The sequence below is a fragment of the Thamnophis elegans genome, chromosome 12, assembly GCF_009769535.1.
Source record: "Thamnophis elegans isolate rThaEle1 chromosome 12, rThaEle1.pri, whole genome shotgun sequence".
Lineage (NCBI taxonomy): Eukaryota > Metazoa > Chordata > Lepidosauria > Squamata > Colubridae > Thamnophis > Thamnophis elegans.
In genome coordinates, this window is record NC_045552.1 from 22,777,765 (window position 1) to 22,848,980 (window position 71,216).

The 71,216-nt window shown below is 41.7% G+C and overlaps 3 protein-coding genes and 1 long non-coding RNA gene across 7 annotated transcripts in view; 3 read left to right on the top strand and 1 right to left on the bottom strand.

Annotated features, from left to right (window-relative positions):
• The first annotated feature begins 9,422 nt into the window (after positions 1-9,422).
• SFPQ (splicing factor proline and glutamine rich) lies at positions 9,423-26,396 on the top strand. 4 transcript variants are annotated; one of them, XM_032227789.1, is made up of 12 exons: positions 9,423-10,250; positions 13,067-13,255; positions 13,358-13,659; positions 13,782-13,877; positions 14,818-15,023; positions 15,368-15,452; positions 15,742-15,859; positions 16,112-16,160; positions 16,247-16,368; positions 18,965-24,775; positions 25,289-25,355; positions 26,311-26,396. In XM_032227789.1, exons 1-10 carry the CDS (start codon positions 9,549-9,551, stop codon positions 19,100-19,102), a joined length of 2,007 nt encoding a protein of 668 aa, XP_032083680.1. In that variant the 5' UTR covers positions 9,423-9,548; the 3' UTR covers positions 19,103-24,775; positions 25,289-25,355; positions 26,311-26,396. The 4 variants fall into 4 exon arrangements, with proteins under 4 accessions (XP_032083680.1, XP_032083683.1, XP_032083682.1 ...); XM_032227792.1 differs by having other exon boundaries at positions 24,730-24,775; XM_032227790.1 differs by having other exon boundaries at positions 9,424-10,250; positions 14,827-15,023.
• Positions 26,397-31,995: 5,599 nt separating this feature from the next.
• TMEM35B (transmembrane protein 35B) lies at positions 31,996-47,004 on the top strand. The gene is made up of 3 exons (XM_032227803.1): positions 31,996-32,160; positions 43,749-43,929; positions 45,980-47,004. The coding sequence occupies exons 1-3, from the start codon at positions 32,053-32,055 to the stop codon at positions 46,108-46,110; spliced, it is 420 nt and encodes a 139-aa protein (XP_032083694.1). The 5' UTR covers positions 31,996-32,052; the 3' UTR covers positions 46,111-47,004.
• On the bottom strand, positions 33,547-39,966 carry LOC116515661. Its single transcript, XR_004256271.1, has 2 exons — positions 39,648-39,966; positions 33,547-35,231 (listed from the first exon to the last, which is right to left on the bottom strand). It is a non-coding gene; the product is annotated as an uncharacterized LOC116515661 (long non-coding RNA).
• A 23,861-nt stretch (positions 47,005-70,865) lies between the features above and the next one.
• Positions 70,866-71,216, top strand: part of LOC116515636 (platelet-activating factor receptor-like) — a 999-nt gene continuing 648 nt past the window's right edge. Inside the window, 3 exon segments of the mRNA XM_032227764.1 lie at positions 70,866-71,087; positions 71,090-71,200; positions 71,202-71,216. The exon segment at positions 71,202-71,216 is cut by the window's right edge and continues 63 nt beyond it. Of these exon segments, the coding sequence (XP_032083655.1) occupies positions 70,866-71,087; positions 71,090-71,200; positions 71,202-71,216 (348 nt within the window).

Sequence of the window (71,216 nt, forward strand, 5' to 3'; positions counted from 1 at the left end):
GAGGTGGAAGAACTTGAACCTGAGACATGGTGAGGCAGAAGAGTGAGGTGTACCGTCTGTGCTTGACCATCAGTCTTCCACAGGAAGGAAGCAGAGATTCCAATGCATATCAATGTTCAAGACTTTTTCCCTTGGCAGTTGCCATGGACACCTGTGGCTGGTTCATATTTATTATGAGAGTTGCTTCTCAGACTGGTGGAAATGTCAGTTATCAAGACAATGAGCAGACTGCTTCCCCACATCCAGGGGTGAAATTCAGCAGGTTTTGACAGGTTCTGGAGAACCGGTAGTGGAAATTTTGAGTAGTTCAGAGAACCGGCAAATACCACCCCTGGCTGGCCACAGAGTGAGGAGAGATTGGAGATTTTGCAGTATCCTTCCCCTGCCACACCCACCAAGCCACGCCCACAGAACCAGTAGTAAAAAAAAATGAATTTCACCACTCCCCACCCCCATTTTTTTTTACTAAAGAGGCAACCTTCCAGCCCTCTGCATAAGAAGAAAATGGACAAGAATTTGCCACCCTAAATTGCCTATCCTGTTTGAAATCAGGCTACTTTCTAGAATTCTTGCCCGATAAATATTATTAATCAGGGTCCTGACAGTCTTCTTTCTGGGATTAACTGCTTCCAGTCCAGGCTGCAAGGAAGGAGGTCTCCTGGCATGGATGACAGTAAACTCCAATATGATTTGCTTGTGTTGATTTGTTTGTGTCTCAATATATTAGTGGAGCCAAACTATTGTTGATTACAAACCGTAGGGCAGAGTTTTTAAGCCAAGAGGGTAAGCAACACCGACGAGAAAGTCCATGCAAGAGGGATTGTAAAATTAGCCCTGTGGTTGTGGTTGATTTAGCAGTAGATAATATGCTCATACTTAGTCATCCCACTCACGAGCTTAGCTGCTTCATACTGCACCATCTGTTTTTTTCCAAGTCAAGGACAACTGTAGGAGGGTTGCCTCGTCTAGAGGAGAATATCACAGATGCATCAACTGAAGCTAGTAAGGCAGTCTCTACTGATAGAGAAGAGTCCAGTGGCATCGCCAAGAATAGAATATAATTATTTATTGGCCAAGTGTGATTGGACACACAAGGAATGTGTCTTTGGTGCATATGATCTCAGTGTACATAAGGAGAATAAATATACATTAATCAAGAATAAAAAGATACAACACTTAGTGATAGTCAAGGATACTAATAAGCTATCAAATCGTACTAGAAAACAAATGAAACAATATAAATTGAAAGATACAAGCAACGTGGTTATAGTCATAAATGGAGAGAAATAAATACTAGGAAGGAAGTGAAGAATAATAGTAATACATTCTTGATAAATTATTGACAGTGCTGTGGGAATTAGTTGTTAAGCAGAGTGATGGCATTCAGGGAAAAACTGTCCTTGTGATGTTGTTCTGGTGTGCAGTGCCCTATAGCATTTTTTGAGGGTAGAAGTAGAAACAATTTACACATCCAGGATGCTAGGGGTCTGTAAATATTTTCACAGCCCTCTCTTTGACTCCTGCAGTGTACAGGTCCTCAATGTAAGGCAGATTGGTAGCCATTGTTTTTCCTGCTGTTCTAATTATCTGTTGAAGTCTGTGTTTGTCTTGTTTGGTTGCAGAGCCAAACCGGACAGTTATGGAGGTGCAGATGACAGACTCAATAATTCCTCTGTGGAACTGAATCAGCAGCTCTTTAGGCAGTTTGAGCTTCCTGAGTTGGCGCAGAAAGAACATTCTTTGTTGTGTTTTTTTGATGATGTTTTTGATATTAGGTGTCCATTTTAAGTCTTGAGATATGATAGTTATCAAACAGTTCCATAGGCTGTGTTCCCATGGCACCCTATACATCTTTCATCTATCCACACTGTAATTTAGCATATGGACCCAGACAGCATAGATATTGGGCAGGAGTCTGATGACATGACATGCATTGTGGCCTAATTATGCTCATGACATGAATCTTGTCATGATGTGTCTGATGTCCACTTTCCCTTTTCTTTCTTCAGGATTTCATGTGCTATCCAAGTGTAAGTATTTGGGTTAATTCCATCAGATTAAGCATGGGTAAGAGACAACCATTATCTAAAATAACCTTTCTATATCATTTGTCTTTTTGGTTGGGATGAAGGAATGACCAGCGTTCCAACATTTGACTCCTAATTATATTTTGGCTCAGACGTTGGCTTAATTCTCTGGCTTGAGATCCCTGAAGAGACAGCCAGAAATCCTTCCCCTTCCCTGCTGCTCTTCCACAAGTCATCTCAAGTCCATCCTTCATGTTTCACCTCTCAAGGGCTTGGTTGCCATCTCAACATTTACAGAGGACTGTGGAAAGCTGTCTAAAGGTAAAGGTTCCCCTCGCACATATGTGCCAGTCGTTCCTGACTCTAGGGGAGGGTGCTCATCTCCATTTCAAAGCTGAAGCGCTAGCTCTGTCTGAAGACGTCTCCGTGGTCATGTGGTCGGCATGACTAAACGCTGAAGGTGCACGGTTACCTTCCCACCAAAGAAATGGTTCCTATTTTTCTACTTGCATATTTAAATGCTTATGAACTGCTAGGTTGGCAGAAGCTGGGACAGGTAACGGGAGCTCACTCCATTACGTGGCGTTAGGGATTCGAACTGCTGAACTGCCGATCTTTCTGATCGACAAGCTCAGTGTCTTAACCACTGAGCCACTGCCTCCCTACAGAAAGCTTCCTAGGACTCCTTTAGTGCAAGACGGCAGCTTGGTGGGGCTAGGCAGACCTAGACCGCAGAAGTGATATCATCTTCTGCAATGTGATGATAGACATCATGCAGAAGAGACATCATGGGCCCATTTTAAAAGCAAACAAATAAAACGAGCATCTCAGGCACCCAGTGTATCTCTTTGTTTTTTTTCTCTCTCTCCTGGTTTCTGATTTCTGTTTGTCTAGACAAAGGCTTAAAAAGCCTTTTGCAGGTCAGCTGGACCTGTGGGAACCAGCTAAGGGGACTGGTGAAAGGATGCTTGATGCAGATACAAGAAACTGTTCCAAATTGGGGCCTCTGCAAAGCCTACAGTATTTCATCATCACTTCCTGCGGTTGTGCTTTGAGACACCTAGTGGTTGAAAAGCTTATGGCTGCTGGGAAAGGCAACTTTGAAAGGGACGTCCATTTTGTGGAAGCACAGCCTTCAGGCTTATCTTCCAATCATCCGAGGGCACATAGCACTCTTCCCAGAAATTAGTGCTGCAAACAGGCATTTCTTTCCAGCTTAGCCAGGCCAAAGATCCCCACAGATGTTTATGATCACCCCATCTACCTTTCAGGGGTCCTCCTTGTTCAGCCTGGAGTTGTCTTCAAAATCATAAGCAGTCATGGTCCCACAGTGGAAGTTATTTCAGGTTTTTTTCCTTATAGATTTCCAGTTTTACAAAATTGTAAAATAAAGTTTCTGCGTGTGAAATTTAGTTTTATTTAGTGAATAAATGAACCAGACTCTTTTCGGCATTGTTTCAGTCCTGGGAATCTGTGAATTCAATTAATTTGCACCTTCTCTCAAGAAAGCTCAGAAACGATCTATTTTTATTTAGTGTCTTTCTTCCTTCTTCTTAAGTTCATGGAGTTGACCACCTTGGATGGTCTTCGAGCAGTGGTGGGATTCAATTTTTTTTACTACTGGTTCTGTAGGCGTGGCTTGGTGGGCGTGGCAGGGAAGGATACTGTAAAATATCCACTCCCTCCCCACTCCAGTGGAAGTTTACTGCAAAATCCCCATTTCCTTCCAATTAGCTGGGACTCGGGAGGCAGCGACTAGATGGGGGCGGGGCCAATCAGAGATGGTATTTACTGGTTCTCCGAACTACTCAAAATTCCCACTACTGGTTCTCCAGAACTGGTCAGAACCTGTGGAATGCCACAACTTGGAGAGTATACAGTCGCTTACGAAAGCAAAGATACAAATAAATATAGAACTGCTTTCGGAAGTTCCTTCTTTATCATGGGCAATCACCATAATTAACTAATTTTAGGGTAAACAACATTCACTGTAGTATAAACACAAATGCAAATCTGCAAGTAATTTAAGTTTATCTGATCTGTGATGCAAACATCTGGATAAACTCTAGGAGGCAGCAAAGAATTACACACTGTTTGCTTCCATCTAATGCAATCTGGAGTTTTGCAGCGTGAGCGTCACATACCTAGATAATTGAACGGATGCTATTGGACTTAGAATGTGTGTTCATTCTGTGCCAAGATTTGTTTCAGCCAAATATTCCACAAAAGCTAAGAAAAATAAACCCTAAATAGACTGCATTCAAAATGCGACCCAGCCACGCCTTCCTTCTTGCTGCAGATCTGGACCATCTCATGTTAGCTGGTTGGAATATTTGTTGGGAGTTATGAAAAATACGGTCCAATCCATAAGACTTCTATAATGTTGGACCTATTTTGCATGGGTTTATTTTATTGCTTAGTTCTCCCCTATGGGTGTTTAATTACTCAATCAAGAATGTGGTGATTTTTGTAATGACGAGGAGTATAGAATCTTCTGTTGTACTGAGAGAATCATTGATGTGTGTATTTTTGCATTGTCAGCAATGTCTGGCAGTGGTTTTACTGCATTGCAGGCCAGAGTCTATGCCATTCTCATGAGGGGATATCAATCTTAGCCTTTTGTGTACAAAGCTTGTATTCTACCACAGTCCTCCAGTTCAGATTTTGATGGAACGATTTGCTCTGGAGCTAAAAAGTGGAATCGTAAGATTCTTCCTCATGTTTGTGTCAGTGTGCATTGCTCCTGACCTTGAAATGCCAGAAAAGTAGGTCAACAGACATCGCACAAGCTTGTGATTGGTGCTGACGTTACAGTTTGAATGCAGGACAATTTAAGGGGCAGGGTTTTGTAGATTCTTCTTGGCTACGTTTCCTCTTTCAACCAGTTTTGTGGGCCAGGAGAAAAAGCAACCAACAACTGCTTCCTTAGAGTGAGGTCAGGTGGGCTTGGGTACCTGGCAGGGTACCATTCAAACTGTTGGAGTGACTTGCACAATACTTCTCTTTAATAGTGACCTACCACTTAAGCTATTTCTGAATGTTGATATAGTAATTTCCCCCCCACAAAAAAATGCTAGATTCACACTAAGACAAGGTTGTCCAAACTTGGGAACTTTAAGACTTGTGGACTTCAACTCCCAGAATTCCTCTGGCTGGGGAATTCTGGGAGTTGAAGTCCACAAGTCTTAAAGTTCCCAAGTTTGGACACCCCTGCACTAAGATAGAGTCTTAGCACAATGGATTGTCTGCAAAGAGAATCAGGCAGTGTACCTCCTGATTTTCTTTATACCCCTCTGCTATGTACACGCCTTAACTCTGGCAAAAACAGAGGAACAGGGAAAACTTGAGTCATTTTGGACCTAGTTCCAGGGGTGAAATGCTACTGGCTCCGGCCGGTTCACCCAAACCAGTAGTAAAAAAAAGGCTTTAAAAAGTAAAACAAAACGTTCTGACGATCCACAGCTAATTGTCCCACAGCTGATCGTTGGAACTTTTTAAAAAAACTTTTAAAAGCATTTTTTTTACTACCAGTTCAGGCAAAATGCTAAAAAAAAGTTTTAAAAAAGGTTTCGACGATCAGCTGTGACAACCAGCTGTGCCTCGAGATCGTCAGAACTTTTGTGTGTATGTGAAGTCCAGCTGCTTTAGCATTGTGGGTGAGTCAGTTACATAGCTTTTATGTTATTTTTTTGGGAAAGAGTGACAGTTGGTTTTCTGAGCTCTCCGTGACTCTGTGAGGCTCCTGCTTGTTGCCCGCCCAGTCACATGACCACCAAGCCACACCCACAGAACCAGTAGGGAAAATTTTTGAATTTCACTGCTGCCTAGTTCCCATATAATTCAATAAGGGAAGGACAGCTGGCAGTAACTGGCATGGTCAACAGCTCCTAGGAGGAGCTCATGGAGTACACAACACTAAATAGTATTGAGGAAATAGCAACCTTTTCCTCTTGTAGAAAGCGGTCATTGTCACCAGAACTGCAAAGTCCTTCCTACTCCCTGAGATTGTTTGTTTTCGTATAGACTTTTGATTACCTGCCTAGGTAACATCATCACTGCTATAAGGGATTTGCTCTGTTTATATACATGTGGCTTGCCTTGATCAGGGTGTTGTTTACTTGATTGTTGATGTAGTGTTAATTGGTGTTAATTTCTACTCACATGGGGGTTGATTGCTGGTGGAGGAGAAATTATGGATTTTTTTGTTTCCCTTTTAGCTTTTGGATTATCTCTTTTGAATGGTATATAGTAGTTGTTTATCTCTATGTGCCTGTTGATGGCTGATTTGTCTAATGACAGCCAGCACCCACAACACATATAGTAGTGGACAAAATTGTGGAAACCTCTTGGGAAAAGTGCATTTTTGAGGTGTGATAGCTAATAATACCACTTTTTTTTTTTTTGAGTTTCAAGATAATCGTATTCCACTGCTGGAATGGCCTGGGAATAGCCCAGACTTTAACCCAATTGTAAATCTATGGAGCTGACTAAAGAAATTTGTTAGTCAGAAGTGACCCAGCAATAAAACCCAGTTAATAGAAGCAATCATTCGATCTTGGTTTCACATTATAACAGCTGCAGAACTCGGTCCACTCCATGGGAAGACATTGTAAGACTGTAATTCATGCTAAAGGTTACCCAACTAAGTATTAATTGACATGGTGATAATTTTTTTATATCTCATTTTTTATGGTGATATTTTTTCTATATCTCATTTCACTTTTCTTCTTTATAACTGCTATTCTAATTGCACATCCTTCATAAAAGTTATTGCATTATATTCTTTATTAAATTATCTTCCCATTGATATATAATTTTATGGTACCCTCCCAAAAAGTGGTGTTATTAGCTAGTTTTAGAAAATACACTTTTCCAGAAATGTTTGCACAATTTTCGCCACTACTATAACTGGCAGAATCCAGTTCTTTTTAATGACTGAGACCAGAACTAAACTAGAAACTCAGATTCAAGTTTCCCTTGGCCCAGAATGGTTGGGACAGTTACCAGCTTTCAAAGCAACCTGATTCACGGGGCTGCTTCTGTGGGGACCCTATGAGGGGAGATCCCGTCAGTCCCATTTTAAAGAAAGGTATTGCTGGTAGTGGGCTAAATGCTGTAAAGGAAAATAAATAACAAATCCAGTCAATTTAAACTAGGAATACAAGATTATATATAATTAAAGAAATTATGTGTTTGAAGACTATTCCAAATAGGTGATGAGAATTGCTGCAGTGTGCTTTTCACTTTGTATCCGAAAGTATGTGTGGATCTTTGAAATAAATATTTCAAAGTGCATTAAATTAAGACAAACAGAAAACTGATGGTACAAAAACGCAGAATATGAAGAAAAGAAAAACTGGAGTGAAAACCTCTGCACGATCCTAAAAATACAAACATTATGATTATTCATTCTCAAATCCCTCATGAGGAATTTGAAAGGAATGCCCTGTTAATGTAGATGTATTCAGGATTCTTACCTTCAAGTCACATTATGGCCAGATTCAGAGCACAAGAAAAAATCGTATTTTCTAAAACTAAAGGCACAAATTGTGTAAGATATGAGATGGCTCCCCCCCCTCTTTTAGTGTGTTTGAAGAACACTGCTATTGTGCTTTGTAAAACAGGGGTCTCATGTTCAAATGTTTATTGCAGGAGGTCCAAGTGTTCTATGATACACATAAAAGCAGTAAGAGCTTCAGTTGCCTCACTATATGACTGTCACCTTGATTTTTTTTTTTTTGTATCCAGCTGGGGAATTCTGAGAATTGGAGTTCACAGTTCACATGTCTTAAATATGTCAAGTTTGAGAAATACTGCCATTGACTAAGGCACAGAAGCCTTTTTGTAAACTATATTAAAGTAGTGGTGAAATTGAAATTTTTTTAATATCGGTTCTGTAGGCATGGCTCAGTGGGCGTGGTAGGAAAAGGATACTGCAAAATCTCTATTTCCTCCCCAATCCAGGGGAAGGATACTACAAAATCCCCATTTCCTCCCCACTCTGGGGCCAGCCAGAGGTGGTATTTGCTGGTTCTCCGTAATACTCAAAATTTCCGCTACCGGTTCTCCAGAACCTGCTGAATTTCACCCCTGTATTAAAGATTCTAGTGGATGGAAAATAAAGAGTATGGCAGAATGCTATCAAACACATTAAATACATAATCAGATCTATTTTCAGCATTTTGTATTTGGCCTTTTTCATTGTACTCAGAACATCAATATTTACTTGGTTGCTGTTGAATATAGCAATAAGCATAACCTCCTCAAATTTCATCATTTGAAACTTGGCAAGATGCATCATTTTGGAAGAGACAAGAGTGGCTACACACATTTCTAATCCTGCCAAGAAATAAACATAAAATTGGCAGTTCTCCTTAAAGGAAAAAAAAACGTTTTGTCTTCAATTTGGCATGTGACAACTTCTAAAAAAAAAGGCTGTGTTTACTGCAAATCTGGGTTAATTTGAAATTATAGTTTAAGAGAGCAGCAGCTACAACAGAAACCAGCAATTTGGCGTCTCCAGATGGGGACATAAGGAAGTTTGAATCGGATCTAATGACAGGAACCCAGGATCCATCCATCATGAAGTTTATTGCCCTAAAGTTCCAGTCTCAAACCCAGACATCAAAAAAGTAAAATATTGCATTGCGACGCCACAATGCAAGCTCCACCCTTCCCTACGTTACTCACGTCGTCACAACACTGCACACAAGTATATATAAAAGGCAGCCCTTGTGTTAGTGATATTCAAACCGCTTGTAGTTTGCAAGGAGGTAGCAGCACCGGTGAGCTCTCGAGCTAATTCTATTTCCCCACTCCTGCTTTTAGTTTCTTTTGCTCAATACTTTATTCTTTTCCCTGTTGTTTAAATAATGTGGTCGAGCAGGAACAGGGAGGAAAACAGAAGAGATAAATCTAAATTTATTTATGAATGACTCTCATAGTAAGGGAATGCATCCCTATAGTAAAATATAGTGGAGGCTCGAGAGAAAAGATGGTCGAGAGAGGAAAACGGCCATTCAGGCAGCCCAGACCACGTGCCCTCTCTCTGTCCGCTGCAAGACAATGCGCACCGTTTAGAGCCCCACCCATTCACCCGGCCCCGCCTATTGGGAACCAAACGATCCAATCAATGGAAGCGTAAGTGGAAAGGACTTCGAGTAGCTCTTTTTCTGTATTACGGCTCGCGAATGGACGAATAACGGAGTCCCGGGGGTTGAAGCCAGCCGCCTTTTATCCCCCGCACCTTTTCCCCATCCTGCTTTGTTCGCGATCGGTTCGGAAAGCTGTCAATCTGGCTGGGGAAGTTTTCTATTGGCTCACTCAAGGAAAAAAAAAAGCAAGCCGGAAAGGCGGGGACTGCGCCTGTTCGCCGAGGCTATAAAAGGGTGAGACAAAGGCGGCCGCGAGGCTGTTTTTTTCAATCTCTGGGTCTGGCGCCATCTTGTCTTTGGTCGGATTCTGAGGAGAAACAGCGTCGTGTCGCCGTCAGGCCCCACCTCAACCGCCACCATATTTGCCATGTCGAGAGATCGTTTTCGGAGCCGCGGCGGCGGCTTCCACCGGCGCGGCGGCGGCGGAGGCCGCGGCGGCCTCCCGGGCAACCATGACTTCCGTTCGCCGCCGCCAGCCATGGGGAGCGGCATGGGGCAATCGCGCGGCGGCCACCACCATATCGGCGGCAGCGGCCCTGCGAAGCCGGAGCCTCCTAAGCCGCCGAGCTCGACCTCCACCCCACCTTCCTCCGCGGCCTCTGTTTCCTCCAGCCCGGCAGCCTCGTCGCCTTCCTTGGGGCCGAACCAGAACCAGATCGGCGCGCCGCCCGCCACCTCATCCTCCGCCTCTTCCATCGCCACACCGAGTTCGGTCTCCGCGCCCGCCGCTCCCTCAGGGCTCCAGAGCGGCGGCCGAGGCGGGGAAACGCAACCGCCGCAGCAGCAGCAGAGTAACGCGCCGCCGAACCAAAGCTCTGGGCAGGGCGGCTCCAAGAAAGGACCCGGCCCGTCTCCCGGAGGAGGGGGAGGACCCATCGGTGGCCTGAAAGGAGGCCCCGGAGGGCCCCAGCCAGGAGGCGGCCCCAAGAGTGGCGGCGGGCCTGGGCAGCAACACCGCGGCGGCGAAAGGCGCGGAGGGCAGAGCCAGCACCAGCACCCGTCTCAGCACCAGCACCCGCCTCCGTCGCAGCAGCAGGGCGCCGGGGACGAGAAGATTTCCGACACTGAGGTAAGCGGAACCGCTGGCGGCCCCTCCCGGCTCTTCCTTAGCACAAGATGGCGCCGGATTGTCCACTCTGCCCGCGCGCCTCCCCCCCCCCAGACGTCGCTCTCGGCCGCCATTTTTCGGCGCCGGAATGCGCGTGCGCGAGGGCTGGAGGCGCCACCCCGGCTGCGCTCTGCAATGGGGCGTGGCGGCGGCGACCGAGGTGCTCTGGTTTTCAAGGGGGGGGAAATGGTTTCCTTCGTAAAGAGCTGCCAGCCTTGATCTTCCCGGAACAGAGTTGGCTTGCTATGTGCAAGTCCCGATTTTTGCTATGGGATAGAAATTAAGAGGGTAACCCCCCCCCCTTTCCCCCCAAGAGCGATAAATCGCTAATAGATGGTCCGCACTAGTGGAGTTGCCGCTGAGTGGCGGGTCATTAATCACATGTCCACCAGGGTCCCGTATCCACCTTTCCCTGTAACACGCTTGTACACGTTGAAACATTTGAGCGAGCAGGTGATGGTAAAGGTGCATAAATCCGTAATGCCTCTTTGGCTCAATCCGTAGCCCTGCGCCTGATTAAAGTGCATTGAAGTGATTAATGGCCGTATCCTTGATCGCGCAGATCACACACACATCGTGTGTTCGTACGTGTCCGCCTTCACTGCAGGGAACAGGACCTTCTCCATGATCTTGGGGCCAGTTACAGACCTAGGAAGTTGGCAATGGCAAAGTGGAACAACTTGACTTCTAAAGTTGTGAACACAGAGTATAATAAGATGTTGGATATCCATTTGTTTGAAGTGGTGTAGGGTTTCCTGCCTAAGCAGGGGTTTGGAATAGAAGACCTTCAAGGTACCTTCCAACTCTATTAAATCATTTCCGAAATAATATGCAGGGAACTATAGTGGAAGTGATTCCCTAGGGCAGATGTTGAATGCCTGGTCCAAGGCAGAACTAGGATGGTTTCCAAGTTTCTAGCGTGGTGTCTGAGCCTCTACAGCACACTAGTTCTCTTGTGTGTGTCCAGACGTATACTGATATAATATAGAGAGGTTTCCTGTGATTATGGTGCTGACTTAGAAAACAGACGTTTGAGCTTTTGGCTTCCCTTAAGTACCAAAGCTGGCTGGATGACTGCATTTCTCACTTTCCCAACTCACTTCACAGGATGATGGTTATGGGGGGAAAGGGGAAAAAGGTGTATGTTTATATAAAAAAATGTGTAGTGTGCCACAGTAGAGATGAGCAAGAAACTTCCAAATTTGCTCATGCTTCCTTTAATCCCACTTTGAAGTCTATTAGGCACACTGGCTGAAAAGTGGTGATATAGTTACTCTCAATCTAAGGCTAGCAACATTGTAGTGCAGTATTAATAATACAGTATTATTAAAGTAATCCTTGCTCTTTAATTTTATTGTGGTTTGATATGTGCATTCTGAAAAAGTAGTTGTACCATAGGTTTGCCCATTTATCTGGTAACCTGATTTAGTAACTAAACCATAAATAGGTTTACATAAAGCAATATGTATAAAGCATGGTTGGCAGATGCCACTATTCTTAAATCAAGGAGCCATATGCTTTGCATTAATGGTTTATGTGAAGTAAATTAAGCCTGATGGTTTTTTCTTCAGGGCCATTGTTGGCTATTTTGTTTTTATGGCAGGGTAGTATGAGTATTAGCAGTGGCACTTGTGATGCTTTGAAACATTTATTTTCATTTCCTAGTTTGAATTGTTTCCTACACAAATGAATGATATGATAGATTGCCTGTTTCATGTGGCACTTTTTGAGATGATGATTTATGTATATATAGTTTCATATTTTTGAATACTGAAAAAGTGGGCCTCATAGTATCATAGACGAATATGATAGTGATGAGTTGTATTGGAATAGTTTACTTTTAATAGAGATATTAAAATAAATAATAAATGAAATTTAGTGCTGTGTGAATAGCTTGGGAGAAAATGTAATAGTGATGCCTGTAGAAGACAGTTTAGATAACTGATATCCAATATTTTGACTTGCCTGAGCTGCATTGAATGAAGAATTGTCTTAGGCTATGTATAAAATATATAATATAGTTAATGTAAAATCACATAATTATGATCTTGTGGAATCACATTACTAACTGTCCTGGGCTATAATTATGATCAGTATTTTAATAGGGTGCAGATTTAATGTTTCATTAATATTTGAATTTGTGATTTCTTACTAGTGTAGATTTTATTAGACAAAATTTAATGGGGAACCTGGAAAAGGCATACTGTGAAGTACTTATAAAATGCAGTGATAGTGCCTTAGGTTTAAGAATAAGTGTGAAGGGTGCAGGGCAGGCATTACATTTCTTTTCATAGCTGGATAAAGGGTAACTATTCAATTTTGACATCATGTTCTCTACAATTTTGTGAAAGAAGCTTACATTTAAATGCAATAGAAAAAATAGTTGTTATTGTATGTAAAGATATTGTCTGGTGCATCATATACACCTGCAACCAGTGCTTAAGAGCATTCTCCATTTCTTTAAAATACTGCAGGGACAGTGATGGTTGTGGATTGGTATGTGATAGATCCATCAAGTCTTATGTAAATGGAAAGTTATCAGAATGCTCAGTACTCTCTTCACATAGTGACATGTAAATGAAAGTAACTATGAAAAAGTTAATAGCATACAAAAGTGGCTATTTCCAGGCTGATCTACTGTGTTGGCTTGGATATGGAGTAAGCTGTGAGTGCAGTCAAAGTCTGTGCTTGCATAATACTATATGTGCAAGAGGGAAATAGATAAAATGTGAGTGCCTTTTAAATACAAACATTAACTTTTTCTTTAATTTTGTTAGGGTTTTAAAGCAAATCTGTCCCTTTTGAGACGCCCTGGAGAGAAAAAATATACTCAGCGCTGCCGGCTGTTTGTTGGGAATTTGCCTGCTGATATCACCGAAGATGAGTTTAAGAGATTATTCGCCAAATATGGTGAACCAGGGGAAGTCTTTATTAACAAGGGAAAAGGTTTTGGCTTTATTAAACTGGTAAGCATGAATGTTCCAGTTCTTTTTAAAAAGACGTTTAATACTAAGATCCTTACATTGTTGAACATTCTTCTAAATTAAGTTTTATTAACCTATTCACAGGAATCTAGAGCTTTGGCTGAAATTGCAAAGGCAGAACTTGATGATATTCCTATGAGAGGAAGGCAGCTTCGTGTGCGTTTTGCCACCCATGCTGCTGCTCTTTCTGTGCGTAATCTCTCCCCATATGTGTCAAATGAATTGTTGGAAGATGCTTTCTCTCAGTTTGGTCCAATTGAAAGAGCTATTGTGATAGTAGATGATCGTGGCAGATCCTCAGGAAAGGGCATTGTGGAATTTGCATCTAAGCCTGCAGCGCGAAAGGCATTTGAACGTTGTACTGAAGGTGTCTTTCTTCTGACAACGTAAGTAGGCCTCTTTTTTATGTAGTTTAGTTACTGAAGACTGGGCTGAAAATTTAAATAAAAGCTTTAAGCTTAATGGCCAGTATTTAAACAAAACTCAATACTTTGTCTCTGATTTTCAGCACTCCTAGGCCAGTTATTGTAGAGCCCCTTGAACAGTTGGATGATGAAGATGGTCTTCCAGAAAAGCTGGCTCAGAAAAATCCAATGTATCAAAAGTAAGCAGATGTTACTTAAACTGTATTTCATAATTTAGAATATGTGTTCCCTGTTAATCTTACAGTTTATCTAGAGGAGTATGCCTTTCCATATTATGATTTGACTCATTCCTGTTTTCAATAATGTAAATTAGAAATTTTCTGGAAAAGTTTATATTACTTTGAATTAAGATACTTTATGTATATTTTACTTTCAGTTTCATTAAGTAAGTAATTTCAATTTTTTCTTACAGCCAGAGTGATTCACCTAAAATACTTAAGTAAATTGGAATTGTTTCATTTGATGAATTTATGTAGCTTAAATATGTCTAAAACATTCAGTTTTATTTTGAAGTAATTTAAATTTAGTGTTCTTATGCCTTCTAGGTTTTTAAGCAAATAACATTTAAAGAGTTATGTGTATTAACATACTACTTAAGGGATCTTTACTTAAATAATTGTAATTTGAGTTTATCTAGAACAATATCACACTTCGTAAATTAAAGGCAACTGGAATAAACATATGGACTGATGAGAAGCAATAGTACTATCAGAATTTGTGGTCAAATCTTATGTTTTACAGGCTTTAAAAAATGACAAATTGAAAAGGCACAGTAGTCCACTTGAGGTGAAAAATTGAAAATTAGGGCATTGTTAGCAGGAGATGGTGCACAAACCTGACAGTTCCAGCCAGGGCTCATATTGTATTAATCCTATTAACTATTTTGATGGAATGGTGCCTTTCAAAAGTTCACTGAAAAAGTCAAAGAAGTCTTCCTCTGTAACTGTCTTAAAACTACAGATTCTTCTGTACTTGATTTTCTGAGTGGCAATACATAAGCAATTTGTAGATGAAGAAAAGTGTTTTATGTAGTATGATAAAACATACTAATATGTTTGTTTTGTCAGCATCATTGTTAGCTATTTTGAAAACCATAAATGTCCATTTCATTTTCAATTGGATTTTTAGGGAGAGAGAAACTCCACCACGATTTGCGCAACCTGGAAGTTTTGAGTATGAATATTCTCAACGGTGGAAATCCTTGGATGAAATGGAGAAACAGCAGAGAGATCAAGTAGAGAAAAATATGAAAGATGCCAAGGACAAACTGGAAAGCGAGATGGAGGATGCTTATCATGAGCATCAGGCAAACCTTTTACGCCAAGGTATAGGGCACAGACCTCTGGCTGAGATTTTGCCAGCTTTCTCCCATTTTTTCTCAAAGTTTTCTTTCTCTTATAGTCTTACACTGCTGTTTCAGAAGAAGGTTGAGCTGAAAATATTTGTCTTCCATCAACTGCCTAAATAGTAATCTGCCTCCTAAGTGTTGTATATATGAATCATTCAGTAAAATAATCTGGAGACAAACTTGTTTGTATACAAATTTGCTTGTTAGGCTTTTTGCATTTAATAAATGATTTCAGAGATGCCCATCAAAATTAGATTATCTTTAATTGATAGAAACTCATCTGTTATTAAACAATGGTTGTTTAAATGATCATACTTGCAGATCTCATGAGACGTCAAGAGGAACTGAGACGCATGGAAGAACTTCACAATCAAGAGATGCAGAAACGAAAAGAAATTCAATTGAGGTAATTTGAATCTGTTGTTATTAATCCTGTATTTAACTCCACATTTTGTATGTAGCTGTGGACAATCAAAAATTGTTTAGAACCAAGTGAAGGAGCTAGTGGAGGATTAATGCCGTGTTCAGTTCAGCCTTGTCTCCTCCCAATAGATTGTAATCCATGAAGGCTTATTTACAGTAACTATTTTGAAATGTTCTTTGCTTGAATAAGGTATGCTTTTGTGGTCAAGTGAATTGATACACTATTCAAGTCTTCTAAAAGTACAAATTATAAAAGAGCAATTTATTTAAAGGCAAGAAGAAGAGCGACGTAGGCGGGAAGAAGAGATGATGATCCGTCAACGCGAGATGGAAGAACAAATGAGAAGACAGAGAGAAGAAAGCTACACTCGAATGGGTTATATGGATCCTGTAAGTCAGGGCTGGAAGAATCCCAGTAATCTAGTTGCCCAGATGATCCCTAGGAATAAATTTTAATACTTGCTTAAAAGACTTCCCAATTTTGATGATGTAAATCTGGAACTTGGAGGATTGGTACCTGCTGTCTTAGAGCTGGTCCTCCTGCTGGCTTTTGTTACAGGATTAGAAGTCATTGTTTCCCAGGTGTGTACTACAGAGCTTTTAAGGGATTTACTTCTTAAAAATATCTGTTTGTCTTTTCAGAGAGAAAGAGACATGAGAATGGGCGGTACCAGTGCAATGAACATGGGAGGTAAAAATGCTTTCCAATTAAACTCACCTGCATAAGTCATTGTGATCTATTTGATGCATAATCATTTGATTATTTTTTTTAAATAGATCCCTATGGTACAACTGCTCAGAAATTCCCACCATTAGCAGGTGGCACTGGCCTTGGTTATGAGACCAATCCCGGAGTTGGACAAACATCTATGAGTGGCACTATGATGGGAAGCGATATGGTAACGTATCCTGTGGCAGCTTGACTTTAGTTCTAGAGATTTTTTTATTTTTTGCATTAATTCTATAACCTACACTTTTAGATAGGCTTCCCTTTTCCAGCAGTTTGTTAATAGCAAGAAGCTTGTTGAGCAATGTAAAACTAAGTCTAGACTTTGCCAGTATGGTTACAGGTCTGCTCAGATATTTCCGCAATGGATATTAGCAGACTTTCCTGTGATCAGTTGGGTTGGGAGTTGTCTGGCTAAACTTGCAAGGGGCCTTTAGTTCTGTAATCTAATAATCTGCCTGGAAGGGGAGGGGGGAGCACACATTTTTGTTGAGTTACCTTAACGAGCAAAAGTGGTCTTATGTCACTTTCTGAACTTGAGTTAAGTGTGGTGCATAGAAATGTGTATAAAATAAAGAGATGAAAATAACTAAAATATAATTACACTATACTTTTACTACTTGTTAATGTAATGGGTTCATCACAGAGAGAATATTTAAATTACCTCTTTTATTGTACACATTGGCTTTTGACACACAATATGTGGTGATGAGAAAAGAAGCAATTCTTGAGGTAGGCCACTCATTAGCAAACTTTCTTGAGCAAGTTGCTTGTTGACTCTTAAATAATACATGATTTGGTTATGATGCTATTTTAAGTTTCCTGACTATAGACGGAACTGCTGGATCAAACTAAAGATCCATCCTATTCCCAAAGTGGTTAACCGGATGCTTCGGGGGATGTCTGTGAAAGCAGTAGCTTCCTCCCCTGTTGTCACCAATATTCAGGGACATAGTATCTGCAGACAGTACACTTGTTCTCCAAGCACTTTGAACTTTACTTCCTGTTCCTGTATCTGTAGGCTTCAGAGAAATTCTTGATTTCACATTTACATGAAGCCTCGGAGTAGTATGGTAGTACAACTGGTAAATAGAATTACTGAAAAATCTAAGTCTAATCCTTCTTGTCTGGTACACATTCACCTTAAGAGTTTAATCTAACACACAAAATAGTGTTGGGGGAAGGGGTGGAGGCTATTCTAGTACTGAAGGTTTTGCTACATGAGATGAGCTACTTGTAGCTCATGTGTCACTTAACATAGAAACCAATACCATTTATTTAACCCCAAGTTCTTAAGATGCCCTGTCGCTGTTTTGACCGTGTAGCTCAAAGGAGTCTGCTATTAATCATAGACTTCTGTTGAAATAGGTTGTCTGGTAAAACCTGGATGTGTGTTTTCAAAATTAACAATGCAGTGTATCAAACGTTTAAGTATCTCATTCACTTGTAATTGGTGGCATTAGAAAAAAAGCCTGAAATTTCAGTGAAGCACTGTGCTGTCTTTCTAAAGTATGTAAATTTAGAAACTTAGTAGGAAATTGTCTCCTTTACTGAATTTGTTCATTCATGACACTCGTCCTTTGTCAGTCTAATAACTGTAAGCCAGTTGTTAGAGGAAATTTGATGGAGTTTTACTTATATGCTAGAAATCCAGACTCTCAGTGACTCCATGATTGGATACTTATGCAAATCAGTGAAGGGCTCATGCATATGTTTTCTCATCTGTGATGATTGTGGCAGGAGCATTCTGGAATCTAGACTTTTGTTTGTGGGGTTACTGGGGAGCAAATTGAGAGTGAGCCTTTCACAAAGAACATCTGCATGCGTATCTAGTTAAAGGATTCATACAGCTAGTCTGAGGAATTATACTGAGTGAATTGGCTCTGTTGTTAAGCTTGAGTGCATTGGAAAGCTTTTTTGGGGGTAAAATAGTTCCTATGCTGCCCTAAAAGCACCAATAATACCAACATCAACATCTTTGATTCATTACACCCTCCCTTGTGCCTGGTAAATCAAGAAATGAAGAAAGATCAGGTAAATTGAAAAGTGAACTGGTCTGCTTTATTTTAGCTTAGTTGAGCTTTAGTGGATTCAGGGGAGACCAGCTGGAATGTATTCAGATACTGCAAAATAATAATGGACTCTTTGCTAATCTTTACTCTGAAATCATAGGACCTCTACAGCAGTGGAACTATTTAAAGAAGCTTAACTGTGCAAACATTTAGTGGTTGTCTTGTCTTGGCAATTTAACCAGGTGTATACTATTTCTTGCACTTTCGGTCAGTGGCTTTTGAAAACCATTTAAATAAATAGACATGGTTCAAGTAACTTCAAGAATGTGGTCTTATACCTTAAATAGGCATCTGCTTTTTATATAAGATGGCTGATGCTTTAGGAAGCTGCTGGGCTTCTTTGTACCTTGTTCACTGACGGTGTAGATTAGCAATTGTAGCAAATAACCAGAATTTCTTTCAAAGAGAATTCTTGGTTCAAACCCATACTAATGCTTGAATTTTTAGCACTTCAGGGAATATCTGTTTGCTGAAACAGACATTTCAGAATGGATCAAGTTGGGAACATACCACAAGACATGTATTAAGTTAAACTAATGATTAAATTACCCTTTTTTCCTTTCTATGTTCCCGGTACCTGTGGATCGACTCAATGGTGATTGTATCGACGAACGTTGACTGCGGAACCTTCTAATATAAATTCTAAACACACATGGACATCAACTACACATAATGAACTCTTAATTGTTCTCATAGCGCCCTGAGCGATTTGGACAGGGAGGTGCGGGGCCTGTAGGTGGCCAGGGCCCTAGAGGAATGGGGCCTGGAACTCCTGCAGCTTATGGGAGAGGGAGAGAAGAATATGAAGGCCCAAACAAAAAACCCCGATTTTAGATGTGACTTGTAGATTTTTCATTCCAGTTTGTTTTATTTGTCTTGTTTAGACACTACTTTTTTTTTTTGATTCTTGCATTTTAGTAAGAAAGCTACGTTTTTATGGATGTTAGAAACTTAAAATGACTTAGAATTTGTAAGTGGTCTGGGCAAAAACAAGTCTAATTATGTAATGCAGTGTTCAAAACTTAGCTTTTTTGATGTATAACGTCCCTACCTTGATGGCAATGTACCGTGTGCCATATGAAATCCCAAGTGTAAACTTTTTTTACTGTGCTTAAAATAAATAGTCTATACGTAGCAAGATTCTTTTATCATACATTTCTGAGCATAGAGGGCAAACACTTTCAAAAGGCAATGCATTTCTTGAAATCTGGAGTGTTGCACAATATATGTGGCTGGGATGATTCCAGGCCATCAAGTCTAAAATACCTGTGCAATTTTAAAATCTACTTGAACTTCAATATTTAATATCACAATGAAGTCTTACCCTTAGAAAAAGCTGACAATTCTGCAAAACTTTGACTATAATTATTCAAGACTACATATTTGAAATTTTAACTTCCTTACAATGAGGGCGCAAACTGGGTTTTGGTGAAATAGATCTTTAATTTAATAAATGATGTAGTTCAGTTTTGAACAAGGAGGTGGGAAGGGAAGGAAATGGGTAAGGGCACATAATCCAATAGTACTGGCTGTTGTCTCCAAAGGGCGCTTCCATGCCAGCTGTTATAAATCATAGCATGACTTTATGTTATTTAGCATCTCATTCTTTTAATAAGACTCAAAATATGAGATCTAGTTGATCTATTTCACTTCTAATTCTTTTTCCTAGTTAAGCCTTTTAAGTGCCCACTGGACATTTCCTTAACAGAATCCTTGATGATTGAATATATCTATTGAAATTGCAATCCAAATATTGAAAGGAATCATTTTTTCCCTTGATTTTCACCAGCATAATCTTGATCCAAAAGGTTTGAGCATTGGGGGACAAAACTTCACTTAAATGCAGAAATGAAATATCCTTTGAAGTTTCAGGATTAAAATAGTAAATCTGTTAGATTAAAGCCTGACATACAGAAATCTAAGCATCATTAAAAATTGAAAGGTCTTTTTTCTTGGACAACATAGTATCAACTTGTGCTGTTGACTTGGTAGGGTTGAATCATTTTATATTTATTAAAATGCTGTAAGACGTTAAGCTGTCTTGGACTCTATACCCCTCGTACCTAAAATATTGGGTGGACAGTTTCCTGGTATGGAAAAGGTACAATGGCTTGATAAAATGAAGATGAACCAGATCAGAGAACGTTCTGTGATTAAGTTGGGTTTTTTTATTCAATAACTTGGGGTGCTTTAAATCTTTTTAAATAAGGGTGGGGAATTTTTTCTGCCCTCATGGGAAGCCATTTTATATCTCTTTCAAACAGTTACTCTGGGTAATGTTGCATTTACTCTACCTTTTCCCCCCAGAAGATTGTTGAGAGGGGGGCATAAAACCTTTGGCAAGTCAGTACTGATTACTTGCAGGCAACCTGTTTTGGCTGGTTTTTTTCCTTTCAACTGTTGACACTTTCTCTGTGCTACTACCTCCAGTAGCTTGGGATAACCAGAATGCCATATGTGATCCCCCATCCCTACTTTAAATGTCCTAAAGCTGAGGAAGAATCAGTTACCTGTAAGCCGCTTATAACTGCAGCGTATGAAACTTCACTGCCATCAGTTATTACGTATTTTCATTCTGCAAAATGGATTGACTCAAAAGCTTGTGCTGTGCAAGCTTTTTGAAAACCCAAGAAATGATAAACAGCTGACATTCAAGGTTGCTGGACTGCCTCTCATTTAGTGTTGTGGTTGAATTGAGCTATATTCTCAGAAGCTTCAAGAAGTTACCATCCAAGGGGAAAGAACACCCGCAGTTCTCTTGCATTGACTTCAGATGTAGAGAAACCCTTGGGATACAAATGTGGACGTTAACTGTATCCTGGGCTGCGTACAGCTCAGTTCTTCTTTTCTCAAGGAGGTGTTCATGGACACCCACTGTAGGAAACACCAAGACTGACAGTGGTGGGGAAATGGAATGGAAACTAATTTTCAGTTTATTTTTCAGATTACATGCCATTTTTCCTTAGGATGCTGGCACATATCCTAAACCATGTTCTTTTGTAGTACTGTAATCTTGGAAGAGTGAAGGAAGCTGATGGTCCCATTTCCTTCCTAAGGTTCATCTCTTGTTTACATTTTGTCTAAGCTAGGCTGATATTAAAATGGGAAGGAAATGTTGAGGGGCCGATGTAGATTTTTAACACTTTATTGGACTACTGTTGCCAAACGTCCTTATATAAAATACGCACAGTAGTCTTGACGTCAAAGGATAACAAACAGGCTGATCCCTCAGTAGCAAACCAATTGTTGGGGAGTTTTCATTGAATTGAATGTTTCATCTTTTTAGCTTTTCCTAAATGGATTTAAATATTTAGACTTAAGTGATGATGCCTTTTGAGCAGAAACATAACTATTCTACTTCTGCATGCCATTAAGCTTTTAGGTCATGCATAAGTTACCCCAATTCAAGGGTCTACCCATGTTTAACAATCATAGCATGCTATAACCACATCCTTATTAGTTGTAATAAATGAATTTCTGTTTCTGTGCGTATTTTGTGGTATATTTGTTTTTAAAAAGTTCTTGGCATCTCCTTGGCAACCACTTGTGGCAGCATGCTTTTCTCTGGAGTTTGAGACTGCAATATGACACTGATTAAAAGTAGTGGCCTGCTATGTAACTGCACTTAGACAGCATTTCCGCAGTGCATAACTGTGAGGAACGTAGTACCACAAGTGGCAATGGACATTAGCACCTGGATGTAGTATTCCTGCTTACTCCAAGATTCTCATTGTCGCCTGCATACAGGTAGGTAAAAAGAACTATAATCTAACTTGGTGACTTTCTGTGTAATCTTGCTATGGGGGTATTCTGGCATCACACTACTGACAGTGGGATTTCAGTGCAGCACTTCTCATACTGTATGGTGCTTAGTTTTGAGGCCTAACTTGGCAATCAGCATTAGGCAAGCTGACTAATGATGCTGACACTTGTGCCTCAGACCCGTGATTTCTTCGTGCATATGACTTGTTTCTTTCTTCACTGTGACAAAGACATTTTTAGAGAGTTTGATGGGAGGGGAAAGTGAGTTCAATCTATGCATAATTTTACTGCTCATGGTCTCCTTCATTGTGTATAAGAATGATTGCTTTTAGTTCATACTAGCTATATATGAAAAGTTGTATGAAAACTCTTCATTTATCAGGCAGATAAATGCATTGATATTTTTCCCTTTTTAATAGTAGTGACTGTTAAGTTTGAGGTAGTATTGAAGTAGTATTTTGTAACTATAGTGTCAAGTTAATATAATATGGGTGGCCGGCTGTGGGAGGATGACTGTAATAACGTAAAAAAATAATAATTGAGAGCTCCCCTTACTCTAATCCATGCATCTTACCAAAAAGTATAGGTTACTTTGCTTACTACTTGATGGGAAAAAAATAGGGTTTTATATCTAATGTAGTGGATGAATAAAAAATAGGATTTTATATATCTAATGTAAGTTGCTCTCCAGAACTATTGGCTTTGTTGTGCTAGCTAGGTCTATCTTATGTGTCTTGAAAGCAATTCATAACATTTGGCTCTTGATCAATTCATTAGATACAGCAATGCTCAACTTAAAACTGAAGTGCAGTTCTGTCAAATTTCATGTTTCAATATGCTTGAAGAAAAAAAGACTGCTTCGTGAACAGGATTCAGCAGTGAATCTTTTAACAGCCAAGTAATGGATTGGAGTTCCTAGTCTTTTGTACCTGGGTGGTTTGCAAGAGAAGAGTGTTTTTTTAAAGTCCCTTGTCAGTATGAACAGTAGACATACTGAGAGAAGGTGTACTTTAAATCCTATGAACAGCATGTTCACTGTGGGACTCGTTATATTCTAAGTTGGATATTCCAAGTAGTGGTATAACGAACTCAGTAAATAAGTATGTTTGCTGTATAATTGGGCTGCAGATATATTCAACCATAGTAACTATTCAGTTTCAACCAATATGCCAATGGCTTAATTGAAGTGTGGGGATTATCTCTTGACATAAGTGAATTTTTAGTAAACAGGTGAATTGGACTCCAGTTTCTTATGTATATGATTAACTGCAGTTGTAAAGAAAAATACATTAAGTCTTTAAGGGCAGTAACTGATCAAAACATATGTTAAGTATGTAAGTGGCATGAGAAATAACAAAAAGTGCGTGCATTGTATTCCATGTTAAGCTTTTTTGTTCTGGTCTTTGATTTCCCCTTTGCAAAACTGACTTCAGAGCTCAGAAGTGTGATGCCAGAATACATTATGCGTACTCTGCTAGGTTCTCAGTTCCGGTTACTAGTGCTGTGTGAGGGCAGAAACACTTTCCTAACATTATTGGGGGAGGGGAGGCTTTGTTACAGTATGGAAAAGCTTCTATTGGCTGAAGCTCTGCCCCCAAGACTAGGAAACACCTAAGCAGCCAGGGGGCTGAAACTGCAAGTAACTTCAAGCGGCTGATCAGGAAGGCCTGTGATAACTTCTAAAATTGGAGCCCAACGTGAAGAGATTGTGCTTTTTTAGGTTTGTTTGGACCATTGGTTGTTTTCCACCATCACAGCTAGCAAGGTTGGAATCAACAGGTCAGTTGCAGATCTGTCTTTATGCTACTTGCTGGGCTTAAGCAAATGCTGCAAGAGAGGGGGGCCTGGGGGAGGGGGAGGAGAAGAGGGAGGCATCTCCCATTTTGTTTGTTCCATTAGCAACTGTTTGTGGAAGCCCAATGGTGGTGTATTACCAATCCTCCCCCCTCAGAAAACTTTGACATTGAATATTGGCACAATGAAATGTGGGAAGGGATGGCTGCAGACAAATAGCTAGAGAGAAGAAATATTATTTGTATTCCTAATATAACCTTTTGTTTTGCAAAAGTAATAAATCAAGATGTGGTTTTGAAACTGGCACATTGGCTGGCTTGGCAGTGTTACAAGGGCCATTAAGAATTAGTTGCAGGTGGAAAGGTTGACCTTTCACTTTATGCCCTTAATAAGAACATTTGAAAATGGCTAGGGACAGCCACAGGGCGGGAAATCTGTAGTCTACAAGCAAATTCTTCTCTGTCTTGTAAAGATTCAGAAAGCTTTGGCTTGTCCTTCAATTACCGGAAAAGATTATTTGCTTTATGGGGTGGTAAGGGGGTGCATGGCAGCAATTCAGAGATGCAGTTAAATAGCTGAATGCAATGGCTTTGCACTTGCACCTAAGGGGCAGTGTACCTCTGGCTGCAACTGTCCTTCTAATTAGGCAGCATCTGTTCCAAGGGGCAGTTCAGGGTTAAGTCTTAAGAGTAGTTGCAATTGCTCACTATCCTATGTTTCAGTCTTTGGAATAAAATATTCATTTCCTTCTTGTGCCCCTTGCTACCCAATTACTATTAGTAGCTTTTGTAAAATTCCCCTCAATTTTACAAGTTCACAAGTTGCACTTAATATTTAAACTTAATTTTGTTTTCAGAAATATTTCAGTCTATTTTCCCCTACTAACTTTAATTCTTATCCTTTAGGTGAAGATAATATCAGCTGGATGAAATTAGAACACTCCCATATAAGGTAAGGCTTTCACTTCATTGAATTAAGGGTTATAAGCCCTCCCAAGTAAAATAAAAGTAAGGCTAGTGACTTATTTGCCACATGAAAATAAGGTCATGGGAAATATTAATACATAAGGTCAAAGGTTGCTACAGAGAAAATTGACCAGGAAAACATGCTTGAAGCTTATATATATTCTTTACTTTTCCTCTTCTCCCAGTCATTTCTAGTTTTCTATTTTAAGTAAAAAAATATTGTTGGCTTATGCTATGCTACATTTTTAAATTTTTCCTCTAAATTTATATTTTTTGTCAAAACACAAAAATAGTCTATGAAGGCTCCTGGATTGAAGCTGAAAGGCAAAAGCAGTGTGCTCCGTTCCATATTTGGGTACACCAGGTTGCCCTGATAGATTGCTGTCACCAGAGAAAAAAACACTTTTCCTTTCCAAACGTATTAAACCTTGGATTATATTAAATTCAAAATAACTTTTGACATACTCCATGTTGCAATGAAAATAATTTTATTTTGCAGTTGACCAATAACCAGTATATGCCCACACAACTGAATGTTGTAGAAAGGAGAAGTCTGCAATACGTAGGTAAGGAAACAGGGTGCTAGGTTCTTGTAGAGCATTTGAAGGGTTTATTCATTCAATTTGTTCAATTTGTATGGCCACCCATCTCACCAAATGGCTCTAGGCAGCAGTTTAAAAGTAGAAACAGATTGTTGATAGAACTAGGGTTGATGATCTTTTTTGTGGATGCAGTGAAATAGAATAAAGCAGAAACTGAATTGCTATCTGTCAAGCATTGGTGCAGGGGATAGGCTCTGGCATCACAACTTCTCTTTCAGTTCTCTCATTCTCTAGCCAAGCTTCCCATGAAATGAATCACTTGTTGCAGGGGTTCCCCCTCCCCCTTAATATCAGTTAAAAACATCTTAATGGCAGGCATATCAGGGCAGTTTTCAGTAGGTGTACTAAGGAGCCTCTCATGTTCTTCTGCTAGAAGAAAAAAAATGGATAAGGTTATTCATATAAATTGTGACAGGTGGCCAGTCTTTTTTTGCTTGGCTCACAATTAACCAAACCAGAGTTATGACCAAACAAATCCAGGTTTAGTCTGATCTTGGTTTTTATCTTAAGTTTTTTGGGGGGAACATTAGCAGGTTTTCCAATGGTTAAGAGTATTGAAGCTGCATGTAACTCTGTGAAATCTTAATTTGCATTTAATATGCTAAACCCAATTTAAATGATACATAGATATCCTGGAGAGCCAATTTGATGTACTAGCCTAGAAACATTTTTTTAGCATGAAAGCTGATTGAGTGACTTCAGGTCAATCACTTTCAATCTACCACACCTGATAGTTTGTGGAAAATAAAGGTATGTATGTATGTATGTATGTATGTATGTATGTATGTATGTATTGAGTTGGCCAAAAATGAAATGGAAATAAAAATAAAGATGCAAGATACAGCAATAGTATAATTCAGCCATAAAAATCTTGATTTCTTGCTTGTCAGTGAAATAATCCTATTTTTTTTCTCTACAGGAGAAGGATACATTTGATTGAAAAAAGGAGTCCAAGAATACAGCAGCACTTTCTTGAAATCTTCAATAAACTATTCAGAAACACAATAATTGGTGTTGATTCTTGGAAGAGCTCAATTTGCAATTGGTGCTCATTTGAAATATCAGAAGGAAGGTGGAAGCAGCCTGATGCGCTCAATACGTCCAACTTCATTTCCTAAAAACTGTTCCTTTCTAAGTTATACTCTAGTAGGTTATTCTGGAATCACGCTGAAAAGCTGCATTTATTTTTTTCTAGTGTTCAGTCCCTAGTGGCTTTTGTTATTTTGCAGTATTTTGTAACCCTCAAGTTCACTTTTGAAATCTCTTCCTGTTTCTAGCATTCAGCTGTGTCCTTTTTCAATATTCTGTAATTCATCTCATTTGAGGACTAGAACCAATTTCAAATAGCTTCTTTGGTGGTAGAACAGCAATATAGAAATAGACCATTTGAGTTGCACTGATTTGGGTAGTGAACCAGATTGGATCCAAATTTGCTGGAAGGTTTCAAAACATCCTGAATTCAATTACTAGTTTACATTCATACAGCTTTGTTTGAAAACTGTTAAGATACATGCTTGATGCAGTCAGAAATCTCTGGCTTGATTAATTAGGAAAAGAAAGCTTAGTTTCTCTGCCAAATGACCAGGATTCAATTTCACAAGTCTTTCCTTTAAAAAAAATACCATGAAATTTCTTTACTTGGATCAGGGATAGACCAACTGGCTCATTCTTGTCTTGATGGTGAATAAGTTTGATTCTTTGCCTTGAAACCTTCCTGCTGCCAGTTTCTTCCAAACTTCACATAATATTTCTTTGTAATTTGGTTTAGGGGTTGTGGCACAAGGCTAGAAACCAGGAGAGCGGGAGTTCTAGTGCTGATAAAGCTGGTTGGGTGACTTCGGGCAAGCCAGTCATTCAGCTTAACCCATCTCGGTGTTGTTGGGGAAAATAGGAGTGTTGGGTATGTTCGCTACCTTGAAATAAAAAAAAAGGGATATGAAGAAATTAAGTAGGTGTATGCTTGTTGACAAAGCCGGACAACAAGGTTAACCCCCTATTCAGTTACTGATAAATATTGCATGCAGGTCAAGCTTGAATTTTTTATGTGTAGGCTTAGATGTTGAAAGCTAAGAGGAGGCAACTGGAGAAATTCACAAAAGGGGGCAAACAGTATTGCTCTTCATCCAATTGCAATGAAGACAGAGTATGGTACTCGTCTGGCTTTGGGGGGCACTAGGAGAACCTCCATTAATCCAAATCTACCTGCATGCTTCTCACATTATTACCAGCCATGCTTTTCAGATTTATTGGAAAAGCACAGTAGATTTCCTCAGGTAAGTTTGCTTTTGTTGGTATCCTTAGTCTTTTTACAATAGGTGAATAAGTTCTACAAGTGGCAGGCAAAGCCTGGAGAAATTGCATCCTGGTTTGCAAAATGCTGGCTGTTTTATAGTTTAGAAGGTACATTACAAGGTAACTAATATAAAAGAAAATACAGGAAATGAGAACAAAAAACAGTAAAGCAAAAAAATGTTACAAAGAAACTTACTGCAAGTTCAAACAGTTTGAGTAATTTGTCACCACTTAAATGTTTTTATCCACAACACAATCTTTAAAGCCTTATTCCATCTTGGTTCACAAAAGTCCAGTTAAGTTTATTGAGACACCTATTTTAAATTTGATCAACTTTATATTTTTAATGCTCCTTCAAATATTGTCCTAGAACATTTCTCTCCCCCTCCTTCCACTTTATCATTTCTTAAAATTCTAGAAACTTACTTAACTCTTGTAAATCCAATATAGGAAAGTTATCCAGATCACTGAATTCTAATATGCAATGGAGGTGGTATAGTGCAGTCTAGCAGCTGTTGAAAACAACTCTCATATATTAAGAATAGAATGCTGATATTTGGCAGAAAATCAGCCAAGGACAAAGTCAAAATTTGCAATGCTTTTCATCCTATAACAACTCACTTTCCAGATTTTCAGCATTGTGACTACCACTTGATACTAAAGAATAATTCACCTGATTGCTAGCATTTCCATTCTTTTTTTTAAGTACTTTATTTGGCAATCAACACTTTGAAAAATTAGGTATTTGTCTTCCAAGGATATTCCCACTGTTTCATATTGTAATGGGAAACATGGTTTTAGGAACTGAGTGAATTTGGATGGGAACTTTCAGAAAAGAGTACTCAAATCCTGAGTAAGGAAAGTAAAGAAAATCAGAATATGGGTAGTCCTCAATTGTTCCTTTAGCAACTTAAATTACAATAGCACTGGAAGAAAAAAAATACTAGTCCTTACATTTGGGGATGTCAAAGCCTCCTCATGGACATGTAATCAAAATTTGGGCACTTGGCAAACCCAACGTGGCTGTAGGACAAGTGCAGGGTCCTAGGGTCAAATGATGGCCATTTGTGACATTTCTGACAGTCAATGGAAAAAGCCAGATTCACTTAACTGCATGACTAACTTGATGCCCTTATTTGTTGAACAAGCATAGCGCAAAAAGTAAAACTACCTTGCTTATTAGCACAGGAAATTCTGGTCCCAATTGTAAATCGAGCACCATCTGTAATCTCATCTTGATTTTAGTTTGTAGCAGATAATGCAGAGAAAATCACAGACAAGCTTTCAAAATTCCATGATTCTACTCTTAACAATCCATACCCATTTCTCAACCTGGGCTGTGTTGATGGGCAAAGATACATCAACTGCCCCGTTTAAATTACTCATCAATTTAATCTTGTAACCTTTAGCTTCTGAATAATCTTTCCAGCTACAGCTTACGTTTATGCCCTAATTACACACACTTTGCAAATCTCTTAAGTATGTCAACTGGGTTTTGGGACTGCCTTTTTAAAGTGGTGCTAGTGTCAAACTTCATCTTGATTTCATTAAATGTTGAATTAGCAGTTATTTGGATTTGCTAATCAATGTTAGCACGTTTCTCTTCAGGAAAATGTTGGAGGGGGACAGTAAACATGAGGCTTAGCTTTTTTTTTAATTCCATACTTTTTAATTGACTTTATCAATGATCTATAGCTATGCACTGAATTACTACAGCAGAGATATTAGCAGGCCTTCTAAGGGTCCTCATAGTTTTATTTTTAATACATTTTCAAAATAGAACAGGTACCCGAATTCCAAGGACCAGGATAAGAATAAACTACCTTCTCTCAAGATTCCTGGGGCAGGAGTTCAAACAAGAAGAGACTGGAATTGCCCTTCCAACATGAACCTGGACAACAGCTTGAAGAAAAAGTGTACCTACTTTCATTTTTCTAAACCCATCCGCCTTACTCCAAAGCCAACTCCTCGTAAAGCCAGCTGTGATGTCCTACAGCACGGCCATAGACAATTGGCTCACCCCACAGCACACGATTTCCTTGTCACTGGGTTGAACTATAGGCTACTGTGGCAGAGAGACCTACCCTTGCTACCCCAGATGAGGCCAAAGCTGGAGCTCCATGTTTACCTTCCCACTGAGAAAGATGGTGAAGATGTTTGGGAAGAGATGGAGCACAGACTGAGTGGTTTAAGCCTGCAAAATTCCACTTTGAAGCAAATCTGAAGTTGTTAAAAACATGCTTTGTAACCCAAAGCCAAATGAACTGCCTGATGTTAATACTGGTCTCTACAAGACACACGTAGCTATAGAAGATAATATTTGGCTTGAGGTTGAACTGTGGGCACTTTGTTGATCTCTAAATTTGGTGGTTTTCTTGCAGAAGTTTTATTTCTCAAGTAGGCAACTTTGAAGACCCCACATATGTATCTGATTATTTCATGAAAACAATGTTAAGCAGTGGGGAGAAAAAGGGTTAAAAAAATACAAGCAAGCTGCAGCTAAGAAAGCAGTATTTAATTTGCATTATTTACTGTCCCTTATGCCTCTCCATCTTTGCAAATCATCCTTGCTTCACGTTTCATACACACCTTTTCATTTCCTGCATAGGAACAAAAACTGCACGAAAGAAATGTTCTTGCTTTGCTTCCATTTTTCTTTTCTACAGTGTTTAAATGTGGCTTTTAATTTGCTTTTGGTAATTACAATTTGTTTAATGGGTATGACTGCTGAAGTTTTATGCAACATAATTTCCCCTCTGCATAATATCTGCCTGCTGAGTTTTCTCAATTTGAAGACCCCCAGCCCTCCTATTCCTCCAGAAGTTCTTTTCCAATAGAAATTTGTAACTCCGTTGAACAGTGGAGTTGGAGCTCTCTTGAGCTTGGTGGTTTTCTTGTAGACATTTCATTACCTACCCAGCTGAATAATGAAATGTTTGCAAGAAAACAAACAAGTTCAGAGAGGCTGACAGATAATGAAGAAACATGCTTCATTTTCTTCATGTCTGATGGAACTACTGTTATAATTTCCCTTCCCCTCCCCCTCCTGTTTTTCTCTTCACATCACTCTTAACCTTGAGTTTCATGGCATTCTATGTATTTTGCTTTTTCTTCACCTCTTAAATGGGTGTGTTGGTTTTCTGACCTTCCCGAAGAGATTTATTTATTGTAATTGATCACTGGGTGCTTTGCAATTAAAAGCCCCAGTAAAGATCTACCAAAGAAAACAACCAAACAACCCCAATGTAACACCAAACTGAATCTTAAAGAGGTTTTTCCACCTCTGACCTAATTAAAGGCAACCTTGTTCTCCATCTTCTATCCCTGGAACGTTAAGCAAACTCTTTGGGGTCACTTCTAGGAACCTCCTGTCGACTTCCTTTTCCCATTAGCTTTTCCAGCCAGGGATCCTCTTTATACCTGCAAATTTAATTCTTCAGCATGAACTCTCCCCCCCCCCCCCCAACATCCAACCACAGATCAGACTTGTCCCATCCCTGGGGCCCTGATAGCATAGTTTAAACCTGCTTCTTGCCATACTGGTGGGAGAGGGGATAGTGATTCTTATAAATACCCATTTAAATTTGAAGAAAATAAGACAAGTGACAGATTAAGGTTTACTGGTGCCCTAAGCACTGACGAATCTTGGTGCCCCCCCACGGTTGTGCAGACTACAAATTGTCAGTTTTTTTCCCCCTCCACTTTGTGGTGTCCCCTTTGGGTCTGGCGCCCTAAGTACGTGCTTAGTCTGCTTAAGGGTTAATACACCACTGGGTATGGACCCTCCTAGAGAACGCTTCATATAACGCAGACAATCATGAAGATGCTCCGTTGAAAACTCCGTTCCCTGGCTTCCCTTCACACGCGATTCCCACCTGCCCAAGACCGCAGCAACCGAAGCAGGCAAATCGCAACAGCTCCGATCTCTTTTCGGAGCCTGGCCGTCATCCTGCAGCTCTGCACATGCCCGGGAGTCCTCTCTTCTGTCCCATTAAGTCGCCCAGGGTTGGCCCTTTTAGCTTAAGCAAGCGAAGTCTGACTAGGTGGCTCAGTGGCCAAGACACTGAGCTTGTCGATCAGAAATTTCGGCGGTTCGAGTCCCTAGTGCTAGTCTTCTGCGTGAGCAGGGGGTTGGACTAGATGACCTCCAGGGAACCTTCCAACTCTGTTACTGTTACTAGCTCAGCATCGGGCGGGCCGAGCGCATTTAAGCACGGGTGGTTAGGTGCCCAAAGGCAAGCGGGAGGCGCCTGCTTGCTTCGTCCGGGGCGGCTTTCTCAGCCTCCTTTCTCCGCCCCCCCCCCCGGTTCCACCTCCTCCGGCTGGCGGCCAACGGGAGGGAAAGGCGGGAGAAAGAGCGAAGGCGACGATGGCGCTGCTCTTCTCCGCCCTCCGCGTGGTGTTGGGCCTTTTTTTCGCCGTCAGCGGGGCGGTCAAGCTCACCGACCTGATCGCCGAAGATGCCCACCGGCAGATGGTGAGCGGGGCGCCTCCGAGGCGGGAGGGGAAGCCAGTCTGGGCCGTCTCTGGGCGAGGCAAGCCGCAAGTCGGGCTGCAACCATCCGGGCCGCCCACGCCTCCCTGCCCACCCCAGCCTCCCGTTCATCCTGGATCCAGCCACCTAAGCAGATCCCTCGCCGAGCGGCTCTTGCAGGAGATCCTCTAAGGAAAGGCTTGGCTCGCAAACTGTCTTCAGGAGCTGCGCAGGGCGAGCCCAGTTCTCGCCCTTACTTAACACGGCGGGGCTCGTCCTCGCTTGCGGGGACCCGCCTTTTCGGGCCTAAATCTTGGTAACTGGCTGGACAGGCGGCAGAGCTTGAGCCTTCCCCGGCCAGTTGTGTCGCGCGCTTGCAAAGGAAAAGGCGCTCAGCTTCCTTGGGGAGGCAGCGCTCACCGCCTCCTGCCCGCAAAGGACTTGTTTGCTCCCTTTTCAAGGCAGGGATTCCTCCCCCCCCTCTCTCACACACACACTCACTCTTCCTCTCTCTCTCTCTCTCTCTCTCTCTCACACACACACACACACACAAACACACACACCACTCACGCTCAACTTCCTTTCTCTCTCTCACACACAAACACACTCACAATCACTCTCACTCTTCCTTTCTCTCTCTCCCTCACACACCCATACACCCACCCCATTCACACTCTCTTCTTGGGTCTTAAGACCTTTGTCCAGTGTATCTCAATTAGGGGTGGGGATGTTTTAAAGCTGGTTACAGGCTGATCATATTTAATGGGTTTTGTTCTGTGTGTGTCTCTCCTCCTCCCTCCCCTCCCCCCTTCTGGCCATCTAGTTTATTGCAGCCTTGCTGCCCTCAGTTTAGGGAATTAGTTGGAGAGATGTTTGTAGAATTTTAAAAGAATTCTAGAGACGAGGTTCGGGGTAGAAAAATAAAGTTCCTTTTTATTTTCCAAAAATCAGAGTTAATTTGAAAACGGTTTGCAAAGCGTTGGTGGGTCTCACCCTGACTTCACCTGAGTCACAAAGGAGAGCCACACCAAATTCGAAAGTGAAACAGTAGTTATACCCTCCCTAACTCCTCCTACTCCTGGTCAGCTAGCCTGACGAGGGTGGTTACAGACCAATCAGAGACAATAATTACCCTATCTTTTACCTTATTTGGAAATACAATTTTTAACCAATTAGCCCTTGGCATCCTTCTGGCCAATCAAGCAATCACATTTTTCCCGCTCAATTCATAGCCACTCCCTTTACAATTCATTGTTCTCCTCTCAAGCATTTACATATTCTTTCCCTCCGCCATTACCACATGGTATAGCTCCCCCTGGTGGGCTATTTCAGTAAAATATAAACACTTTATATTATTTTATTACTCCAATTCCCCCATTTCTTATTTGGTGATTTGTTTAATATTTTCTTTTATTTCTTTCAATCTTTCTTTCTCAGTTTCAGTATTTTTCATAGGGTGTAGAGTGTCCATACTTTCCAACAGGTGTATTTGGTTACCAATTTCCTTTAGTACCATCATTGTTTTCTCTGTTTGTTGGGCCTGCATAATACTTTTCACAGTTGTGATTACTAAGTTTCTTATTACCGGGATTAGACATGGCAACAACATTAATCCAATAAAAATTACACCCACCATAAATAAGGCTTGCTTCCAGTTTCTGAAAATGTCCCCTAGGAACCCTCCTTCATCTAACAGGCCAGTCCAGGTTTGTGAACCACATTTTCGGAAGGCTATCATATCCATTGCTCTACATACATCTAATGAAAGCTCCCATTTTTCTTCTTTTCTTCTTCTTCTTGACCACCGTATGATTAAGATATTTTAGTAATGCTGCCCCAGGTTGTCCACTAATAATTCCCAGTCCAACCCACAGGGTCACATTATACCTTGTGAGTAGGCCTGGGTTATGGCAAGTAATGCTCTGTTCTTTCTTTTTCCATGGGGGTTTAAGGGATAGGCTGGTTGATGACTCCGAGCAGGTTCCCACAATACTTTACACAACCCCTTCCTGGTTGTAAATACTGACTCCTAGTATTATCACATAGAAAGTGGAGATTCTCAGTGCCTTCCCCTTCCGTGCCACAACCACTGAACCACAAGGCCTTCCCTATCCAATAGCACCTTGAGTCTCCCCTGGTTGCATTTTCACACATCTGGGTGATTCCACTCATCCACTCTCTACTTTGATTTTTACAAGTCCAAGCTGGATCTCTCTGAGTTTGCCTTGGTGTTACCTCCAGAGTCAGATTACATCCATATTGGGCAGTTTTCCAGTATTGGAACTCTCCCTTTCGATGTCCCCCACTTTTCGAACAGATCACCATACCAACGGCTCTATTCTTTCTCCGCAGGGAGCGTCTCCTAATAGCTGAAGCAGTCAGCATCCACGAGGGGATAGGAGGAAATTCGAAAGAACTTGGGGAGACCACTAAAGAGCTTGTGTTTAAATAGTCTTTCTCCTCCCACATTGTACAAGTATATCTTCCTACAGTCTCTCGGTTTATTTGCAAATATAGAGTGGTTTGACACTTACCCCCTCTCTTTTGTGTTACCACTATCCAACTTTCCTCCTGACCTACTTGTTGCCAGTTTGGTTGTAACTTAGATTCATACCACCAAATTTTGGGTTCAAAGATCCAATTCATGGGAAAACACTCACTCTCCTTGTCATTATAACACCAAATTTGTGTCCAAGTTCCATCAGGTTCAAAGATTCTAGGCGGTTCAATCCATAATTCTCCCCCAACCGCCACTAGGGTTATATTCAAAAGGATATAAGTCACTGTTTTTTTTTTTTTTTTTTTTTTTAAACACCAGTTTCAATGGTTCTTTTTGAAAGGCTTTCCATGTTTCCGACTCCTCCAAGTTGGCTCTCTTCGCTCTGGTGTAACGGGTCCAGCCTTTTTCTTTCGTCCGGATGGCAGTGTCTGTGGTCAGCAACACCAGGAATGGTCCATCCCACTTTGGCTTTAGGGAATCGTCCTTCCAAGTCTTTATCCACACCTGGTCTCCCACTTCAATGGAATGTACTTTGAAGCTCAATGGAGGAGTCTGTATTAAATAGCCCGCTTTTCTGAAAGAATCAAAAGTCTGGGACAGTATTTGCAAGTATTGTATCAACCCTTTGTCTTTACTAGGTAAATTCCTCATTCGTATCCCAGCATTCCTTAGTGGCATTCCAAATAACATTTCATAAGGTGAAACTCCCACATCCCTCCTGGGTTGTGTTCTTATTCTAAATAAAGCTATCGGCAAAGCTTTTGTCCAATTCATCCCTGTCTCCAAATACAATTTCGTCAGCATTGTTTTAATCTTTCCATTCATATTTTCCACCTTCCCACTAGAGGGCGGATGCCACAGGCTATGCAGGTCCCACTTAATTCCCAATACATTAGCAATTCCTTGAGTAATCTTCCCCGTGAAATGTCTTCCCTGATCACTATCGATTCTCTGAACCACTCCATATCTTGGTATAATATGCTCTAAGATTAATCTGACAACAGTTCTAGCAGTTTCATCAAAACATGGGTAGGCTTCCACCCACCCCCGTTAAATGATCTATAATAACCAACAAATATTTATATCTTCCCACCTGTGGCATTTCAGTAAAGTCTATTTGTATATTTTGAAAAGGATAAAGCGCTAAAGGCCTCCCTCCTCTTTGTTTTTCCCTTAATTGGTTTTGATTTACCCTCTGACAAATTATACATTTTTGGGTCACTTGTTGCGCGGCAGTATAAACTTTTATTCCTGCATACTTCTTTAGTACTTCATCAATCAAAGCTTGAGTTCCCCAATGGCTCCCCTCATGTAATCTCTCAAAGATTTGTCTCATTAGGGGGTAATTGAGGATTTGTCTCCCATCTGGTAACCACCATTTCCCCTCTTCATCCTTCTTTCCCCCCATTTGTTTAATTTTATTCTCCTCCTTCTCATTAAAAATTGGTATTTCTTTCACTTCATACACATGGGGAATCATAATTTTGATTTGTTCAACAACTTCATTCATACCAGCTTCTTTAGCTTCCTGGTCTGCCAACCTGTTTCCCTTCTTCTCAACCTCATCTCCCTTTTCTGCAATTTCTTGGCGATGTCTGGCCACGCCTTAGTTACAAACTGAATTTTAACTATCTGCACATCTCATTCTTCCTCTAAACCCAACACTTCCTCTTCCTCTCTTCTCTCTCTGTTTCTCTCATCCTCTATCTCTTTGTTTCTGTTCACTTTCTTTTTCTTTCTTTTCCATTCTTCTCTCTCATCTAGGCTGTGATGAGTTCTCAGATACCTTGTGGTCAGTTGAGTAATATCCCTTCCCCCTACAGCTGCAGTGAGGAGAAGTCTTATTATGTAAAGTGAGCTAGCCGGGCCATCTTAATGGCCCATTAGCTGGGGGTGGGCAGAAAGCTATAGGCAACAATTCTGTCCTCTGTCTCTTTCTGTCTCTTTCACTCTTTTTCTTTCTCCCTCTCTCCCACTCTTTTATCACTTTCTCGTTACTCTCTACTGTCCAACCTGTCCCCATACTTATCTTTGATTAATCATGTTTGCAATAACTCACCTACTTCCCTAAATAGGCGCAATTCCCTCATTTGTTCACCCAAACACATACATACACTCTCTCCCCACCTCTCCTGTTTTCCTCCAAAGAATGACTCAGGGGGAAAAGAGGGGGGGGATTCACGCAGGTGATCACAGGTCTTTGGATCTCTTCAGTTATCACTTTCGGGGACATATACATTCATACTGTAATCATGCTTGCTCATGCCAACCAATCATTATAATTATTTCGGGAAGCTTTTTCACAAGCCACCAAGCTTCATTTTATTTATTAGAGGATCTCACCCTCCTTTCAGGTTTGGAAATGATAACACACAAGCATACATGCATATACCATTAAACAATCTTGCAGCTTACTGTTTCTTTATAGTACATTCATATCAACTTTTACCATGACATACATTTGCACTGCAATCAGGCTGCTTGTTTAGATTAATTTCACATACAAAAATATCCCATTTCATTCTTCTTTCATACAAAGCAATTATTATAATTATTTCAGGGAGCTGTACATAAGCCAATGAGCTCCATTTTCTATTATTAAGAAGTCTCAACTTCCCTCCAGGTCTGAAAATGATTACACACACACATGCACACATACCATGAAACAACACTTTCAGGCCTGGGGGAGGTCCTGTCACTTTAAATCTTCAAATTTCTTTCCTTGGAGAACTTATGGCTCATTCTCCAAGCAGCTGAGAAACTCAGAGAGAGCAGTTTAAATCCTAACTACTCTCCCTTCCCCCATAGCTTCAAGCCCAAGCTGAGAAGCTTATTTATTCTGCTAGTTTGGTTAAACATATCACAATCAATTCAACGCCATTCAATTCTACATGTTATTAGTATAGATTCACATCTAAGAAATTTTTTTTTTTTTTTTTTAACAGACATTACATCAAATTAATCAAGTCCAATTACCTAGGTCTTCCCATTCAGTCAGGCTTTACCTTATTATCTGCTAACTTTCTTACTTTTGCTCGAAGTTACACCCATTGTTCTATCTCTTTAAGCACTAAATTGTTAATACCTGTCTCTGCCCTGGGGTGTTCCATTTCTATCTTGATCTCCCAGCAACGCTGGCATAATTTTAAAGGTCAAGATTTATAGAGACAATGTATAGGGATGTTTGTCCACACATTGCTTGGCCAGGGTTCTAGATTGGACCTCCCAGCTGAGCGCTGGCATAGTTTTAAAGAGCAAGATATATAGATATTTTATTAACACATCATTTGCATCTGGGTGGGGCTCGAGCTCTACTTTTCTTTTAAAAGACAACTATTAACAGCTTTCTAACATGTCCCTGTGGACTTCTTAATCGCTTTGGGGAAGAAACTCAGGTAGAACTTCTCTTCAGTTCACCTGATGGTGGCCAGTTCCTGAGTTTGTTACAACTTGATGGACTAAGCTTATAACCCTAGGATCCAGAGTTCCCTCTGGGGGCCATCCTACACCAAAAGTGGGCCATTCTGACTCACAAAATATTTTTAAATTAGCCTGGGTTGCTGGGGGGTCCCCATAATCCCCATTATATGCCTTCTTAAAATTCTTCAACATACACTGGAGGGGTGTTCTCAGGACACTACCTCCTCCTCCCTGTTTACATAAACCTTTTGTGCTTCTCTTAACAGAACCTTCATAGCTTCCGTGGTCCAATTTTCCCTCTTCTGTAATTTCTTAGCAATATCCGGCCAGGCTTTGGTAACAAACTGGATTTTCACCAATTGGATATTTAGAGCATTGTCCGGATCCACCCCAGCATATTTCCGCATTCCGTCTTTAAGACGCTGCAAATCTATCGCCGGGTCCTCATCTTTCCCTTGATTTATATTTACTGCTTTGGTCATGTTTTGTGCTTGTGGAATAGCTTCTTTCATTCCTTTTATGATTATTGATCTCAAATCCATCATATTCTGTCTTCCCTCTGCATCATTATTATTCCAATTTGGCCTTACTAATGGGTATTTAATGTCCTCTCTGATTTGATTTCCTTGTACTCCCGGATTCTCCCTTTCCCAAATTGCCATTGCAGCTGTCCTAATTAAATTTCTTTCCTCTGGGCTAAACAAAGTTCTCATTATATTTTGCATTTCATCCCAGGTGTAAACGTTAGGTCCTAATAGGGCATCCAACTGATCGCTTACGGTCAGGGGATCTTCAACAAAACTTTTCATTTCTTTCTTAAATGCCCGTACTTCGGATGATCGCAAGGGTTCATGTACATATGTTATGATCGGAATCCCATTGGGATCATTTCCGTTCAGGGTTTCCCTTAAAGGGAATTGCTTAATTTGTTCTCCTTCTTGTGTGGAATCCAAAGGAGGCTGTCTAATTAGTTCCTCTTCCTCCATCTGCCTTGTTAAATCTTTCCTCACGTTTGCTAGCTCATTTCCCCTACAAACCTCCCTTTTGTTTCACGTAATCATACAGATTACAGCATTGAAAGTAATTTTACAGCGCCATCTTGTGGCCACTCAACATTATTATCTTTCCACTATATAAAACAACATAAATTAACCATATCTTCTTTGTTCAACCCCAACCTCAAAATCTCCCGGTTATAGGGCGGGGATCCCCATCCAGCCAATATTCTGCCCAAAGGGCCATTTGGATTGATTTTAAGTTTGGGATTACTTCTTATTTTCTTTACACACTTCATTTTTGGTTTAATTGAACTTCCACCACCCATCTTCCCGATTGATGGCTAACCTTTCTCCCGAGTATGTGTTCCTATGTCCCTCTCAACAACCCTTCCAAACTCACACGTCACCGTCCCCGGACATTCAACAATATCCCCTTCACTCACTCCGTCCTGCAGGTCCCCCAGGACCCCTCAAAAGGACTTCTTCCCAGCCCCCGTTGTTGATTCTCACCACACAACTCTAACCGTGACCGCCCTGGGGTCTTGTTCTGGTGCCTTTTACCAGGTACTCACTCAGGGTTCTGTGCACAGATGTTTCCCGGTCGATCTCCAAGCCGTCTTTTCCTCTTTATTCAACCTCTTTCCCTTTATTCAACTCCCCCTACTACTCGTCTATCGCACAATTTTTACGGGCTTCCAAGAGCTCCGCAGTTCTCTAGGTAGTTCCCCCTCCTCTCAAATTCGGAGAGGGGTGCACCCAAGGGAGACCCCCCTAGAGCCCAGCAAGAGATTGAATCCCGGACACGAGCCCCCAATTTGTTTGTAGAATTTTAAAAGAATTCTAGAGACGAGGTTCGGGGTAGAAAAATAAAGTTCCTTTTTATTTTCCAAAAATCAGAGTTAATTTGAAAACGGTTTGCAAAGCGTTGGTGGGTCTCACCCTGACTTCACCTGAGTCACAAAGGAGAGCCACACCAAATTCGAAAGTGAAACAGTAGTTATACCCTCCCTAACTCCTCCTACTCCTGGTCAGCTAGCCTGACGAGGGTGGTTACAGACCAATCAGAGACAATAATTACCCTATCTTTTACCTTATTTGGAAATACAATTTTTAACCAATTAGCCCTTGGCATCCTTCTGGCCAATCAAGCAATCACATTTTTCCCGCTCAATTCATAGCCACTCCCTTTACAATTCATTGTTCTCCTCTCAAGCATTTACATATTCTTTCCCTCCGCCATTACCACATGGTATAGCTCCCCCTAGTGGGCTATTTCAGTAAAATATAAACACTTTATATTATTTTATTACTCCAGAGAGGGAAGAGAGTCTGAGCCCACAGGACTGCCCTCTGTGTAAACAGCCTGGGTTTGTACTAGGTATTTCCAAATCTGGGAGTTTCTCTGGCCAGCTTTTCATTTGTAGAAGCATTTTGGCATCTAAGGCTGATGTTTGAATTTTTGTTGCTGGGGGTGGGAGAGAACAGAGAACTGCCTGGATCCAATCTGGATCATTCACTGGAACAAGAGGTTTACTCTTCCAAGCTTTCGGACTTGTGCTGGAGAGCCCATCCTTCTCTCTATTTGAATGTGTGTATTGAGACAGAGGGCTGGCTGTCTCCCCCCCCCCCCCAATTGGTGAAAATTACTTTGTAAACTTTAAAAAAGAAAAGAAAAATGGGCTGGAAGGAAGAGAGAACACTTTAAATTAAGAGTTAAGATGAGCCACAAGATTTTAGGGAAACAAGATTTTTAAACTCGCTTGCAGATCTGTTGGGATTGTTGACCATTAAGAAATAATTAAGACCTTAATCAGGATGCAAAACAGAAGGTAGAAAAGATACAGTTGAAGGAACTTGCAGGGAGTTCTTGGCTTACAACCACATAGGGGACTGGAACTTCCATCGCTAATCAGTTCGGTCATTAAGCGAGTCATCATCTGACTGCACAGGACTTTACGCCCTCTTTTGTCTCAGTTGTTAAGCGAATCACACCATTGTTAAACAAATCAACTTCCCCCATTGACTTTGCTTATTAGAAACTGGCCAGGAAGGTCTCAAATGGCGATTGCTTGAGCTTCTGATGTGCACGTTTTTGTAAACTTTGTAAATAATATTTTGTAAATAATGCTAATTGCCAAGGGCCAGAATTTCACACATGTGGCCATCAGAATACTGGGACAGTCATAAGTGCAAGGATCATGTCACTTTTTTCAATTCTGTTGTAACTTTGAACAGTTGGTAAAAAAATGGTCACAAGTTTATTTAATTTGCTCAATTTCTGTGGTCGTTAATCTTGGTTGATGATTTTGGGCAGCTTACAATACACACACACACACACATATATATTTAAAGTCACAATCCCTGGTATGCCCCAATTATGGGAGGAAGCTAACTGCTTCCATTCTCTGTCAATCGGCTCGTCACAAGAGTCCATCACGACAGAAACCCAGTATTTTTACTGTTGCCTTTGTTATATTTGTGTTTAATAATAATAAGCACAAATAATAAGCACAAATAACACACACACACACACATATATATATATAAAATTAAAAATATAGAAATGAGGCAGACCCAGAGGAACGTGACGTTACAACATCAACATTACAACAGCGTCAAATAATAAGGCTGCCACAAGTGGGGAGAACTTTGTATCTCCCTCGACACCCGAAGTAGTAAAAGAGGAAGTAAAAGAAAAAATCCTAAGAATGCCTTCAGACAATAAAAACAGTAAAACCCATAAAAACACTAAAAGCATTCAAATTAAATATATACAATACATAGGAGCAAGATACATGACCAGTTAGCAATGTAGCCAGGAAATGGAGTCCTTGACATATTCAGTGTGTCAAGGTTCTGGAACATAGCACTTGCACTTAGACTTATATACCACTTCATAGTGCTTTTACAGCCTCTCTCTCAGCAGTTTACAGAGTCAGCCTATTGACCCCAACAATCTGGGTCCTCATTTTATCCACCTTGGAAGGTGGAGTCAACCTTGAGCCTGGTGAGATTCGATCTGCCAAACTGCTGGCAGGCAGTGATCATCAGAAGTAGCTTGCAGTATTGCACTCTAATCAATGCGCCACCGTGGCTCTTCATAGCCAAAGTTGATAGGGCCTCCTGAAAGGCTGAGAGCAGGGGTGAAACTCAAGGCCTGCGGGTTGGATCCAGCCCACGGGGTGCTTAGATCTGGCCTGCGGGGTTGCCCTGGAAAGAGCAAAGGACCGGCCCACAGTGCCTCTGCCAGTGAAAAGAACGGGTGCAGGTGGATCCATTTATGGCTGTGTTCTGACCTAGGCTTCCTGAGAAAGCATAAATCACAATCTTAGTCCCTAAAACTCTCTTTTATTTATATGGCTGTGTATGATGGTCATTAACAGTCCACAAGGCTTCACAAACAGTCTGTGAAGGTTTTGACATGTCTGCTCGAGTTGCCACAGCCTTTCAGGGGAATGTTGATAAACACCCACCTTATCCCCCTGGGAATGCTGCCAGAGACCTAATTGCCAAACAGAGCTTTTCAAAGCTTGAACCAAGATGAACTAATTGCTTCCTGCAAAAGCTCATGTCCTGTTCACTCCTCTTTTATGTCTTATGGGAGGGGTAAAACCACAGGTGGACGATGAATGGCCCCTCCCATAGGAAATAAAAGAGGAGTGAAAGGGGAGTGGAGTTTGCAGGAGACAATTAGTTAATTGGTTCCTGACTCTCAAAGGCTCCTTGCCACATTGTGCAGATATCGGCCTGGCAGCTCTCCAAGCCAGATAAGGTCTATGACTCTATATTCACCTTTTAAAGACTTTGCTAGATGTGAATGAGAGGAATTCACAGTAACTTAATAATACGGGTTTTTTTTGTCAGGACAAGGAGTCTGCTTCGTGGTCTGGGGAAGTCTAGGTCAGAACATTATGGCCCTTTTATGACATGTGGACTTTAACTCCCAGAATTCCTGAGCCGGCTCAGGAATTCTGGGAGTTTGTTCTGTCCCCCTCCAAATTATACTGATGCCGGCTTGGCCATCTGCCACGACTAATGAAGTAGATAAGCACGGAATCCACTGACTTCTTCAAACTTAAACTGATGTTTCCTGCAAAATTCCCCTCCCGTCTCCACCTATAAGCTCCCTGGGAGGGGCCAATCAGTAGCCACCTGTGTCCTATTTCCTTCTGCCAGCCTGTTTCCACAGCTGCTGCCTTCTCCTATTAAAAAATAAAAAAATAAAAATAAAAAATAAACATTCTATCAACCCTCTGCAACATTCCCCCTGTTCTTCCTCACTGCTCCCTGGCTCAGACGCCATCTGGTGGCCAACTCTCTAGTCCCTGCTCTGACTCTGAACACTCCCCAGAGTCTTCCTCAGCCTCCAGGGTAGTCCCATAATGTTCATTGCTGTCAGATTCCATCAACAGCTCAGCCGGCCGCTGCTGGACCACAACAGAGTTGAAGTCCGCAAGTCATAAAAGGGCCACTGTTTTCCATCTCTGCCTTAGGTATAGGCTGAGGGCTATCTATAGCTCACCAACGCGTGAATGTTTTCAATGTGGTTTCTTTTGCTTTGCCACCCATGTTTTGGATTATTTGTCTTTAGTGGCTGCTGGAAAAATTGGGCAACCCTCTTCTACTCTTTAGTCTTCCTTGCCTCTTAACGCTCCTTTTCCTTCCTATGGCAGAAAACCCACTTTGAAAAATTTGCAGATGCCTTCCCGTTGAAGGAGTTTGGCTACAAGCCAGAACCAGGATGGTACATGGAAATAGTGGGCTGGATAGAACTGATAGGAGGTTTCCTTTTAGCCTTCGGACCTCAACTGCTGCAGGAAATCAGCAATTTTGTGCTCACCGTGATCATGATAGGTAAGGATGGGTCCTGTTAATGAATTTCTGACCGGGATCTTCTCCTGAACCATTTCTAAGATTATTTATTTGATTAGGGTGGGTTGTGTCAAGTTAGGGTGCGTTCTGACCTTGGCTTCCTTAACAAGCATGAAGCAGAGTCTGGGTCCCAGCAAAACCTCTTTTATTTACACGACTGTGAATTCCTTTCATTCACAATCAGCAAGGCTTTAGCAAACAGTCTTTCAGAGGAATGTTTATCCACACACACCTTATCTCATTTGGAGTGCTGCCAGATAACTAGTTTCCAAACACAGAGCAAAGCAAAACTTGGCACAGAGTCTCTTATAATCACAAACAGAACTTTCCTCTTGAACCGACAGAAGGAACAAATTGTTTCCTGCAAAAGCCTACTCCCCTTTTGCTCCTCTTTTGTTCCCTATGGGAGGAGTCAATCACCTCCAAGGTGTGGCTTTACTCCTGAGTCGACCCTGCTTTCTTAGCTGTTCTTGTTTTCTGGCAGCTCTGTGCATGCGCACACTGGGAACAGGCTCCAGCTGTTTCTCTGCCTTGCTGCTGTCTAGCTCCCTCTCTGCCTTCAACACAGAGGCCTCGTCTGAGCTTTCCTCAGCCCCCAGGACAGGCCCATGCTCCTCCCCAACCTCCTCACTGTCCGACTCTGCTGCCAGCTCCGTTGGCTGCCGGCGGGCCACAATAAGGTGGATCACTTACAGAAGGGTATCAGATTCCTGCCCCTTGGAGGCTCTTGTCAATCAGTTGTTGATCCCCAACCTTTTACTGACACCCATTTGAGCCCCAGCCACTTATTTATTTATTTATAATATTTATTGGTTGCCCATCTCACCACAGGGTAACTCTGGATGGCTTAGAATCTTTTAGACCACACACACACAAAAACACGCAAAAAGGTTTCCCTGTCACATGTGTTCCACTCTGGAGCATGGTGTTCATCCCTGTTTCTTGGTTGAGGGAGCTAGCGTTGTCTGAAGACAATTTTTGTGGTCTTGATCTTGATTGTATCCCTCTGTTAATGCAATTTAGGATTACTGGCTTTTTTGGCTGCCAGTGCACACTGCTGGCTCATATTTAACTAGTTGTCCACTAAGACTCCAAGATCCCTCTCACAGGTGGCCAGCTATTCTCACTGGTGGCCAGCCATTGAACATTGAGTAACACTATCTCACCATTAGCCCCTTACCTTCAAGTTTAAGGACTGGTGTGGAGCTCTATGGAGACCTCAAAAGATTAACAGAACCCAATTGGCCTTCCACCATTTAAAGAAGTAAAGGTTTCCCTGTCTAGTTATGTCTGACTCTAGGGTGGGAATTACCATATTTTTCAGAGTATAAGACACACTCACCCCTATAAAAAAGAGGGTGAAAATTTGGGTGCGTCTTATACACCGAATGTGGTCCCGCCCACCCACCAGCCCCCAACCTTTGGCCTCTGCCTTCCAGCAATTTGCCTCCTTGCAGCAAACTGTTTCAGTTTCAGTTTCAGCACAGCTTGATTAGCACAAGCAGCTGATTGTAGGTTGGAATGGCCTCCCGACCATCAGCTGTTTTAGGTTGCAGGGATTGCCATTGCCTTTTGCTGCCTCTGTGCGCCCCATTTTTGGCCTCTGTGTGTCCCATTTTCCATCCATTGCGATCCCCACTGCCTGGAATGGGTGGAAAATATGGCGCCATAGGCTATGGCAATCCCTGTAGCCCGAAACAGCTGATTGTCGGGAGGCCGATCCAACTGACAATCAGCTGCTTGTGATAATCAGGCTGTGCTGAAATTGAAACTGAAACAAGCTGTTTGCTGCAAGGAGGCAAATTGCTGGGAGGCAGAGGCAGATTTTTTTTCTTGTTTTCCTCCCCAAAAGCTAGGTGTGTTTTATACTTCGGAGCATCTTATACTCTGAAAAATACAGTATTTGTACATTAACAAAATAAACACATAAAGAAAATGGGAACCAGTCCAGTTTGGGTTAGCCATTGGTAGTCTTGTATTGCAGTTTGGTTTTAGAATTCTGCCTTTCTTTTCTTTGTGTGTGATACTGCAGGTGCCATCTACACCCTCCTGGTTTTGAAAGAGCCTTTTGCCATGTGCGTCCCAGCCACTGTCTCCTTGGGTCTTTTGCTCCTCCTCAACATCCGTGGAAGAGGGAAGTGTGTGAAGTCAAAGTCTGAATGAGATCTGGAGAGATGGGAAGGATTCAAAATGAAGCTTTTGGAAGGACAGACAACTGGTGTTTCCCATCCTGCTCCCCGACTAATCAGATCATGCGGACTTTACAGTGTATAATCCAGAAAGGGGGTTAAATCTTCACGGTCATGGCCTATTTTTTCTCCTTTCTTAACTGTCCATTTTGTCCGTTTTCCATCCCTCTTTAAACCTGATTGGAGAGCTTATCTTCTCTGCAAAACCAGTCTCTCTCTCTCTCTTTGGTCAATGGCTACTTCTTGTGTTCAGGCAAGGAGATAACATGGAACAGAAGAAAATACCACATTTAGAAAAGGGCGAGAATGAGGGTTATGTGAGATTGTGGTTGGGCACTAAAGAATATTGTTGAGGGTAAAAGAGGCCTTGGAATTCTGCAGAATGATATAATCAAAGGACCAAGATAGATCTTGTACCAGTTATACATTGTAATGCTTCATTTCTGGATTTTATTAACTTTGCTATCAACCCATCTTGGCCTGATCTAAGATTAGGACTTATGTTTGTTGGTTGAGGAAGTATAGGTTAATCATGATCCCTCATCCTTTTCCCAAAAATTAAATTTAATTCCATTTACCCAGTACTTTTTTTTAACCATTTGCATCAAGCAAAAGGTCCTTTTTATCATTCCAGTTTTGTTAATTGGTCATGAATTTGGGGAAATAAAAGTAAAGGGGATGAATAGATTTCTTCGAATAAGCATGAGATGATCTTGAGCCATTGCCATTTATAAGAAATAATCAATAGGTTCAAATTTTATGTCCATATTTGGGGGGACTGAAGGTTGGTTGGGAGCTTTTGGCTTGTTTTTCTTTAAAAAAAACTTTTAAAGACAAGTGGGAGTGGCTCAGTGCTTTGGATTCAAAGCAGAAAGATGCTCCAGAGTAGGGTTTCTCACCCTTGACAACTTTTAAGGTGTGTGGACTTCAATTCCCAGAATTCCCCAGCCAGCAATGCTGGTGGGGGAATTCTGGGAGTTGAAATCCACACTACTTAACTACCAATAAAGGAGAATATTTGTAGCTCAGGGTTGAAATGAGGGATCCTTGGTGCTCTCTGAGCTTATTAATAGTTAAATACAATGCATAAATACAATCTGCATACTTTGCAAACGAGACAATCAACAAGCCAAAAGGGAACACGAAGACCTCCCCACCAGAAATCAACACCCAGATGAACATAGATTAATTCCAAAATTAACATCAGACTAACAATGAAGTAAGCAAATACAAGGAACTGCCAATAACTATAGCACTTAGACTTATATACTTTCACAGTGCTTTTACAGCCCTCTCTAGGTGGTTTACAGAGTCAGCCTACTGCTCCCAACAATCTGGGTCTTCATTTTACTGACCTTGGATGGATGGAAGGCAGAATCAACCTTGAGCCAGTCAAGATTGAACTGCTAGCAGCAGTCAACAGAAGTAGCCTGCAGTACTGCATTCTAACCACTGCGCCACCATGGCTCATATGCCAAACCACTGCCAAACAAGCCAACAGCAAACAGCTCAACCCAAGAACTTCTAAGACAACCCCACCCACCCACCCAACACTGACAGGGCTAGCTATTAGAATATAAACTGACAGCAAACCACACTCTTTACTACTAGCAGCAGTGATGATGCTATCTAGTTTGGGTAATGAAACATCTGCAGAAAAACTGGCTCAGAGAGCACCAAAAATCCCCCATGTCTTAAAACTTGCCAAGTTTGAGCAATACTGCTCCAGAGTGTGCAAGCACTCACAAAAGTCATCGTCTGCCACTCCTTAAAGCTGAGGTTTCACTTGGTTTCAGATGGGATCTCATAGCTTTTAATAGCATGATCACATGATCGCACCTGATCATTTTCCCCAAAAGAAAAGCTTTTTAAAAGGAATGTTCTCGTGGTGTGTATGTGGGACAGTTGCTGCTGCCTCGTGTTGCTGATTTAAGGGCCATGGTGGCTCAGTGGCTAAGATGCTGAGCTTGTTGATCAGATGGTTTGCAGTTCGAATCCCTAGTGCCGTGTAACAGAGTGAGCTCCTGTTACTTGTCCCAGCTTCTGCCAACCTAGCAGTTCGAAAGCATGTAAAAATGCAAAATAAAAAAAATAGAAGCCACTTTTTGTGGGAAGATAACAGTGTTTCGTGCACCTTTGCTGTTGAGTCATGCCAGCCACTTGACCACAGAGACATCTTCGGACAGCATTAGCTCCTCTGCTTTGAAACAGAGATGAGCACTGTCCCCTAGAGTGGAGAATGACTAGCACATATGTGTGAGGGGAACCTTTCCCTTTCCCTTGTCGCTGATACTGTTTTAAGGAAAGTTGAGTAAAGATATCTTTACTTGCCCTCCTGTTTTTTGAAATTCAAAAAGAACTTGGTGGTGGAGGGACTTCATCTTGAAAGAACATAAAATAATAGGCTTGGAAGAGACTTTGCTCAATCAAGTACAAATTAAGTTGTGAATAAAAGTTTTGACCATTCAGCCGTTCTGGAGTTGCATATGAAAAATACTGTCAAATCTCTTTTCTAGCAAGGCAGAACTTTCTCCGGGGAACTTGGGATGTCTAGTCTAACGAAGAGAAAGACCAGGGATGACATGATGGCAGTCTTCCAGTACTTGAGGGGCTGTCACACAGAAGAGCAGGTCAACCTATTCTCCAAAGCACCTGAGGGCAGGACAAGAAGTAACAGGTTGAAGATGATTAAAGAGAGATCCAACCTAGGACTAAGGAGAAATTTCCTGACTGTGAGAACAGTTCATCAGTTACCGCTGGAAGTTGTGGATGCTCCATCAGTGGAGATTTTAAAGAAGAGGCTGGACAGCCATTGTCCAAATGGTAGCACGTATGTGCGAGAGGAACCTTTACCTTTAGGGTAAAATATTGGAAAACATTCATCTCTTAGGAAGACATGAAAAGTACAACATTTCCTATGCCTCTGAAAATGATTCTGTTATTTCGTGAACCTTTTTTTAAATCAAATCAAAATGATGCCAAAAATAGAATTGCTGCTTTGAAATGGTGAGAAATGTATTTGTTCATTGCTCATAAGGATTCATTATTTCCATAACAATGCATATTGTTTCATTCACCTTGGTTATTTTGCCAGCCAAAGGGTTACATTCAACCAAACGTTTTAAATTTTTTACTGCAAACTCTTTTTTCTTTTAATGCTGTATTTACTGTTTGGCTCATGTATGTCTTAATTTTTTCTGATGCTAGTTTTGACCTCTCAATGATTTGTAGGAATTGTTGCAACACCTGCTTAACTTGATGCATTTTGATCCCATTTTTCATTATCACTGTTTTTTTTTTAATTGAGGAAAATTGTGGTTTTAGAAAAATCTAATACAGTTGTTCCTGAGAATGAATAAAATTTGTAGTGGACTCTTGTCTAATCTTAACCCAAGGGATGCCCAACTGGAGATATATTTTTAGAAGGCATGGGTGTGGCCACTAAACTAAGTTTTATGGGACAATTGTATGTCTGATAGTTGTACTCCACAACACACATAACCAGTTATAAACTTAGAAGTTATATTTTCACGTACTAAACTTGCTTAGGCTTGATGCTTTAGTGTGTTTAACATCTTGTGTGAACCTAGTCTTTGGCTTCATTTATGATTTGTTCCATTGAACACACTGAAAAACCAGGTTCCAGTGGAAGATGATTCATTTCTAAATGTAGAGAGTGCATTTAACTCAAGTATTAGTGAACAGCGGTCACCAAGTGGTGTTCCATGAGAAATTTTTGGTGGTCCGCAGAAAAATTATTTGCATTTTTTATGTTGCACTAAATCAAGGGTCCTCAAACTACATCCCCTGGGATAGATACATGCAATGAATGTTTGTTTTGCTGCAGAGAGTCTCCCCCTTTGAGGTCTTTTTGTGTGGGTCGGAGGGGGGCAGAAATTCCGACTTGGGGTCTGCTTCAGCCTCCTTGGGGGGCTTTGGACAAAGGCTGGAGGGAAGCGCCTCTGGTGGCGAAGAGCCGGAGGGCCTCGTTCCAGTGTGACTGCATCATGGCCTGGAACTGGCTGACCAACTCAGCCCGCTGAGCCTCCAGGCGCCGGTACTTGGTCTTGCACTCCTGCAAGTCTTCCCTCTGCTTGGAAAGCCTATGCTCATAGTCCTCAGTGAGGTGCTTTTGCTGAGCCTCTTTCTCAGTCAGATCCAATTTGAACTGAGCTGTTTTGCCAACTCTTCTCGTGGCTGCTTAGTTCCAACAACTGCTTCCTATTGGGACCCTGAGGAGGCAAGGAGGGGCTGGCAAGGGAGGGGTGAGTAGAGGCTGGCGAGGTGCCCCCTCAGCGTAAGTGAAATTGAGTTGGCCACACCCCACCCAGTCACATGACCACCTAGCCATGCCTATCTGGTTATTAGGCAGATCATGTTAATGGTCCGCATAATTTAAAATTATGAATTAAGTGGTCTCTGAGGTCTGAAAGGTTGGTGACCCCTGTTCTAGAAGACCTCCAAGGTTCTTTCCAGCTCTATTCTGATTGATTGATTGATTGATGGCGCTTGTGGCTAGAGAGGTACACAGGTGCCTTTGGCCACCTGGCCCTAGATGGTCCATGAGTAACCCCAACTTCACAGATTTTGACCGAGAACAATTGCTTTCTTAGGAATCCAGTGTTGATCCAGTAGTGAAGACTGTCCCCATAGGAAGTTCCTTTCATATACCACAGTAGAAGAATACCATTTATATCTTGGATGCACAGTTGATTTTTCATTGTAATAGTGTCCTCTTTGGCCAAAGGGACTATGACTAGATATCGTATCAAGAAGGTGGAGGAAGGGAAGCGACTGAAGGCCAGGTGCAAAGCAGTTGACATTTTGGACTTGATTGGCAAGACCCATATTCATGTCCACACTAAACCATGGGGGTTTACCTAATGATAGTGAAACACCCAATCATCCTTGAATGGATGTGGGGTTTGTTCTGACCTAGGCTTCCCCAAAAAGCATGAAGCAGATTCCTGGTCCTGACAAAACCCCTTTTATTAAATGAATGTGAATTCCTCTCATTCCCATTCAGCAAAGGCCTGGCAAACAGTCTTTCAAAGGTAAATTTATGACCACAGACCTTTTCTATCTTGGAAAGCTGCCATGTAAATATTTTCCAAACGCAGTGCTGTGCCAGGAAAGACTTGGCACAGAGTCTCTGAGATTCAGGACAGATCTGCCCACTCCTGAAATGAACTAACAAACGAAATAATTGTTTCCTGCAAAAGCCCACTCCCCTTTTGCTCCTTTTATTTCCTATGGGAGGGCTAATCGTCCACCTGTGGCCTTACTTCCCTTCGTCTGGAAGCTCTGTGCATGCGCACATTAAGAACAGGCTCCAGCTGTTCGTCTGCCTCACTGATGTCTGACTCTGAAGGCAGCTGAGAACTGTCAGATGGCCCTGGCCTCATCTCTGCCTCTGACGCAGAGCACTCGTCCGAGCCTTCCCCAGATTCCAGGACTGGCCCAGGTCATCCCCCCACCACCAACCTCACTGTCCGAGTCCTGTTTCTTGAAATTTGAAAAGAACTTGGTGGTGGAGGGACTTCATCTTGAAAGAACATAAAATAATAGGCTTGGAAGGGACTTTCCTCAATCAAGTACAAATTAAGTTGTGAGCACTGCCCCCTAGAGTCGGGAAAGACTAGCATATGTGCGAGGGGAACCTTTACATTAATATAATTCCCTTTGGCATTCCTACAAAAATATTTTGCAAAGCGCCTCATCCTTACATTTAAAAATGATAATGTATAAATATAGATACTCCCTGACATATGAACACAATCGGGACCGGGACTTTCATCGCTAAGTGATTCTGTCGTTAAGTGAGTTGCGCCTCATTTTACACCTTTTTTTGCTATGGTTGGTAAGTGAATCTTGGTTCCCCCACTGATTTTGCTTGTCAGAAACCTCCTGGGAAGGCTAGAAATGTCGATCCTGTGCTCTTTGGAGCCATCATAACAGGGGTGGGTTACAGGCGGTTCGCGGCGGTCCCCGTGAACTGGTTGGTCGGCGAACCCGGAAGTAAGTAACTTCCGGGAACGCCGAAGTGTCCACCCGCCCGCCCGCGTTTCTTACCCGGTTTTGACGAGTTCTGCGCTTCCACGCATGCGCAGGACGCATACAGCGCCTGCACGATCCTCCAGGAGCAGCTGGAGCATCGCACAGACGCTAGTACGCATGCGTGCACTGCGCGCGTGCACGAGGACGCCGCCGGCCCCGTTCCAACCGAACTGGTTGGAACGGGGCGAGAAACCCACCCCTGCATCATAAATATACTGACTGCCGATTGCCATGGGCGAATAGGCGGCAATATAAATTCAATTATAAATAAAATAAACAAATCAGTAAAATTGGATCACATGACCGATGTTGTGATGGTCGTAACTGCAAGGACTGTGAGTCACTTTTTTCCAGGTCTGATAATTCCGAACAGTTGTTAAATGAATGGTTGTAAGTAGAGGACTAACTGTAACAGTAAGCATCTTAGGGACAAAATGCTGTGAAAATTGTTACTGAAACAAAAACGTTAAAATGTTTTGTTACATATCAATATGTACATGAGCATAATATGATTGAAGATTTGTTGTTTGTGATGCATTTGAGCAATATTATTATTGAAATGGTGAAAGGACGGGCTTGTCTTTGTTTGAGACCCTTCCGCTCCGTTCACTCAATATGTTAAGCCATAAAAGTGTTTGCCTTGCGTTTGGTAAATTCCCCCCACTTGGGGTTTATGCAATAAATACGGATATGTAACCACATCTTATTTGCACACACTGTTCAGCTTCGTGGAACATGCACAAGCTCATTTAGCAAAAGGTAATCTCTCGTATTTGCATAACTTCTCTGGATCATCTCTTGTTACCCTGATTCATATAACAGGCCAGGGCTTTGCACAATTTGTTATCCACAACCATCTAATCCTATTGTTTTTTTGGGGCCTAATCTAGGATGTTGTGCAAACGAGAGCCAGGAGATGCGTTTTATTGGGGGAGGGAAAAAAAATAAGACTCAAGGGCTAATTTTCTGTCTCTTTTTCTGCACCGCTCCTCTGCCTCGGATGGTGAGTGACATGCAGAAAAAATTCTTAAAATGCCTGGCAGATTAATCCGAGCTGATCCCCCTTTCCCTCTTTTGTCCCACACCCTCCTTGCGTATTGCGGCATGCCCACGAAAGGCATTTTTTCATCAGCTTATGGCCCAGACTTCAAGGTTCCTTTGATGCTACGCCTCCATGAAGGCTCTTAAATCCGATCTCTCTTCCTTCTCTGTCTCCTTCCTGCCCCCTTCAGCAGCTGTTGCGCTTGGGAAGCTGAGCTTCCTGGGGCTGCTTTGAGGCTCCTTGGAGGCTTCTCTTTGTTGCCGAGCCCAACTGCTCTCCGACACCCATCTTTGAGTACCCCGCTCCTGCTTTGGCTTCCATTTCAGATTTGCTCAGTCCTGCTTTTCTTCCAAGGCGAAAGGTGAGAACGCCAAATAGGTTGTACACAGCTTGAGGGATGTGTGTCCCCCCCCCCCGCAAAGTATTGCTGAGATAAGCGGGGAAAGGTTTTCCTTGAATATCGGTGTGGATTTTAATTTTAGATTTTATTTTTTTAATTGTATTTATTTTGTCAAGCCTGTCCCCTGCAATGTCTTCTTCCTGAAGGAAAAAAACATAGCCCAGTTGCCTTTTGAAAAAGCATCTCCATGGGATTGTAGACTCTATTTTGGGAACAGAGTTCTATGGCCTTCTGGGTGTGTGGGAGTATTCTTCTATAGCAGCCATTCATTCATTCATTCATTCATTCATTCATTCATTCATTCATTCATTCATTCATTCATGTATTTATGTATGTATTTATGTATGTATTTATGTATGTATTTATGTATGTATTTATTTATGTATGTATTTATGTATGTATTTATGTATGTATTTATGTATGTATTTATTTATTTTGTCAAGTATGTATGAGATAACAGGTATAAGTATAAACATGGACATGAACATAGGAAATGGGTACGAATAGATGGGGACAGTAGGACAGGGATGGTAGGCATGCTGGTGTGCTTATGCACATCCCTTTACAGACCTCTTAGAAATGGGGTGAAGTCAACAGTAGATAGTCTAAGGTTAAAGTTGTGGGGATTTGGGGATGAAACCAGAGTCAGGTAGTGCATTCCAGGCATTTGACCTCTGTTGCTGAAGTCGTATTTTCTGCAATTGAGTTTGGAGCGGTTTACCTTGAGTTTGTATCGATTGCCCCGTGTATTATTGCGGTTGAAGCTGAAGGAGTCATTGAGAGGCAGGACTTTGCAGCAGACAATTATGTGTACTACACTCAGGTCAGACCATAGGTGGCGTAGTTCTAGGTTGTCCAAGCCCAAAATTTCAAGCCTGGTGGCATAAAGGATTCTGTTGTGAGCAGAGGAGTGGAGGATTCTTCTCATGAAATACCTCTGGACTCACTCAACTGTATTACTATCTGATATGCAGTGTGGGTTCCAGACAGATGAACTGTATTTGAAAGTAGGTCTAGCGAAGGTTTTATATGCCCTAGTTTGCAATACAATATTACTGGAGAAGAAGGTAACCATGGTTTGAACCTCAGGGAGATACAAGCAACCTCCCCGGGACATGACGGCAAAAGAAGTTGGGGCAAGTGGAAAAGGATGTTTGGGAGCCTCAGTGGCCGATCTTGGAGTGCAGGCAAAGCTGGATATTATGGGCATTTGTGGAGCTGTAATTCCAACATATTTGGAGGGCACTGTATTGGATTAGGGAAAGTTGATGTACCTATGATCCCTTGGTTCTGAATTAGGGAGGTCTTTGTCAACCTTCTAAAGTGGATTAGACTATGAAACCAAAATTATGCATGCTGATACAGTAGTAATTTTATTATAGGTTTATAGGAACAGAATCTTGCAAGTCTGAATATGTTTTCCCCCTCCCTTTATCTTCACGAGAACCAGGGAAGGTTTTGTCTGAAATGCTTTCTCAGTTTACAGGGCTCAGATTTTATTTATCTGATAGTTGTCTTAGTTGTGGCTCTTCCTCTGGTTCGTCAGAGTTAACCTTATGTACATTATAGCCCTTGATCAAGTTATTCTGTGTTTCCAACCTTTGCCTGCCTGCCCATCCATCCATCCATCCATCCATCCATGAATGATTGATCTCTCTTTCTCTCTCTCTCCATAGCCATCCTTCCATGATTGCTCTCTCTCTCTTTCTCTCTCTCCATATCCATCCATCCATCCATCCATCCATCCATCCATCCAAGATTGATCTCTCTCTCTTTCTCTCTCTCCATATCCATCCATCCATCCATCCTAGATTGATCTCTCTCTTTCTCTCTCTCCATCCATCCATCCATCCATCCATCCATCCATCCATCCATCCATCCATGTCCAGAGTTGTAAAGTAATATTTATAGTACATATCTATGAGTTTTCTGCTCAATATCTTAACTCTTCCTAACAATGCATCTTCTGGACAGAGAGCTCATGATGTTCTTCTTGGGATCTATTGGAGCAACTCTGCACAAACCCTACTGCTCCTACCACTACTGGGACCACTTTGGCTTTTAGTTTCCACATCCTCTCTAGTTTCTCCTGCAGGGATGTCTACATGTATGTGTATATGTACGTATATATACATGTATATCTCCCTTTTTACAACCCTGTAATCCCTTAATTCAGGGTGGTGTGACTGGATGGAGTTGAACATTTGTGCCCTTCCTGATGCCATGTAGAGTTTGCAGCAGATATTTTTTGTTTGTGCCCTTGGAGAGAGAGAAAAACATCTGCCCTACCTACAATTGAACTGTCCAAGTGGGAGGTGAGCATCTTTACTACTGGGTCACCATGCCATTGCGTATACGTATATGTACAGTATGTGTATATTTCAGATAAGAACAGAAGAACAGAACTCCACTAGTTTAGAGATGCATGTAAATGACACTATCAGAGAAAGATGGAATACAATAATACACTGTGCTAAAATTTTCAATGTCCTCCAAGTTGCTTTCCCTTATTTTCCCTGCAAGCTTCAAAATTTCCTTGGCTGCATTCATTAACCTGGTTACTGAACTAATTACTGGATTTCTACCAAAGTCTCCAGATGTCAGATTCATACCATGCATCAGTGGTGGGTTTCAAAAATTGTTCGAACCTACTCTGTGGGTGTGGCCTCCTTTGTGGGAGTGGCTTGCTGCCCATGTGACCTGATGGGAGTGGCTTGCCGCCCATTGACCAGATATGAAGATGCCGACGACACTTGTCACAACCACCTTAAATTACCTCACACACAGCACTGGCATGCATAAGAATATGATGTAAACTTGTTTTTTAAAAGGCATCTTTGGTTTGCATTAAAACAACTTCAACACATGCAATGTTCTGATTGCACCACAAACGCAGTAGTCATCCTTACCTTTTACAGAGGCACTGAGTTTTATAAATATGAGCATGATAGTGTAAACTAATCATATCCAAGGAGCAGTGGTGGGTTTCAAAATTTTTTGGAATCTCTTCTGTAGGTATGGCCTGCTTTCCGGGTCCACTGGTAGAACCTCTTCTAACCGGTTCGGTAGATTTGACGAACCGGTTCTACTGAATAGGTGCGAACTGGTAGGAACCCACCTCTGCCATGCATGCAAATTAAGCATAAATGTAAAGGTTCCCCTCGCACATATGTGCTAGATGTTCTTGACTCTAGGGGGCGGTGCTCATCTCCGTTTCAAACCCAAAGAGCCAGCGCTGTCCGAAGACATCTCCGTGGTCACGTGGCTGGCATGACTCAATGCCGAAGGTGCACAGAAGAGCTGTTACCTTCCCATGAAAGGTGGTCTCTATTTTTCTACTTGCATTTTTATATGCTTTCGAACTGCTAGGTTGGTAGAAGCTGGGACAAGTAACAGGAGCTCACTCCATTACTCAGCGCTAGGGATTTGAACTGCGTAACTGCTGACCTTTCTGATCAACAAGCTCAGAGTCTTAGTCACTGAGCCATCGTGTCCCTAAATTAAGTATAAGTCTACCCAATCTTTGCATGCTGGCTTAATATGACAATTAGGATCATAACTGACCTGGTTAAGTATGTCGTAGGAATACAAGTGTGTCTGTTTGTATGTGTGTGTGTGTCTCTGTGTGTGTTTCTGAGCTTTCTGAAGAGTCGAGGTGGTGCAGTGGTTAGAGTGCAGTACTGCAGGCTACTTCAGCTGACTGCTAGTTCGGCTGTTCAAATCTCACCGGCTCAGGGTTGACTCAGCCTTCCATCCTTCCGAGGTGGGTAAAATGAGGACCCAGATTGTTGTTGGGGGCAATATGCTGACTCTGTAAACCGCTTAGAGAGGGCTGAAAGCCCTATGAAGCGGTATATAAGTCTAACTGCTATTGCTATTGCTATTGCTATTTCTTCCTTGCCTGGGAAAGCCCTGTGATTTTTTTTTTGCTGGTCTCCCAAATTCTAACCAAGATCCAACTCTGGGCAAAATCAGCTCAATGATATAAGCTAGCCAAGCAGAATTAAACTCCTTCTCCAGAAATAACTACATTCAGGCAATACTTTGCAGAGCTAATGCTGATTATTCCCCTTTTGGGGCCCATTAAACTTGGTGTGAGAGTCCAGAATGCTTTTTTAAGCGCTCGCTTTTCTGACTTCCAGTTCTGAGTCACTGCTTTGCCCTACTTTTTCACACTCCATTCTGAGTGAAGGCTTTCCTATCAAGTCTTCTAAGGTGGAAGGAAGCAAAAAGTATTTGGATAATGAGGGAGAAGGCTGTTAGTGACATTCCTAGAAGCATCATCTTAGATTTCAACGAGGGCGAGAGTCATAGAGAAATGTGTCAATGTTTTTGAGGTTTGCTTGTCAGAAATATTCCCACTTTAAAAAAAAATCTTTCAAGTGTTCAAAGCATTGACAGTGGATGCTGTTGAAAATGCCCTCAATGATGTTTTTCTCCTGCATCCTTAATATCAAGATTTTATTTCCCCTGCCTGGCAAAGTGTCATTTGTAATGCAACAACTACATCAGTGGTAGACAGTGTGTTGTTTCTGCATGCAAAGACTGTCAGGCTATCTCACCTGACTTTCTAAAAAGAAATTCATTTCATTTCTCCTCTAAGAAGCTCATCAGTTCTGACTGGATAATGGGGGAGGGGATGGAATTAATAATCAAAACCAATCCTTTCATTCCCAATCCCGCACCACCATCATTTGCTCAGAAGCTTCTTGGATGAGAAGCAAAATGTCTTCTTTCTAAAGGAAAAAAGATAGTTCAGTTGCCTTTGAAAAAGCATCTCCATGGGATTGTAACTCTTATTTTGGGAGCAGAACTCTGTGGCCTTCTGGGTGTGTGGGAGTATTCTTCTATACCAGCCCTTCCTTCCTTCCTTCCTTCCTCCCTTCCTTCCTTCCTTCCTTCCTTCCTTCCTTCCTTCCTTCCTTCCTTCCTTCCTTCCTTCCTTCCTTTCTCTCCTTCTCTCCTTCTCTCTCCATCCCTCCCTCCCTCCCTCCCTCCCTCCCTTCCTTCCTTCCTTTCTTTCTCAAACATGTATGAGATAATAGATATAAACATGGACATGAACACAGGAAATGAGTACGAATAGATGGGGACAATAGGACAGGGACTGTAGGCACACTGGTGTGCTTATGCACACCCCCTTAAAGACATCTTAGGAATGGGGTGAGGTCCACGGTAGATAGTTTAAGGTTAAAGTTTTGAGGGTTTAAGGATGTAACAATGGAGGCCAGTAGTGCATTCCAGGTGTTGACCACTCTGTTGCTGAAATCATATTTTCTGCAATCGAATTTGGAGCGGTTTACCTTGAGTTTGTATCTATTGTTTGCCTGTGTATTATTGAGGTTGAAGCTGAAGGAGTAATCGACAGGTACGACGTTGTAGCAGACAATTTTGTGTACTACGCTTAGGTCAGACTGAAGGCGGCGTAGTTCTAGGTCAGTGGTTCCCAAACTTTTTCAGTCCACTACCCACTTGGTGCTACAAACTGATCCTCAGTGCTCCCCCCCCCACCCAGTGGTGGAATTCAATTTTTTTACTACCAGTTCTGAGGGCATGGCTTGGTGGGCGTGGTTGGGGGGGGGTCATGTGACTGGGCGGTTTGCACGATGGAAGGAAGATAGTAACAGTAAAATGCACATTTATTCAAAATCCAATTTTAAAACCTTTTTAGTTAATGTTAATTCAACAAAATTGTTGAACATGATCCAGTGATACCAGGTTTTCAAAGTCTGATAGTCATTTATCAAGAATCTTAGTAATTAGTAACTTAGTAAATTCAGTAAAATTTAGTAACTACTTCACTGTTCAGTAAATTCTTAATGTGATGGATGGGCTTGATTAAGTGATACCAGTTTCCCAATGTCTGGTTTTAAGTCACTTAGCAGGAGTCTTAAATCACCACGTTCAGTAATCTGGAGTCGATTTCTTTGCTTGGAGAAAAGTTGGATGACCACACTGAAGCCACGTTCCACCAAATATGATGTTGGAAATGCAACAAGGAGCTTCCTTCACTACTGTCCATAGTGCAGGATAGCGATCAGAAATTTCTTTCTGTAACCAAAACTCTTGGTACGATTTCTTAACTTTGGTTTCAGATCAATGTCATTTTGCAGCTCTATGAATTGTTCCTCCACTACCCCATCTTCCTCAGTATCTGAAAATGGATTTATCACCCAAACTGAAATTTCCATCAAAAAAAGATCCTGATATCACTCAGACATCTAAGTCTTAGAATGTCAGAGAAACAACTTTAGCTGGATAGTCACATCCCTGCAATAACATCATTGTAATTTTCAGTTTCATTAATTTCCCCAATATTAACACTAGCTTTGCTGCTAACCCCTTCTAAACTATCTGCGTAGTCTTTAGGATTTGGTGGTCTAATATCAAAAAACGGTTGACTCACATCACACATCTAAGCAAAACTGAAGTACAATCTATTTTTCCTTTTTTTTTAAAAATCTCTATTTTAAGATTTGTATTACTGTTTTCATTCAGTCCCCATCCAGAAATGAAAAGAAACTCTGGTGTCATTTTTTTAAGCAACCATAATTGCTCATACTTGCCTTCATATTATTGGCCAAGTTTCTTATTGGCTATGCTAACAAAGAGGTGCTCTGCTCATTGTTAACCCTGCTGCAAATTTTATGTTTGCACATATCCACACATACAAAGGCATACAATACAATCTTATCTCCTTCAGATTACCAATTATTTGTATGACACAGACATTCTGCCTTTAAATGCTTAAGTGGTTTCAATGGCTAAACTTCTGCGCACCGAATCAACTATTCAAAACCAGCAATTCCGCAAGGAGAGAGGATGGGAATGGGGATATTTCAAAAACTAAACACATATCCTAAAAGGAAATCCACCTGCAACCAGCATTGAGTGGAGCTTTTATAAGCTTTAGAATAAATGAGCTGGAAGGGACCTTGGAGGTCTTCTGGTCCAGCCCCCTGCTCAAGCAGGAGAACCTGTACCAGAGGTTCAAACTTGGCAACTTTAACACTTGTGGACTTCAACTCCCAGAATTCTCCAGACAGCTATGGACTTTAACTCCCAGCTATACTGGCTGGAGAATTGTGGGAGTTGAAGTCCACAAGTCTTAAAGTTGCCAAGTTTGGGGACTCCTGACCTATACTATAGTAGTATATACATATAGTATACTATACCTGTACCAAAGAAAGCTCCCATGAGTTTAACAATGCGAGCTCCCTCCTGCTGGTAATCCAAATCTCCCTAACAAATCCAAACCACCAAAAGAGAGCGACCGCCCCTCTCTTGGGAGGAAGGTGGTGATTGGAGGGGAGGGTGGTGATGTTGCTTAAAGGGAAATCCGCAGCTATTTCCAGGTTTGTTTGGGTAATTTCGTCCTTCTGCCTGCGCTGATGGGCTTTAAAACAGTCCATCTTCTGCTCGGCAAGTTTCTCCTTTCCATCTGAGAATTAGCTAAGGGGAAGCTACCAACCTAGGGGCAACGTCCTCTGTAGCCAACACAATACACAATCTTTTTTTCCTCACCCTCTTAGTGCCCTCTGCCACCCCCCTTGCCTCTTAGCGCCCCCCCCTAAGTCATCCCACTTTGGGAACTACTGTTCTAGATTGTGCAAGGCCAAAATTTCAAGCCTGGTGGCATAAGGGATTCTGTTGTGAGCAGCGGAGTGGAAGACCCTTCTTGTGAAATACCCCTGGACTCGCTTGATTGTATTAATGTCCGATATACATACCCCGACCCTTTAACATATATCAGTCTTGACTTTTTTTGACACCTCCTGCAGATGTGTCTGCTCCAGTTCCAGATGTTGGTGACCTACAACATCCAGCCTCTTTCTCCATTGGCCATATTCCCCACCTTTAGAATTTTATTGCCATTTATGTTGTAGTAGAATAGCCCCTGATCTGATCACAACAACTGATTTTGCTTAAATTGGATTTCATACCTCGTAGCATTCAATTTTTCACTGCAATTGCTGTTATTCGTTGCTTTATGATTTCCAAGCCCTTTTCAATTTTCTGCTGCTCAGCCATATTTTTTTTATTAGCTTGTCTTGATCTTTGCATTCTTCCCTGTTTGCCCTTTCATGTTCTTTAAATTACTTGCATCTGATCTTAATTTCTTTATCTTGGCCTCCAATTTGCTATTGCACTCTGGGATTGAATACGATTTTGCTTTTGGGTTTCTAATTTCAGCACCACTGTTCCTCTATACCAGCACTGTTGTACGAAAGGCAAACCCATCAGCCCGCTCAATGGATGTTATTTTAATTCTTGCAAGTGCCTCATTCACATCTTTCATTGTTTAGGTTGTCCTCAAATGATCGGTTGCAGGGTGACCATTCGACAGTTATGACTGACCTGAAAAAGGGGACTTACAACCTGAATTTGAAGGGGGGGAGTCTGACCCCCTCTGTGGTAAAGTGACTGAACTTTTGGCATCCGCAACATGATTGTATTCACAACTATTTGCAGTGTCCTGCAGTCACAGGAAACAAACTAACAGTACTTCTGTTTTTGGTCAAAATCACTCCCATAGTGAACCTTGGCTCACTTAACATCAGCACCGTTTGCTTAACAACCACAGATTAGCTTAACAATCGCTGAAAAATGTTCATAAAAATTGGCTTGGTCACCAATCCACATTACAACTGTTAGGACATACACCTCTGGTGAGCAGGCTCCATTGTGGCCATAAGTCAAGGAATACTTGTGGGTGCCAGGTCCTTTGGGAGCATTACTTTCGAGTCCATTATAAGGTAAGGTTCCCCCATACATGCAAGCTAGATGTTCCTGACTCTAGGGGGCGGTGTTCATCTCCGTTTCAAAGCCGAAGAGCCAGCGTGTCTGAAGACCCTTCTGTGGTCATGTGGCCAGCATGACTAAATGCCAAAGGCCCATGGAACGCTGTTACCTTCCCACCAAAGGTGGTCCCTATTTTTCTTTTCTTTTTTGAAATTTTTATTTTATTTAATTGAACAAAAACACAAAAAAGAATCATCCTTCATTGCATCTTGTACAAAGTGTGTTGATTGGTTACAGATAACTTTCGTGCATTTCTTCCACAGTCATTACTTATAGTTCATATTAGATTAGACACTTTAAGTCAAAAATCTTACTATCAATGTACCACAATTCTCATTTGAGTACAATTATTTGAACAAGCTTTTACTTCAAATCATTCATATTTAAAGACACAACCATGTAATGGCATTCATTAGCTATTTCAAAAAATCCTCCAATAACATTACACCTTTATAGCATCTTTTAAGTAAAAGTCAATTAATAAAGTTTCTAAGCCTTCCCCCCCCTTGCATTTTTTACCGGCTTTCGAACTGCTAGGTTGGCAGAAGCTGGGACATGTAACGAGAGCTCACTCTAGGGATTCGAACTGCCAAACTGTCAACCTTTCTGATCGACAAGCTCAGCATCTTAGCCACTGAGCCACTGCGTCCCGGTTCCATGATAAGTATGCTGTAATTATAAGTTTACCACATGCTTAGGGTTACAACATAACTCTCTCCTTTTGTAATCTATTCTGTTGGATCATCAAACCATAATTTTGAAAAGAGTGAAGCCTGGAGACTAAAACATATGAAGAACAGTTGCAGTATGTCTAATTTAATGAAAAGAAGGATTTGGGGTGGCATGATAACAGTGTCCCAATATTTGAGGGGCTGCCACAAAAAAAAGAGGAGGTCAACCTATTTTCCAAAGTACAAGAAGACAAGAAAAAAATGGATGGAAACTAATCAAGGAGAGAACCACCCTAGAACTAAGGAGAAACATCCTAACCAGTGGAACAGCTTTGCCTTCAGAAGTTGTGGGTGCTCCAGTACTGGAGGCTTTAAAGAAGAAACTGGATAGCCACTTGTCAGAAATGGTATAGGATCTCCTGCTTGAGCAGAGGGTTGGACTAGAACACCTTCAAGGTCTCTTCCAATACTTGTTATTCTGATAAATCATAGCTTCATTTTTTTTTTCGTGCAAAAAGGTATAATGCTTCAGGTCAGTCATAAATGTAGCTGCTGTCTTTTCTCTAATCAAGAAAGCCAATTTAACTATCTCTGAAAGTCCCATCATCTTTACCAGAGGTGGCATTCAGCAAGTTTGACCAGTTCTGGAGAATTGGTAGTGGAAAATTTGAGTAATTCTGAGAACCGGTAAGTACCACCTGTGACTGGCTCCACCCCCATCTATTCTCTGCCTCCTGAGTCCCAGCTGATTGGGAGGAAGTGGGGATTTTGCAGTAATCTTCCCCTGCCACACCCACCAAGCCACACCCACCAAGCCATCCATACCTACCTACCTACCTACCTACCTACCTACCTACCTACCTACCTACCTACCTACCTACCTACGTATCTATCTTCTTAGACTTTCCTCTAATATGTACTTATCCTTAAAAACAACCTGCACTGCAAATTCAGTAAAAAGGTAACATTTGAATGAAAAGCTTTGCTCTGTGGAGTGGCTGCAGAATGAGAAATTAAAATTCACACACACCCTGAATTTCTTCACCATCTCTAATCCTGATGACTTGGGACAGCAGTTTTCTTAATTCACGCCCACCAAGCCACGCCCACAGAACCCGTAATAAACTTTTTGATTCCCACCACTGATCTTCACCAACCATTCCTCCATCATGGAAGGTCCTGAATCTTTCCATCTTTTTTGTCTTTCCATCTTCTGCATGATTTGTGCACACTGCATTTCCATAAGTGTGGTTTCATACATGTTACTTGCCAAGAGAACTGTTGACTTTGGATGCCATCTCTCTGGTGGCTAGAGCCAGATTTTACTTTCTTTTATGAATCAACTAGCAACTGTTCCCCACCTGCCTGCTTTATTCCTGTAGTATATCCCCCAGCTGGTGCGAAAAATGACTCAGGTCATGACAAATAACCGCAGGCATTCATAAGTGCCGCCGCAGGGATAACTACATTTTGAGGGGGTTGTGTGATATCTCACATAAGTTACTGGGGGAAGCACTTTCTTGAAACAAGAAGACATGAGCAAAAATGGACTACATTTGCTAGGTAAGAATTTAAAAAAAAATGTGAATGAATTCTGTCCTAAAAATCTTTTTGCATTGATACTTGTTTTCTTGTAGGAAATCTGTCAGCGCTGCCAGGTGTTTTCCTTACCATGGCAGCACAAGTTAAGGCTGGATTGGATCTATCAGGATATTTCCACTTTTCTTTTTTTTTTGACAGGGCTGGGCTGAAGCTTAATGCAGCACAAGCAGCTTTAAAAGTTGGCAACCTTGGAAGAGGGGGTTCGCTAGTATCAGCTAATGTAACATACCTACTTTAATTACATTTAAAGATGAAGATAAAGGATAATTATATTGTCCAAAGGGTTAGGGTTACCTGAATGTAGTTATTTCTGGAGAAGGAGTTTAATTCTGCTTGGCTAGCTTATATCATTGAGCTGATTTTGCCCAGGGTTGGATTTTGGTTAGAATTTGCAAGTAGAAAAATAGGGACCACCTTTGGTAAGAAGGTAACAGCGTTCCGTGTGTCTTCAGCGTTTAGTCATGCCGGCCACATGACCATGGAGACATCTTCAGACAGCACTGGCTCCTCGGCTTTGTAACGGAGATGAGCACCGCCCTCTAGAGTCGGGAATGACTAGCACATTTGTGCGAGAGGAACCTTTGCCTTTACCTGTAAAGGATAATTATATTTTCCCAAAATAAAGCTAGAATACACCATTTAGTTTGAAGAAGGTGTATAAAAAGGTTGGTGTAGGAGGATTTTTTGGGGGAAAAATACAGGTAGTCCTCGACTTAAGACAGTTCATTTAGTGACCTTTCAAAGTTACGGCACTGAAAAAAGTGACTTATGACCATTTTTCACACCTACAACCATTCCAGCATCCCCAGGGTCAAGTGAACAAAATTTGGATGCTTGTCAACTGACCCATGTTTATGACGGTGGCCGTGCTTGAGGGTCACACGATTCCCCTTTGTGACCTTCTGATGAGCAGAGCCAATGGGGAAACCAAATTCACCTAACAAGCATGTGACTCACTTAACAACTGCAGTGATTCACTTAACAACTGTGGCAAGAAAGGTCGTAAAATGGGGCAAAATCCCTCTTAACGAATGCCTCGCTCAGCAAACAGAAATTGTGGGCTCAATTATGTTCATAAGTCGAGGACTATCTGAATCTGATTGTTTCAAAGAGGGATAGTGCAAGTATGTTATGGTCATAAGGGACCATATGATCACCTTCCCTCCCAATTTCCATCAAGTATGTTTTCAAACAGATTTAAAGTACAGGGAGTCCTCGACTTATGACTGTAATGGAGCCTGACCATTAGTCATAAATTGCGATAGTCATAAAGCGAGACGTCACCTGATCGACTTGATTTCATGATCTTTTGTTTTGTTTTGTGGCGGTTGTTAAGCACACCCATTGTTTGCTGTGGGCGTTCTTGCTGAAAACCGGAAGAAAATGCTTCCAATTGTAATTAGAGAACTATCTGTACAGTACATTTTACTCTCTATTCCGTGGGTATAAAAAGAAAATAAATCAGATTCAGATTCAGATTAGTTTATTGTATGCCACCCTTTCTCCGGGAGGGACTCAGGGGCGGTGAACAACTCAAGGAGAAAGGGGACATAAAACACAATACACGTAATTAAAATACACGAAAATCACACAGCCATACCAGTCAAGAGGGGAGGGAACTCATCACCCCAGGCCTGCCGGCACAGCCAGGTTTTGACGGCTTTCCGGAAGGCCTGGAGAGAGGTGAGGGTCCGAATCTCCACGGGAGTTCATTCCAAATCAGCAAACGTACCTACTGATGTATGGAGGCTTGGTGTCCGTTTAAACAATATGCAGCATATTGTTGCATATATGCTACCAGGTTACTGAAGATGTCTCATATTTAGATCATCCTTGACTTACAACCATTTCTTTAGTGACGGTTTTCACACCATTGCAGTATCCCTGTGGTCATGTGATCAAATTCAGATGCTTGGCAACTGACTCATATTTACGACGGTCGCAGTGTGACCTTCTGACAAGCAAAGTCAATGGGGAAGCCAGATTTACCCAAACAACTATGTTACTAACAATAATTGCAGTGATTCACTTTAACAGCTGCAGTAGGAAAGGTCGTAAAATGGGGCGAATCTCACTTAACAACTGTCTTACTTAGCAACTGAAATTTGTGCTCAGTTGTGGTCATAAGTGGGAAAACTGCCTGTATTTATTATCAACTCATCAATCCTTTGAGATTATCCCAGACCGAAGCAGCAGAACTCTTAGCTATGATATTAGTAATTCAGGCCTAGCAGCTTTGTTTGAATGCAGTTGAATTTGGCACCAGTGTGACCAGAAATGTTAATACCTTTTTGTCCAAAAACATTTGAGCATCGGGGTTGATCTGAAAAAAGTAAAGCCGTGCCCTCCCGGCATTTGCAGGAAATCGTAGGAAGGGGAGAAAAAAAGTGTGTCGGGGATAGTCTATCTATTCAGTATTAAATTTTGCAGAATGCACAGGTGCCAGGCAGGATTACAAAGCTGGGAATAGTAAGAAAGAGGTCGTAAAATAAATCAATCTGGGATTTCTTACAAAAGCAAACAAACAAGCAAAGAAGTCATTGTTCCTGTTCTGCTGTTGCTATGGGTGCATTAAGCAAGAGAATTTTCTAGAACCAATTTCAGTTTTAGGATTGGTGAACGCTGCCTGTGGTTGATAACACGTGAGCTGTTAAGATAGAAACAAGGCTGTTAAAATGCTATCACTCATCTGTCTGTCTGTCTGTCTATCATCTATCTGTCTCTGTATCTATCTATCATCTCTGCCTGCCTCCTGTATCTCTCTCTCCTGTCTCCTTCCTCTTCCCTCCCTACTGTATCTGTATATCATCATCTACGGCAGGGCATGGGAAGTGGCCAGTACATGATGCATCCAGGCCGCAGGCCGCAATGTTTGACACTTCTGATCTACTGTAACTATATCTATCATTTGTGTGTGTGTGTGTGTGTGTGTGTGTGTGTGTATGTGTTGTGGTGGTATTGATGGAGAATGCATTTTTTGTATGGGTTCTAATACCTCAGCTTTCACAGATTCTACTTGGTTAGTTTTACCTATTTTATTTTTTTTATATACATTGAGAGCATATGCACCAAAGACAAATTCCTTGTGTGTCCAATCACACTTGGCCAAGAATTCTATTCTATTCTATTCTGTTCTGTTCTGTTCTGTTCTGTTCTGTTCTGTTCTGTTCTGTTCTGTTCTGTTCTGTTCTACTCTACTCTACTCTACTCTACTCTACTCTAGTCCACATTCTATTCTATTCTACTCTACTCTACTCTACTCTATTCCACATTCTACTCTACTCTACATTCTATTCAATCCTATTCTATCCTATCCTATTCTATTCTACTCTACTCTACTCTACTCCACATTCTACTCTACTCTACTCTACTCTACTCTACTCTACTCTACTCTACTCTACTCTATTCTACATTCTATTCAATCCTATTCAATCCTATTCAATTCAATTCAATTCAATTCTATTCTATAGATGTTTTCTCCCAGGGCGTTTCTGCTGCTTCGCCAAGGCTTCCAGGGCTGATGATGAAGGGGATGGGGGCAGCAAACAGCTGCAAAGCAGGGGGTTGGTTCAAGCTGTGCTCTCCCTTGGCAGAAGACATGGAGCTGAACAGCTGAACTTCTTGTGGCGCTGGGGAGCAATTCTGTCCCACAGCCCCTGTTCCCCCTCCAAAAAGAGCTAAGCCCCAGCAGCTGCTGACTGGAGGCCGGGAGCCACCATCTCCAAGACAGGCAATGGGGAGGAGGATGGAATGTCTACTGCTTGAACCACCCCCCTGCTTGCAGCTGTGCTCCAAACTTCTACATCAAGAGATGCCTGCAAGCAAAACTGGGTTCAGGGAGCTGTCTCTGGAAGGGAGCTGGATAAGCTTCCCTGGCTTGTGAGTGTGGTTTCCCTTTCTTTGTGACTGACATTTTCTTGCTGTCAGCAAGAAATGAAGTGAGGAGTGGAGCAGGGTGGGTTCTGGCTTCTTCTAACTGCTGGTTTGCTCAGGACATGCTTCGGGCGCGTGCTGCTTGATGCACACTATACCCGCATGCACAGTAGGAAGAATGCTTGCATGCACAGAAGAAAAAAACCAACATGGTGGCATCTATGGCAGGGGCGTGGCCGGCCGAGTTACTACCTACTTGGCCAAACCGGTCTGAACTGGTAGGAACCCACCTCTGGAGTGGACTGAATGCAGATGGGTCCATCCTCTGCAAATCTTCTCCATTGTGCCCTCCTGCTGCATTAATTTTTACTCTCTCTTGTTTGTTTGATGATCCACCATTCAAAACATCCCATTTTGTATCAGTGGCTTGATTTGATCCACTGTATCTTGGGATAACCATCCTCTTCCTCAATTCAACCAGAAGTGGTTGTCACCCAACCCTCCACTCCAGAGATGGTATTCAGCAGTTTCTGACAGGTTCTGGAGAACCAGTAGTGGAAATTTTGAGTTGTTCGGAGAAACAAGCAAATGCTATCTCTGGCTGGCCACAACCCATATATTCTCTGCCTCCCGAGTCCCAGCTGATGGGTGGGATAGGGATTTTGCAGTAACTTTCCCTGGAGTGGGAAGGGAATGGAGATTTACAGTATCCTTCCCCTGTCATGCCCACCAAACCATGCCACACCCACCAAGCCACACCTACAGAACTGGTAGTAAATTTTTTTGAATTCCAACACTGCTCCACTCATCTGCCTGCTCACCTCCAAAACCTGTTCTCCCCTCCAAGCGCCTAGTCCATCTGAACTCTCTCTCTCTCTCTCTCTCTCTCTCTCTCTCTCTCTCTCTCTCTCTCTCTCTCTATCCTCTCTCTCTCTCTCTTTGTGTTGTGTCTTTTCTAGTTGACAAGCCTGACTGGACTTGATGTACTGCATCTCTCTCCCACCTCTGTCCCCAGTGGAAGAGAAGAGAAGATAACGCAGGTGCACTCAGAAACAAAAATAATTTGGGGTTCAGTTAAGCTAAGTGGGACAATTTATGAACTTCCGAAAATTTTACAAACCATCCAGACTTTGAAATTATAGATTACGGAGTAATAGAGTTGGAAGGGACCTTGTAGGTCATCTAGTCCAAATGGCAAAATAGCTTTGAATTTAACAAGTAATCTACTCTATCCACCCACTTCTAAGAACTTCCATCGTGATGAGTTGATGAACTCCATCTTTCCCACCTTCTCTGTCTTCTCTCTAAGTTGTTTCATTGTGGCTGGATCTTCTTTCTGTCAGTTCAAACCATGATTTTGCAGCCATTCCCGCTTTTCAGCTTGCAATGGAATTGTGGAGGGGGAGGGGAGAGGGAGAGCCACTTTTGGAATGCCAGTTTCAGGTGGCAACAAGAAATCATACTGTGGGAACCAAGGTAATCTAACCAGATGTTTGGCAAAGATCTGGACAGTTTCCATAACAATACTGGACATCTAATTGGACAACGTAGCCTGAGCTAATTGCGGGGGAGGGAGTTTCTATTCTTTGATTGTGTGAAAAATGCAGGAATTAAATAGAGTTGGTTTTGTTTTCAATCGGTGCTGATATGATGCACCATATTTTTCGGAGTATAAGACCCACCTTTTCCTTCAAAAAAGAGGCTGAAAATCTGGGTGCGTCTTATATGCTAAATACCGCTTTTTGCCTCTTGAAACCCCACCCCCTTCACCAAATGCCCTACAGAGCCTTTAGGAGCTTTCAGAGTGCTCCTGGGGGCTGGGAGGGCAGAAATGAATGAAAATGGGCCATTTTTTGCTCAATTTTGCCCCCCAGCCTCCAGGAGCACTCTATAAGGCCTCCTAAAGGCTATGCATGCCCTTTTTTTGACAAAGGGGACAGTTTTTGTGAAAAACAGGCCGTTTTTTGCTTGTTTTTGCCCACCCCACACCCAGGAGCACTCTATAAGTCTCCTAAAGGCTATTCATGCCCTTTTTTTGAAAAAAAAATGAGACCGTTTTCACGACTGTTTTTGGTAGCTCTGCAGAGTGCAAAACTTTTTTAAAAAAATTGCTTCTTCAAAATCTTGGTGCGTCTTATACTCCGGTGTGTTCTATATTCCAAAAATATGGTACTCAATAAGTTTTGCACTCAGTGATTGGAATGTCTCGACAGTGCTTGCTTGCTCCGTTTATCCGTTGGAACCTTGACACTTTCCCTTCCTGTTTTCTAGGGTTTGTTGGGATGAACAACTCCACTGTTGTGGGACTGGCGGATGTCCAGTGTCAGCTCAACGATCCCCTGCAGTTTGTCGTAGTGCCAGCCACTTATTGCCTGGTGTTATGTGTGGGATTGCCCGGCAATGTGGCAGCCTTGCTTGTTTTCCTTCAGAATGGACGAGTCAGGAAAGCCATTCGCATCTACCTCCTCAACCTCACCTTGGCCGATATCTTCTTCAACCTCACCCCCTGCCCTTCTGGATCACCTACTACCTAGCTAAAGGACACTGGAGTCTGCCAGAAGTCTTCTGCCGCTTGGCTGGTGCGGTCTACTATCTGTCCACCTACAGTGCCATGGCCCTTCATGACCTTGATC

What these genes read in the sequence shown, in the direction of transcription:
- SFPQ (XM_032227789.1), top strand. Translation starts at nt 9,549, where the DNA reads ATGTCGAGAGATCGTTTTCGGAGCCGCGGCGGCGGCTTCCACCGGCGC. An exon ending in CGAAAAGAAATTCAATTGAG is followed by an intron (nt 15,453 to 15,741) that starts GTAATTTGAATC and finishes ATTTATTTAAAG; the next exon opens with GCAAGAAGAAGAGCGACGTA. An exon ending in GAATGGGTTATATGGATCCT is followed by an intron (nt 15,860 to 16,111) that starts GTAAGTCAGGGC and finishes TTGTCTTTTCAG; the next exon opens with AGAGAAAGAGACATGAGAAT.
- TMEM35B (XM_032227803.1), top strand. Translation starts at nt 32,053, where the DNA reads ATGGCGCTGCTCTTCTCCGCCCTCCGCGTGGTGTTGGGCCTTTTTTTC. An exon ending in AAGATGCCCACCGGCAGATG is followed by an intron (nt 32,161 to 43,748) that starts GTGAGCGGGGCG and finishes TTCCTATGGCAG; the next exon opens with AAAACCCACTTTGAAAAATT. An exon ending in GCTCACCGTGATCATGATAG is followed by an intron (nt 43,930 to 45,979) that starts GTAAGGATGGGT and finishes GTGATACTGCAG; the next exon opens with GTGCCATCTACACCCTCCTG.